Source organism: Phaseolus vulgaris, chromosome 2 (assembly GCF_000499845.2).
Source record: "Phaseolus vulgaris cultivar G19833 chromosome 2, P. vulgaris v2.0, whole genome shotgun sequence".
NCBI classification, from domain to species: domain Eukaryota; kingdom Viridiplantae; phylum Streptophyta; class Magnoliopsida; order Fabales; family Fabaceae; genus Phaseolus; species Phaseolus vulgaris.
This window is the reverse complement of record NC_023758.2, coordinates 44,106,720-44,178,435: the sequence shown is the minus strand read 5'-3', so window position 1 is coordinate 44,178,435 and position 71,716 is coordinate 44,106,720. Positions and strand designations below refer to the sequence as shown.

General features: G+C 31.5%; 7 protein-coding genes and 1 long non-coding RNA gene across 8 annotated transcripts; 2 read left to right on the top strand and 6 right to left on the bottom strand.

Annotated features, from left to right (window-relative positions):
- Positions 1–16,683: 16,683 nt before the first annotated feature.
- Positions 16,684–18,166, bottom strand: LOC137809802 (uncharacterized). The gene is made up of 2 exons (XR_011080814.1): positions 17,929–18,166; positions 16,684–16,843 (listed from the first exon to the last, which is right to left on the bottom strand). It is a non-coding gene; the product is annotated as an uncharacterized lncRNA (long non-coding RNA).
- A 2,393-nt stretch (positions 18,167–20,559) lies between these two features.
- Positions 20,560–23,006, top strand: LOC137812471 (probable pectinesterase/pectinesterase inhibitor 51). Its single transcript, XM_068614453.1, has 2 exons — positions 20,560–21,670; positions 22,189–23,006. The coding sequence occupies exons 1-2, from the start codon at positions 20,740–20,742 to the stop codon at positions 22,890–22,892; spliced, it is 1,635 nt and encodes a 544-aa protein (XP_068470554.1). The 5' UTR covers positions 20,560–20,739; the 3' UTR covers positions 22,893–23,006.
- A 4,283-nt stretch (positions 23,007–27,289) lies between these two features.
- Positions 27,290–28,418, bottom strand: LOC137809524 (UDP-glucuronate:xylan alpha-glucuronosyltransferase 1; the record flags this gene model as incomplete). The annotated part of the gene is given in 3 exon segments (XM_068610632.1): positions 27,290–28,151; positions 28,153–28,271; positions 28,274–28,418. Coding segments are annotated over 3 exon segments (906 nt in total), but the record flags the coding sequence as incomplete, so codon positions are not given.
- A 5,453-nt stretch (positions 28,419–33,871) lies between these two features.
- On the bottom strand, positions 33,872–35,476 carry LOC137812470 (uncharacterized). The gene is made up of 3 exons (XM_068614452.1): positions 35,192–35,476; positions 34,900–35,095; positions 33,872–34,612 (listed from the first exon to the last, which is right to left on the bottom strand). Exons 1-3 carry the CDS (start codon positions 35,324–35,326, stop codon positions 34,125–34,127), a joined length of 819 nt encoding a protein of 272 aa, XP_068470553.1. The 5' UTR covers positions 35,327–35,476; the 3' UTR covers positions 33,872–34,124.
- A 2,990-nt stretch (positions 35,477–38,466) lies between these two features.
- LOC137812469 (protein MKS1) lies at positions 38,467–39,508 on the top strand. The gene has a single exon (XM_068614451.1). The coding sequence runs from the start codon at positions 38,723–38,725 to the stop codon at positions 39,329–39,331; it is 609 nt and encodes a 202-aa protein (XP_068470552.1). The 5' UTR covers positions 38,467–38,722; the 3' UTR covers positions 39,332–39,508.
- Positions 39,509–41,146: 1,638 nt separating this feature from the next.
- Positions 41,147–44,489, bottom strand: LOC137812468 (uridylate kinase PUMPKIN, chloroplastic). The gene is made up of 7 exons (XM_068614450.1): positions 44,168–44,489; positions 43,919–44,057; positions 43,344–43,397; positions 42,942–43,033; positions 42,478–42,704; positions 41,643–41,819; positions 41,147–41,511 (listed from the first exon to the last, which is right to left on the bottom strand). Exons 1-7 carry the CDS (start codon positions 44,356–44,358, stop codon positions 41,393–41,395), a joined length of 999 nt encoding a protein of 332 aa, XP_068470551.1. The 5' UTR covers positions 44,359–44,489; the 3' UTR covers positions 41,147–41,392.
- Positions 44,490–47,083: 2,594 nt separating this feature from the next.
- On the bottom strand, positions 47,084–52,806 carry LOC137812467 (uncharacterized). Its single transcript, XM_068614448.1, has 7 exons — positions 50,250–52,806; positions 50,050–50,140; positions 49,715–49,872; positions 49,571–49,622; positions 49,386–49,465; positions 49,207–49,300; positions 47,084–48,209 (listed from the first exon to the last, which is right to left on the bottom strand). The coding sequence occupies exons 1-7, from the start codon at positions 51,246–51,248 to the stop codon at positions 47,662–47,664; spliced, it is 2,022 nt and encodes a 673-aa protein (XP_068470549.1). The 5' UTR covers positions 51,249–52,806; the 3' UTR covers positions 47,084–47,661.
- Positions 52,807–71,032: 18,226 nt separating this feature from the next.
- Positions 71,033–71,647, bottom strand: LOC137809523 (uncharacterized). Its single transcript, XM_068610631.1, has one exon. It carries the CDS (start codon positions 71,645–71,647, stop codon positions 71,033–71,035), a length of 615 nt encoding a protein of 204 aa, XP_068466732.1.
- Between the last annotated feature and the right edge of the window lie 69 nt (positions 71,648–71,716).

Genomic DNA, 71,716 nt, shown 5'->3' with positions numbered 1-71,716 from the left:
GAAACTGTAAACTAATTACAATTATTATTTTTGTAGGTACTGTGTTTGAAATAATTTTCTTTGGTTGTTAGGAAATTATTGCGCTATCGATTACATTTATGTACCATCCATGTGAATGTACGTGCAGTGTTTGTATCTCGGGGTGAAATTTATTGACATACAAGACCATTCATTAATAACCACACTGACGAGTAAAGTAAATTTAACAAATCTCATGCAATCTGAATCAATAAAAATTAGTTTAAAACTCATGTGTGAGCATTGTTGTAAGATCAATTAATTTAAGAGTGAAGACAACAAAGTTTATATCAGTATGAAAATAGGAGTGCAGTAGGTGTGTTGAGAGGTTTTTTTAGGGTGTAGTAATGCGAAATTAATTAGCATTTAGGGTCTTACACATGGTTTTGGAAAGTTTGTATTGAAACCTGAAAAGTAATGATGAAGTGGACCTAGCACAGACGTTAAAACAATTTGATTGATTCCATGGACGCACAAAGAGACATTTAGTGAGATAGAGAAGAGGTAGCGTTGTTTAGATAGAGTTTTAGGAGAAAGATTTGATTGAAATGTAAATGTGTGTGTATGTGGTAGTGAAACTGAAAGTTATATGAAGAGAAGTAAAGGTGTGGTAGCTAGTTGGCGTTGAAATTTTGGTTACTATGGAAGGAAAAGAATTTATTGAAGAGAAGAGTGAGGAAGTAATAAAAGGGGTTTCTGAAAATGTGATATTGAAGGAAGGGAACTTAGTTGAATTCCAGAAGAGAAGCAGTGAGAAAGGAGGGAGGGATTTAATGTAAGAGCATAAAAAGGGTGGGGAAATGCCCTTACAGAAGGATAGTCACTTTTGAGAATAGTTATGCATATATGGAAGAACATACATCTTTACGAGGAGGATTGGGTCAGATCTGACACCACCCCATGCATTCACTTTCCCACCACCATACCAAAGAGAGTTAAAGGGTGTCATCGAATTCAACTCTTCCTCTTCAAAATGGCCTCCTCAGAGTCCGGACTATAGTGACTTGCTTAGAGTGAGGAATTTCACATTTCCACTTTTGGATAAAGGACTCAAAAGTTGTGCCACCCTTGTTGGGTTCAAGAATGGCCTTTCGAAAGCTCTTCTTTCGAGTCCTATCCTAACCAATTTTCTCTGCCTTCTCTATATATTTTCACATCACATTCCTCTTCTCGTTTGGTTCGAATGCAATTTTTCAAGAACACACGAGAACCATGCGTTGCGCACGGAACTTCTCTCATTCATTCATTCATTCATTAATTAATTAACAAGCCATTACTGAAAGTGATTTGTCCTTCCTTGTCAACATATTCACCTTTCGTTTCTTCATACATCATGCTCTCTCCATTATTCATCAGATAACAATCAATCAATCATACTAAACGATGTGCATGCAATAAAGTCCTACTCATAAACATCTCCTATCATCATCCACTCAGAATAATGCTATTCAACATCATCGATAAATCTAAATAATTACATCATATTTCAATACATACACACACACATGCCATGCTAAGTAATCCCACAATTCTTAACTAAATTATTATCACCATAGTTTATATACCATGTTTATAAACAGAATTTACAGAATAAAATTATATAACTTAGATTTATTCGTTCTCATATGTTCAAAATTACCTATTCTCACACTCCTAAAATAATGCTTTTTGTCATATTATATACGGAGAGGATGAATCGAATTATACCAATATAACATTTAACACTCTCAAATATGAAAATAAACATTTATCAATCTAACCATTAAATTATAATTTTATATTGTTATAATTGTTTACGTCAAACCATGTTAATTTTTTTTTACAATAGTAAGATCATCAATAAATAAATATACATATATTTATTGATGTCCATGTGAAAAAAATTATGTTTAATCATTAAATGACTATGCCATCTAAGTATTTGGCTTATCAATAATGGAAATCCTGGAAGTATAACTTCTTGGGAGTCTCTCTTTGGATAAAATTAGGATAAAATTGTCTAAATAAAAAGGTAGACATATAATTTATGCTGAAAGAATGTGCCTTATTAAATCAGACCTAAATGTTTTACCTCTATACTACCTCTTCTTGTATAAGACTCATGTATCGGTTTGTCAAGATATTACTACAATTCAGAGAAAATTTCTATAGAGTTGGGAGAGTGAGTCTATTAAAATAGCATGGATTAACTGGGAAAAACTTTGTAGACCAAAAGGGGAGGGATGTTTGGGTATCAAAGACATAGCTAAATTTAATATAGCCTTATTTGCCAAGTGGAGATGGAGAATTCTGGATGAAAAAAATGGAAATGGAGAGATATCATAATATCTAAACATGAAATAGAGATACACAACATCACAAAGTGACAATGAGATATCATTCTAGGTGGTGGAGAGATATAGGTAAGGTCTTTTAAGTTGGAGCTAATGATAATTAGCTTTATCAAGCTGTCAAGTGTGAACTAGCATAAGGAAATATGGTTAGGTTTTGCGAGGATAAGAGATAGGTAATGATTCCATTAGAAATAGATTTCCAAGGTTGTATTCCATATCATTGAATCAAGGGACAAAAGTAAGGAAAGTAGGTTTTTGGACAGACACTGGATGGCAGTGAAATTTACTATGGAGAAAGAGTTTGTTTGAATGGGAGAGAATACTTGAAGAACATCTCCTCACTGAGCAAACAACAATACACTTGCATACGGAAAATTCCGACAAATGGAGATGGTTAGGCGCCGATTTTACAACCGTAGTACAGCTTCTCAGTTTATATCTGCATATGTTGAATTGCACCAAAACACATTAGTGTAAAAATGCTCTTAAACAATAATTTTTAAGGATCTTAGGCACCGATTTTACAACCATAGTCTATGAATAAGTTATCTATAGTTTTGACTTATAAACTACAACTATGAACTGTAGTCTATTAATGCCACTATAGGCACCAATTATTTTAGTAACCGACGCGTATTTCTTACATAATATAATATGTTAATATACTTAGGGTATATGCGAAAATTATTACAAGAATCGACGCCTATACCCTTTTCTTGCATGGTCTCTCCCATAGACTATGGTCGTAGTTTATGAGCTACTATAGGCAACAATTTTGTCCATAACCAACACATGTAGTTGATCATAAACTATGGTTTTGACTACAACCGTACTCTATTATGACTTTTTTTTAGTTCAATTTGTTTTATACGTTTTCTTCTCTTAATTAACTTGTTCATTTAAAAACTCAACCAGATATGCAATTGTACTCATTTCACTTGTATATTATAAAATGTCATAATCTCTAGTTGATGTGAGATATCCAACACACCCTCTCACATTAAACCTGCTAATTTGTACGTAAGACTATATATTATGAGTGATCTAATAGCGGTTGTGTCCAATAACAGGTGACTGGATACCATATTAAGAACTGGATTAAACCTAATTCAACCTTGCAAGAAATTTATTAAATAACAACCAAATTTATATTAACTAAATTACTACGTTGACATTCATCACCAATGGAAATTAATCAAAATATTGCCACATTTATGGACAAAACCTCTTAATTATATATACGGTTTACACTAGCATAAAACTCACGAGGCAAGCAAAACAATAAACTTCCAATTTTCATAATTATAATTAAAAATAAATAATAATAATAATAATAATAAAAATAAAAAGGAAAAAAGTTAAAAATATTTTTTTTGTTTGACTTAGAAAAAGTAGTCTCCCTAAATTCTTAGGTAAGATTTTTTAAACATGTTTATGAAAATAAAATTCTTAATCAGATGCTTTGAATTGAATGTGGTAGGAATGCAACCGAGTTAAACTATTCACTGAATTATTCAGTTAAATTTGCTAATTACTGATTTAGTTAAGTTAAATAAATTAATTAAATTTTGCTATTAAACTTTATTATATTTAAATGAGTTGACTCTAAACTTTTTTTCTTTTTTGGTAAACAGAAAAAATCTAAACTTTAATCACCTGATTCTAAATCGTATTTGTGTAAAAACTAATTTTTTAAATATATGAATTATTTTTTGATAAAAAAAGTTTAATGTTTTTAATAAGTCAAACAAAATAAAATAAAATTTAATGTTTAGAATAAGTCAAACTCAAAATTTATTTAAACTTAATAGAATAAGTTAGTTAAAGTTGAATAATTATTATTTTTGCCAAATTTAAATTTCAAAAGTTAGTTCCGCTATAATTATCTAAATAGAACGAGCACTATATATATTTGTAGGAATATTACTATAAGCATTAGGATAAAAGTAGGCTTCAACGATTCAAAAGAGAAGAGAGGTTCAAGCGATTACGTCCAATCATAATAAGTTTTCTTCTTCCTTCTCATATAGCAGGAAATCTTTGAAGGTTATGCTATTCATTTCTTCACCTGCATTCTTTTTCCAAACCCATATCATTCCCTAAGATTCCATTTTTATGTCGATACAACATTTTTGAAATTTTACCAGGCATCTCGTAAGTTCTTCTGGCTTTTAAATTAATTTCGCAATTCCCTAAGTCTGGAATTTTTAAATTGTAAATTTTAACTTTTCTGATATATATTGAGAAGAGAACACTGGTTTTTATTCGTATCCCTTACCGATCAATGTCTAACAATTAATCTGGCTTTCTTCATCCTTTTTTTCTTTGCTCGGATTAGTTCTTCCAAAGCCAAGCAGATCCGAGGAAGCTGGATTCACATTCAAATAAGGTTTGTACATTGAGAAACAAATTCACATTTGATTTTTTTGTCATCTCTTTCTTTCTAGATTTTATTTTATCTTTTGTTACCTTCTACCTGTTTATCTTGTTATCGGGTTACCCACTACTTGGTTATCTAGTTACCTGCCTGTTTGCCTGTTTGCCTGTTTGCCTGCCTGCTCACTTGTTCACCTGCTCACTTGTTCACCTGCTCACTTGTTCACCTGCTCACTTGTTCACCTGCTACCCGCTACATGCTACCCGCTACATGCTACCCGCTACATGCTACCCGCTACATGCTACCCGCTACATGCTACCCGCTACATGCTACCCGCTACATGCTACCCGCTACATGCTACCCGCTACATGCTACCCGCTACATGCTACCCGCTACCATGCTACCCGCTACCCGCTACCCGCTACCCGCTACCCGCTACCCGCTACCCGCTACCCGCTACCCGCTACCCGCTACCCGCTACCCGCTACCCGCTACCCGCTACCCGCTACCCGCTACCCGCTACCCGCTACCCGCTACCCGCTACCCGCTACCCGCTACCCGCTACCCGCTACCCGCTACCCGCTACCGCTACCCGCTACCCGCTACCCGCTACCCGCTACCCGCTACCCGCTACGTGTTACGTGTTATCTACCCGCTACCCGCTACCCGCTACCCGCTACCCGCTACCCGCTACCCGCTACCCGCTACCCGCTACCCGCTACCCGCTACCCGCTACCCGCTACCCGCTACCCGCTACCCGCTACGTGTTACGTGTTATCTACCCGCTACCCGCTACCCGCTACCCGCTACCCGCTACGTGTTACGTGTTATCTGATTACCTTGTTACATGTTATTATTACCTTATACATGTTATGTCTGTTATTATTCCACTCTAGTTTTATTTGTGACTCATTCGTCAATGCGATGTCATAAAGCATAATAATGTGTGTTAAGAAAGATACATGTTGTCGCTACATGTTGTCGCTACATTTCATCATGTAATGCATGATAAAATGAGGTTAGTTAATTAATGTGTTACTTTTCATGCAGTTGTTCTCATGAGAACACAACATATACACTCATGTATAATGAAGTAGTTGGTCTTCATACTACCTATATATTTCTTACAAATATCAAAGCATGCTCTTAAAATCCTTTGTTATGTTATTGTATTTTTAAAGAATACAAAATATAATAACCAAATGTTTCTAGACCTGGCATCAAGGATGCCTGTTGTTTTCAAAGGGCTTACCTACCATAACGGGTTCCAATTCATTGACACCTTGTTGAAAAGACCAATGTTTCTCTCAGTGTCATTTCTCCTATGTGTAGATCAGTTTGACTTATGTAAGCTGATGTTCTCTTGAGGCACAAATTCTTCCATCCCACGACCATTATGCGAAACTCGCCCCGAGAACTGCAATTCATCAGCAATAAAGTAAAACGAATCATAAACCTTACATGATTCTTATTCATCTGAGCAGTTACTGAAACAAAAGCACGTCCTTACTTCTAGATCTTTCAAGTCTTCCAGCCAGTGCCAACACTAATGTGGTCTTTCCAAACCTTGGAGGGCCTAAAATAAGTGTCATTCTGCATAATCCAAAACAAATTATGTTGAGAAAAAATAGTTCAGTTTAGTTCCTCAACAATCCTACATACCAATTCCACAAAGGTCAACTCCACCCTCTTACCTTTTAGGCTTGATGATTCCACTGACACCATCAATAACTGTGAATGGCTTCTTTTGACTGGGAATAAGGTGAAGAGAACTGAGGAACCCCTTCAGAAAGAAAGAGAAAATGCACACAGACACGCATTTGAACTTGTCAGTGTTCTCTGCTTCAGAAACAACTCTCGTGACAGCACAAGGGTTGTCTCAATCTGTAACTTGAACCTTCTAAGTCATTCTAAGAACTTTCACTTTGGACAATGAATGCACACAACAAACAAGAGAAACCCTCCTCCCACTTCAACCATGAATCTTCCTAGTCCCTCCCCATCCCAATTGACCCACACCCCACACACACATACACATACACACTCTCTTCAATTTACAACATTATTGTTCAACACAAACTATGCAACTAGTTATTAATATCACACCTCATCATTAATAAATTGTCCCAACTAAGCATATTTCCTTTTCCACTTAGGATAATATTAGAATAACACATTTACTAGGGACAGTTTCCTTCTCTATATATTACCTCCTCAAACAACCTCTATTCCCACCCAAACACATCTCTCCAAACAAACTAACAAACCATCCTTCCTCGATTCTCTCTGTAGAAGATGATTTTTAACGAGTGCATAAGTTCATTGATTTCATTTTTCCTTCTCCTTTCTTTGTCATATTATATCTATTTATCAAAAAGTTTATCCAGACACACTTCTCTAGCACTTACCAGAAAAAAAAATTAGAGCATCCAATCTCTTCCACCGCATGTTTAACTAATTCTAATCAATGAAGCTGGGACACTAAATTCTAATTTCCTAATTTCAAATGGTTTCACAAAGTAGTATTTATCTCGTTATGTAACTAGAAAACCTAACCAACCAAACCCAGTATTGACACAGTAGTGAAAGAAAGTGATAATGAATATATAATTAAGTAAAATCCTTAAAAAAAGTCCTGAAATCAATTTAAGAACTAAATTAATGGATTTCCTTACTTTAGGAACTACTAGTATAAGTTCTTTCTTTTGAAAACTATTCAAGAAAGAAACACTCAAGGAACCACACTGATACTTTTATTCAATAATAAATGATGTATTAAAAAAGAGTCTTTTAGCACTATCATTACCTAAAGGATCTGTTATACAAATTCCAAACAATATCACTCACTCTTTCAAAATCAACATGCTCCAGTTTACTGCACCGTAAAGATAAACCGAGTAACTAAGCCAAAAAATTATTAGAAACCTAAATTGAATCCCAGTAATTTTTATATTAACTTAAATAAATGGGTATCTCTTATGTATTTTATTTTAACAATTTAGTAATTAAATACACGTTGTTTTTAGTGTGAACTTAAAGGTTTTTTTAAGCATAAATAACTAAAATAAAATAAAAACATAATTTTTTTAATATTTATAAATTATTATTGTAGATAATTATTTTATGATTTGACTATGCACTTTATTATCGGTTAAATTGAGTATACAATAAATCAATAAACTTATATTACAAATATATTAAACTTATCTAAACTATGTGACTTCAAATATTTTTCATATTATATAAGAAACTTGAAGCTATATTACTAACGTGTCACTACTAATTAACATTTTTCTTCTACATTTATTATTCAATTAACTAAATATTTATTTGTTTCTTTTCAAACTTTGCAAGATGGAAGGCATGATGGTCTTCGGCTGGGATGAAAGAGGTGTAAAATGAGATCTAATAACCCAGGAAAAACAAGGATTACTGGTAAAAATCTCACTGCAAGAAACCATTCATGACATTATCACTAAGGCATTAACCATTTAGATCAACTATTTCCCAATTACACCAGCTAACAGAGTGTTGTTTCTCCTCTACTGATATTCCACAGGTGTTTTGAAAAAATTGGCTAAACTTGCAAATTCCTGCAAAATATTATAAACTAACAATATAAGAAATTCAGATCCAGCATTTTATAGAAATTCAAGTCCAAATCCTCAATATTTAGATCTTTGAAAGTGTTAATAAGAGGATCGAAATAATAAAAAAAAAACAAACCAAAATTTTGAACCCTGCAGTCAATTCCTCTTCTGACCATGAGAATAAAATCAAATCAAATGAAATTGAATATTCTGAATTTTATCCATCCACCTAAATATCCTGAACCCTTATTTTGAAATTCCAATTTAACATAAAATTACATATATCAAAACTCTTCTTCATTGCTAATAAAAAATACAAATCAGTCATACGTTTAATGAAATAGAACTTCTAAAGCGAATAAATAAGAACATAAAAGAATAAATTATACTATGTTATTGGTGACATTCCCAATTCTTGGGACAATTCAAGGAAGGCATGGCTTGCTTCCTTCTGAAACAGAATAGAAAACACAAAGCTAAGATTCAGATAGGATAATAGAATGGGTAGTGTTAAGTACTGAACATAGCTGCAATAATTGCGACATAATACAAGTATAATTGTGATCATGAGATTGATAAAAATCATATTCATATTAAATTTATAACAAATTTTGTATTAAAAAAGAAAAACAAAACACATCTTTCATTCATTAATGAATAACAAAGATAGAATAATGTAATAATTGGTCAAATATCACGCAGAGAGTAAGAAACAAAATAAAAATAAATAAATTGAAAAATCAAGAGTCATACCTCTTTCTTCTAAGTTCATGACACTAAGTTTTGAGTTAATGAACCTAAGTTTTAACTTAGAAACTTGTGTTTTGCTTTGAAAAGTCGTTGTTGTTCAAATTAAAAAAATAATAATCATCAAATTATTTAAATTAAGAAAATAATAATTATCAAATTATATACTTTTATTGTATGTAATTATTAATTGTATTTGTACGCAATTATACGTAATTAATTTAATAATGACATAATCTCATGATCAAGGATCTCTATCGTAATATTCGTCCCAGGTTGTATTTTAGTTCATCGTACCCTTCGTGGGTGGATATGCTTTAGAAGAATATATTCGATCATATCTCCTATACACAGTAACACGATCATATCTCGTATACACAGTATGTTCTCATAGAAGAATATTTCCTAAATATATTCGATCATATCTCGTATACACAGTAACACGACCATCACATGAAGTCAATTCAAGGTTTAATACATATTAAGCTAGATTATTTTTATAATCACCTCATATTATCAATCAATAATTATATCATATTGTGTAGGTTTCCTTTATTTCTTTGGGTTCGTAACAATAAGTTTTAACTTGAAACTTGTGTTTTGCTTTGAAAAACCGTTGTTTTTCGAATTAAAGAAATAATAATTATTAAATTATACACAATTATTGCATGCAATTATTATTTGTACGTTATTATACGCAATTATACGTAATTATTAATTTAATAAGGATAGAATCTAATGATTAGTGATCCCTACATAATTAGCTTTGTGATTTGAAAAACATTAAGTTAAATGCATGGTCGCATTCTTACATCCCATTTAGTATTTGTTTTCCTAGGAGTAGAGAAGGTCATCGATGCTGATGAGTATGCTGCAGGAGTAGAGAAGGTCATCGATGCTGATGAGTATGCTGCTCTTAAACTAACCCATATCTTTTTTTTCCATATTAAAACATTGATTTTATAGAAACAAATATATGCTCTACTTTTTTTTAAAAATGTCAATCACTTCACGAGAACGATTAAGAGAGGTTGTTCGTCACAATTTTTACTTTATGAAGATTTGGCCAAATCACGAGATTTGTACATTAATATCAAGTGTGAATGTTGTAGAAGGAGAGTTTATCAAAGTTCGGTACAGAAAAATTGGTAAAAAATTTCATAAGCGTGTATATAAATGGGATACTAGACTATAATGATATTTATAAAAGGCTTTAAATCATGGCATCAAGGTCATACTTTCGACTCCTCCACTTACTATAATTTAAAGGAATTTGTTCATTGTGGGTGTGCTCTTCCTGATATTCCAATCTAGCAGACATGCTTTTGTGCGTACAATTAGCAACGGTTCTTAGACCAACGCCTGCCAGTGCCATCCTCCCAGCAAGCCTGCCAGTGCCATCCTCCCAGCAGGCTCTCAAGTGGAATATTATCGATATGAAATATTTGGTGGTATTTCAATTCATCGTACCCGTCGTGGATATTCTTCTAAAAAAAATATGTTTTCATGGAGGAATATCTCTTAAATATATTTGGTCATGGCTCTTATACACAGCGACATATCATCAATCAATAACTAAATTAAATTATATTGTTCCGGTTTCTTTTACTTCTTTGAGTTCATGACAGTAAGTTTTAAACTTGTGTTTTGCTTTAAAAACCGTTGTTTTTTGAATTAAAGAAATAATAATTATTAAATTATACACAATTATTGTATGTTATTGTACGCAATTATACGTAATTAATTTAATAATGATAGAATCTCATGATTAGTGATTCTACATAATTAGTTTTGTAATTTGAAAAACATTAATTTAAATCCATGGTGACATTCTTACATTCCATTTAGTATTTGTTTTCCTCTTAAACTAACTCATCTTTTTTTTTTTCATATCTAAACATTGATTTTATAGAAACAAATATATGCACTACCCATTTTCTAAAAAGTATCAATCACTTCACGAGACCGAGAACGATCAAGAGGTTCTTCGTCACAATTCTTACTTTATGAAAATTTGGCCAAATCACGAGATTTGTACATTAATATCAACAGTTTATCAAAATTCGATACAAGAAAAAGGGTAAAGATTTTCATAAGCGTGTATATAAATGGGATACTAGACATTATAATGAGATATTTAGAAAAGGTTTTAAAGCACGACCTCATGGTCATACTTTTGACTCCACTTGTTATAATTTGAAGGTATTTGTTGATCGTGTGTGCTCTTCCTAATATTCCATCTAGCAGACATGCTTTTGTGCGTACAACTAGCAACGGTTCTTGGACCAAAGCCTGCCAGTGTCATCCTCCCAGCAGGCTCTCAGGTGGAATATTATCGATATGAAATATTTTGTGGTATTTCAATTCATCTACCCGTCGTGTATATGCTTGTAAAAAGAAGTATGTTTCCATGGAGGAATATCTCCTAAATATATTTGATCATGTTCGTATACACAACGACACAACCACCACATGAAGCCAATTCAAGGTTTGATACATATCATGCTATATTATTTTTATAATCACCTCATATCATCAATCAATAACTATATTATATTGTGTAAGTTTCCTTTACTCGTGATATTATATTGTGCAGGTTTCCTTTACTCGTGATACTAAGTTTTAACATGAAACTTGTGTTTTGTTGTGAAGAGCGGTTGTTGTTCAAATTTAGGACATAATAGTTATCAAATTATACACAATTATTGTATGCAATTATTGTACGATGTTGTACGCAATTTTACGTATTTAGTTTAATAATGATAGAATCTCATGATTAGTGATCCCTACATAATTAACCTATAATTTGAAAAACATTAATTTAAATTTATGGTCACATCCTTACATCAGAATTCGTTTTTCCCGGTACAAATACAAAGATAATGACGATGTATATGGAAAACTATCGAAGTAACTATAATTTTAATGTTGATGAGAATGTTGCTCTTAAATTTACTCATATCTTTTTTCCATCTCAAAACATAGATTTTATAGAAACAAATATATGCACTACCGATTTTCTAAAAAATGTCAATCCCTTCACGAGAACAATTAAGTTGTTCGTCACAATTCTTACTCCCTCTATAAGATGAAGATTTGGCCATATCAAGCGTGTGAATATTGTAGGAGGAGAGTTGACCAAAGTTCGGTACAGGAAAAAGGGTAAAGATTTTCATAACCGTGCATATAGATGGAATACTAGACATTATAGTGAAATATTTAGAGAGAGTTTAAAGCATGAACTCATACTTCCGACTCCACCTACTATGATTATAACCTAAACTAGTCTTATATAATTCTTTTTTTCATATTTACCTATTTCCATTTCATACATAACCGTTTTCCCACAACTTTCCTCATACAGAGTGTATATCCTCAACATAAATTGGAATTGTAAGTCCACTTATAATTGGTAGAGATATAGAAATAACCTTGTTTGATTATTTTAATTCATGAAATTTGTTCTCTATTATTGGAATTTGAGATTTGTGTTTATTATGTAGATATGTTATATAACTGAAAAAATAAATATATCACAAAAAATAAAAATAAATACACTTTTCATGACGAGCATGGTTATTAAACCTATCATAAAAATTATATTAATTTTTATGATTAATTTGTCTTTGTCCATCACAGAAAGTAACATATTTTATAACGGTTAAAATATTATCTGTCATAGAGATAACACATTTTATGACTGTTAAAACATTATCTGTTGTAGAAAATAAAATATGACAAATTCTTCATGCACCATATCAATTTTAACCTCCATCATATCAATTTTTTAAATTTCCAAAACTACCCTCCTGCACCATATCAATTTTAACCTCTACCATATCAATTTTTTTAAATTTCCAAAACTACCCTTATTCCAAATTAAAAAATCCAAAAATAATAATTATAATTGAGAAATAAAAAAATACATGCTGGAAAAAAAAATCTGAACACAAAACTAAAAATAAATTCTGGATAAAAAATTTCAGAATTCAAAAATATGTTCCGAAAATTGAAATCCAAAATATTTCAGATAAAAGTTTCAAAAATAATTTTTCCCATTTTTGTATAAGGTTATTTTCGTCATTTAAGAGGAGTATTTTTATCATTTTCTAGAGCTGATTGAGTGCATGCTGAAATTGATATGGTGGAGGGAGAAATTGCCATAAAATATTCTATGATGATTAAAATATTATGTATCATAGAAAATAATACTTTTATGTGACATAGAAAATATATTTTTTTAATTAGCAGAAAATATATACTTTCTATATCACTTATATCTATGATGGGTTTAAAATCGGCATAAAAGAATTTGTTTTAACCGTCATAAAGAGTCAACAAGGATAGTTTCGAAAATTAAATTAAATACACAAGGTGGGGTAAATTTAGCTAAAAGAGAGATAATAATAGTAATTTTTTAAACTTGATAAGCCCAACCCAATATGATGATATAATATATATAATATATTTATTTTAATTTTAAATTTAAATTTAAATTTTTTTTTCAAGCTATTTTGTAAACCTAAGTCATTGGTAAATACATTTTATTCTGTTAAAGTTGAACAACCTTTTTTCTAGATATAATTTTCTTCGTATTCTACTATTTTATTTTCCATTTTCGTCTTTTTTTCTTCTTTTATTTTATAATTTTCCATTTCGATAAATTATGAATTGTCAATAGAAAAACTAATTTTTCATTTTTTATTTTCTAGCTTTCACTTTGGTAAATTGTCGAGATCTACTATTTTGACTCCTTCTAGTTGATCCTTCTTTCATGTACTTATTACCTTTTCGTTTTTTCAATTTTTTTTCTCTTTATTTAATTGTTCATTTATTTGTCTATTAATTGATACATTTGGAAACTAAAATTAAGCCAATGTGTTTTTGAGAAAACAAAGGGATTATTGTGTCCAATTCTTACCGTTTCAGAAGTTAATTACGCAACTGGGAGCATTATTGTTTTAGGGCTCTGTGCTTAATTTTGTTGTAATTGTTAGCATTTATTATTTATTAAATAACAGTTACAGTTATGAAAATAAAAAATTCTTAGTGTTAAAAGTGATAGATCTCTGGTATTATAAATTATAATACAAAATGTTATATTCCAAAATATATATTCAAGTTGATTAGTGAATTCAAATTAGTTTGGATCGATTTATTCAGTAAATATTGTAATTAACTCGCCAACTTAAAGTACTGAATTATGTTTTATTTGGTCTGATGGTAAATTGGACTAAATCTCACCTAACCAAAATTTAAGTTATAAAAGAGTGAACAACAATTCTTCAATTTTGTGTTTTTCTTTTTAAGAGAGTTAAGTGACACTTATGTCCAAACCTATCTCACTCTCACTTCGAATCTTTGGATCCATATTTTGTAAATTCTTATATGTATTAAGGCTTCTTTTCTCTTTCCCTTTACAAATAAATTCTATGTATCAAACTCTTAGGAATATCGAAAAACATTAACTACAAAAAGAATTATTAATTTTAAAAAATAAAGAAATAATTTTGCAGGAAAAAATATGCATGTGAAATCTTATTAAAAAATATGAACTTTGATAAGTTAATATTGTAGTAATATGTTTGATTTTTTATCAAGTTTTTTAGAAGTAAGTTTAAACTTCTTAAACTTTTTTTTTATATATTTGTGTGAGTGATTTGAAGAACTAAGTATTTAAGAGGTGAGGGAAGTTAATTGAATTTTATAATTGTTTGTAGTGAATTGCAAATCATGTGTTAGATACGGATACAAATACATGAACGAAGTGTAATGTTGATTTTTCTTAATGATGTATGATTTTGAAAAAAAATATACATAATAAACCCTTGAGTTTTGTATGGTTATTATGTGAATATGAAAGTTGAGATGTTCTAGTTATTTTTTTTAAGATTGATGTGTACGTGTGATTATATTATTCTGTATGATTTGTATAATCCTTGGGGTTATTGTGTAAAGAATGGTGTTCACAGTTTGACGTGTTTTGATTTTGATTTTGAATGTTGTTTGACTTAGTTTTAATTTAATACAAAAAAATGCTTTTGGATTTGGTTTGTATAGTTTTTATTACAGTAAAATTCTTAAAAATTAAAAAAAAATACAAACCATTTTTTAGAAAACAATTGTTAAACATTTTGCAGCGAAAAAAGTGTTAAATCGGGATATATGGTGTGAATTTCTTTATAATTGTTATTTTATTTATAATTTTCATTTTCTTTAAAATAATAACATTGGGCATCCAAAGTTTTACCCTGTAAAATACAAGAAAACAAGAAATCGTTTTGTTTAAGTGTATATGAGTTGCTAAGTTTCTGCAATTGTATTATAATCTTATAAACAATAATATGCAAGGAACAAATAATATAGCATTGCTAAAAGATTACATAGCTAAATTTGTATAATTGCACTAAGCCTCCTGAACCTTTTCCACATATGTGGGTCTTCTGAACTTTTTTCACACATGCGGGTCTAAAATACAAATAGAAATATGTTTTATCAAGTTTTGATTTTGATAATGATAAATGACGGTCAATTTACTCTTTGGCTGAAGAATATATGACAGTTGTACAACTGTAACAATAAATTTGTCACTTACTTTCTTTATAATTGCTTTATAATCTTTTATTTTTTATTTTTCCATGAGACAACTCCTTAATCAACTCAAGCAATAAAATTTTAAATTTGACAAGTTTTCTTTATTATTAATATTGTTTATTATAAAACCTTTTATACTCAACTAAATATTGTCCTAACTTAGATAATTTCATTATTAATATATGAGTAAGGACAACATTTTAATGAGTCAAAAAGTTTGACTTTCTATAAAAACAACTTATCAATTTTTATTGGTTGAGTTGGTTAAGAAAAAAATAAAAAATAAAAGGATTATAAAGCAATTATTAGGAAAGTAAGTGCCAAAGTAATCCTTATAGTCCTTTCTGCCACATATTCTTCAAACCAAAGAGCAAATTAAAGAGTTATTTATTATTATCAAAACCAATCACAAACTTGTGTTATTCTCTTAAAGATTTTCATTATATGAACGAAAAACTTTATATCTTACCTCCTACTTTGTAGATGAACGTGAATGAAAGTATACATGCAAGTCCAAAAAATGTTTTATGTTATAAGTTATGAATCCATAACCTCTATTACTTTCTGAGTCTCTATTTGAATTTGAAATGCATTTATATCTTTTGACCGTGTGAAATAAGGATATATATAAAAATGTATAAACTAAACGCATTAAATAAATAATAAATACATAAACATAAAAATGTTAAACTACAATAAAATATTGAAATTAATGAATAATTAAAAATATAAGCTTAATATTAAAAATTTAAAAGATAAATTTTAAATTACATTATATTAATAATTTGTTAATATTGCATAAATTTGTAAAAGAACAATTTATAAAAATATGAATTTAAAATTCAATCTAAATTTAAATATTTGGTATTTGAATTTGGATTTGTAAAAAGTCAAATTACTTTTATAAAAAATATGAATTTAAATTTAAAATTTATCTAAATATTTAGATTAGCATTGGATTATTGGATTTTTTTTATGAGGTTTAACGGTACCTTGTTTCTTCTATTAGCTATTGATCTTCATATGAAAGAAATAAATGTATATTCAAAGGGCAAAAAATAAAATAAAATCTTGAAAGAAAGAGATGACAAAAAAATCAAAAGTTGTTTAACTTTGTTTCTCGATGTACAAACCTTATTTGAATGCAAATCTTGCTTCCCCCAATCTTCTTGGCTTTGGAAGAACTAATTCGAACAAAGAAAAAAAAAACCATATTAATTGTTAGACATTGATCAATAAGGGATACCAATAAAAACCAGTGTTTTCTTCTCAATTTATATCAAAAAATATAAAATTTACAAGTTTAAAATTAAAATTAAAATTAATTTAAAAATTCCAGGCTTAGGGAATTGCGAAATTAATTTAAAAGACAGAAGAACTTATAAGATGTCAGGTAAAATTTCAAAAATGTTGTTTCCACATGAAAAGGAGATCTTAGAAAATGATATGGGTTTGGAAAAAGAATGCAGGTAATGATTGCAATAGTACTGCAATATTCATATCTTTTAATCAGATTGCATATACATAAACTTCATATTCAAATCAAAGAAAAACATGAAAATTTAAAATATGAAAAGGAAGAAGAAAACTTAGTTTGATTGGACGTAATCCGTTGAACTTCTCTTCTCTTTTGAATAGTTGAAGCCTGTTTTTATCATAATGCTTATAATAATTCTCATACACATATTTATAGTGCTCTTTGTATTCAGCTAATTCTAGTGGAACCAACTTTTGAAATTTAAATTTGGCGCAAAAAAATAATTATTCAACTTTAACTAACTTATTCTATTAAATTTAAATAAAGTTTGAGTTTGACTTATTCAAAACATTAAATTTTATTTTATTTGTTTGACTTATTAAAAACATTAAACTTTTTTATCAAAAAATAATTTATATATTTAAAAAATTAGTTTTTACATAAATACGATTTAAATCGCAATAATTTCCAGAAAGAACAACAAGAAAGCACTTGTAAAAACTGTTCCAAATACACAAAGATTCGCGCTCCTCTTAAACACTTCCACTGAATCACCAACGACTCACTCAATTTTCCAGTAATCACTCAAAATCACCAACGATTTGCGGAATCACCTAATAATTTTTTATCTTTACGGTTCCAATCTCCTCATCGTAATTTCTCAATACAGTTCTTCGTTTCAAGCAACAAGTTTAAAGATGAATTTTGCAGTGAGAAGAAAAAGAAAACAACAAACAGAACACAGAAAACGAATTTTCGGAATTGAAAACAAAAACGGAAGCAGGAACTTACATGAATCAATTCATACGAAATACTACAGTTCCTCGTTGGTTCGTGTTCGCTCAATCTCAAATTTTCCAGCAAATCGCTTCAAATTCATTTTCGATTTCAAAACCTAAACGCAAGGCACTGTTCCGGTAGTCTTCTCCGTTAATCGGTTTCGCCAGAAATCGCAACTCCTCGGTTAGCAATTCTTCCAACAACGTACTGTTTTCCGCGCACACGTTTTCAAAATCACTCCAAGAAGAATGAAGAACAGAAATCCAATTGATTCATATGTAAAAGAAATTCAAAACAGAATAACATTGCTCTTCACACCACCGGAATCACTATTCCACTACACATTTTAGGACTTTGCAAAAACAGGCCCAAATTACTGTCACACCACAAAATTGCTTTTTGAACTACAAAAAATTATATCTTTTTTTAATTATTTATTCATTAAAATTAATTAATTTTATTTATTTATGGAGGTTTTAAAAATCTAGAGTATTTTGTTGAAAACCTTTGTAATTTAATCAAGGTTAAAAAAAATCTTTGTAATGAAAAATAAAAAATACTACTCCAATTTTTTTTAATCATAATCAGTAATTAAAATAGAAACAAATTTAATAAAAAATTATAATAAAATAAATTATAACTCATAAAAATAATAATTATACCCAACAATATATTAATATAAATACAATAAAAAATTAAATAAAAACAGAACTTCAAATAATTTCTTAAAATATTAAACATATACTATAAAATTATAAAATAAATCAGATCTTATAATAATAATAATAATAATTAATAAATAAATAAATAAAAAATAAAAAAGAAGGAAAAAAAGTTAAAAACAACTTTTTTTTGTTTGACTTGGAAAAGGTAGTCTCCCTAATTTCTTAAGTAAGATTTTTTAAACATGTTTATGAAAATAAATTCTTTGTGGAGATATTTTTTAACTAAAATCTTTAAGAAAATTTTACATTAACATTAATAAAGATTTTTCTGAGATTGAGATTTACTTTTGATGATATAGACTACGTTACTTTAATTAACAACAGTCAAGATTACTTTTTCATTGTCATTCACCGAAGTTATATTTTTGTTGTTTTTATGTTACTTATCATCTAAATTTAGTCAAAAAAAAATTAAAAAAAAAAAACTTTAAGTTAGTGGTGTAATGTTATGAAAAAATAATATGTATATATATTAATCCTAAAATAACAAATATATGTCAACTTGAAAAAATTGGCTATGACAGAAAAGTAATTTGTTGATATAAAAAACCACAACTTATAAAAAAAAATTATGACTAATATGAGTGGGAAAATAATTTAAATAAAGTAGAAAAGAAAACCTCTATTACCTTGTATAGACTAAAAAATAATGTTACTAACATCGATAAAAAAATCCTAATTATAATTAACAAAAAGCAATTAATCTAACTTAAAATTTAATTAACATAAAAAATAGTTCATCTAACTTTGAGAAGAAAACTCTAATAAACTTATCAAGAATTAATCTTAAGTTACATTGAGTAAAAACAATGACTTTAATAAACATCTGTCTAACATTAATTAAAGTAATAACTAAATAATCTTATCTAAAAGAAATACAAAATATTTAAATTAATAAACATAATAAGGAACGGACAATTTTTTTCCTCAGTTATTAAAATTTATATTATAAAATTTAAAATATAACTTAATCTCATAAAACCATAAAACCGATTTATATTCAATTATATAAAATAAAATATTCTTATCTAATAGAATCTCAAATCACATATTATATCTCAAATCACATATTATTTACGATATTTACTTAAATAATACTGTTTATTATTCAGGATGAAAACTAACTTCTAAGCTTTCATTTTGACACATTATTATAAAAAAATAAGTTAGAATTTGAGAGTTTTTTTTATAATTTTATTTATCCACTTTGTAGATATTATTATTTTGTTTTTTCTAGTTTAAATTTATGAATTTTCTTATCGTTTTAATAAATGATATTTATAATATTCATTTTAAATTTCAATTTAAATTATTTTAGGAAACAATCTTTCTAATGCATTTAAATAAATACATAGTTACAATATTAACTTAAATAATTAATTTAAATCATAAATTAAATTTTTAATTTTTATTATCAAATAGTTTTATCATTATTAAAAAATTTAAAATTTTATTAATTTTAAATCACAATACAATATTTTAAAAAAATACTATGTACTACTTAAAAAATAAAAAAATAATTGTAATATGTTATTTTATTAGCAACGCAACCTAATTTAATATATCATTTAATATATTACATAATCAACTCAATAAATTTATTAAAGTTATTACAATATTTAATAAGTTTGTAAAAATTTAATTAATACATTATTTATTTCTCCTTTAGTAAAAATTTGCGATACTGAGAACATAATAGCTTCCCTCTCACTCCTTACTCCACGTACCACTTACTGTTTACTTTTTCACATCCTTCATCACTCCAAATTCATGCCTCATCACAACTTCGCATAATTTAGGGTCAATAGTAACGTTTCTGCAATAATAACATTATTGCACCTCTCTTATTAAACACAAAAATAAATGTACCTTAATTATGAAATTGATAATGACAAAAGTGGTCACTCCTTCATCCCTCAAACCAACAAACAAACCCGTGAACCGCTTCCAAATTCAGAGTCACGGGACAAAAACCACACCCAACATTCATACCACTGCCATCTTTCTAAAACAAAAAAACAAAATCTAAATTAATCATGGATTATCACATACACCTATAAATACCTTCCACCATCACTCATTCTCCCAACATTCCACCATGGATTATCTCTTCTTCCTCTCTCTCTTCCTCCTCCTAACCCTCTCCGCTGCCCACCGAAAAGCCCCGCCCGTCGCCGCCGTCAAATCCGTCACGCAGGAGATCCAACAAGCCTGCGCTGCCACGCGATTTCCGCAGCAATGTCAAACCTCTCTCTCCCAATACCCTAAACTCCCGCCCAACCCCTCCTCTCTCCAGTTCATCCAGGCCGCCGTCGCCATCTACTCCGAAAACCTCGCCACCGCGCAGTCCATGGTAAAGTCCCTCCTGGACAACGCCGGCGGCAGCCGCAACCTCACCATGGCCGCCTCCACCTGCGTGGAAGTATTGGACAACTCGAACCACCGCACTTCCCTCGCCAGCGACGCGCTGCCACAAGGCAAAATCAAGGACGCGCGCGCGTGGCTGGGCGCCGCGCTCGCGTACCAGTACGACTGCTGGAGCGGCCTCAAATATGCTAACGAGTCCGCGGCCGTCGGCAAAGCCATGGCGTTCATTGACTCCCTCGAATCTCTCTCCAGCAACGCCCTCAACATGGTCTTCTCCCTCGACGCCTTCGGAAACGATACCGCTTCGTGGAAGCCTCCCGTCACCGAGCGCGACGGCTTCTGGGGCACCATCGCCTCCGGCGATTCCGGCCCCGTGGGAGGTGTTCCGCCCAATTTGAAGCCCGACGTTACGGTCTGTAAGAACGGAGCTGACGGCTGTTATAAAACCATACAAGAGGCCGTTAACGCCGCGCCAGATAACGGCGACGGGAAGAAGAGGTTTGTCATACTCATAAAAGAGGGAGTTTACAAGGAGACAGTTAGGATTCCGTTAGCGAAGAGGAATGTGGTGTTCTTGGGTGACGGCATTGGCAAGACGGTAATAACCGGTGACGCTAACGTGGGGCTACAAGCCATGACAACTTACAACTCTGCCACCGTCGGTACGTTTCAATTATATATTTATGGGTAAATTCGTCATTTTCTTCCCCTCAGTAGCTCTTCCAGATAATAAAAAATCACATTTCTTCTCAAATGAGTAACACAGCATAATTTTCTACATTAACTTTACTGCTTAACATTAATTTGGTACTTAAATAATTAGAATGCAGAAATAGTATACCTGGATAAAATAGTTGCATAAAAATTAACTCCCTTTTTACATATTAAAATATTGCATATTAATATTTTTATTCTTTATAAATTGACACTATTTGTACTTTCAGGAATTAAAATGTCTATTTAACTTAATTTTGTAGAATAAATTGATTTAGTATCTTTTAAAATTTTCTATAATTATGTTTATACTTCTTATTTTGAGAATTGTACGAAAAATTTAAACTAATAGTTTTAAAACTTAAATCTTTAATGTAAAAAGAGTGAGACTGTAGTGTTTTAAAATTAAGAGGAGTTTTGTATAAGATTTGAATAATTAATTAATTTGATATAACTATGATGGCAGCTGTTCTTGGGGATGGATTCATGGCAAAGGATCTGACGATTGAGAACACGGCTGGTCCTGACGCACACCAAGCAGTGGCATTCAGATCAGACAGTGATCTTTCGGTGATTGAGAATTGCGAATTCTTGGGCAACCAAGACACTCTCTATGCTCACTCCCTGCGCCAATTCTACAAGTCGTGCCGCATTGAGGGCAACGTGGATTTCATCTTTGGAAACTCTGCTGCAGTTTTCCAAGACTGTCTCGTCCTGGTTCGTCCCAGGCAACTGCATCCAGAGAAGGGCGAGAACAATGCTATCACTGCACATGGGAGAACAGACCCTTCACAACCCACAGGCTTTGTTTTCCAGAACTGTGTGATTAATGGGACGGAGGAGTACCTGGCTTTGTATCACAGCAACCCTAAGGTGCACAAGAACTATTTGGGTAGGCCTTGGAAGGAGTATTCCAGAACGATTTTCGTTAATTCAGAGTTGGCGGTGATTTTGACACCCCAGGGTTGGATGCCATGGAGTGGTGACTTTGCCCTCAAGACCCTCTACTATGGGGAGTTTGGGAACAAGGGACCTGGTTCTGATTTGTCTCAGAGGGTGTCCTGGAGTAGCAAGATCCCTCAAGACCACATCCTAGCGTATTCAGTGCAGAATTTCATTCAAGGAAATGATTGGATTCCATCATCATCTTCCGCTACCCCTTCGTCGTAATTAATGGAGAGCACGTGAAATGCAGGACTTTTTATTCATCCCCTTGTAAATCACCAATTATCAATCGATACAATAATAATAATAATAGCTTTCCCGTTAGGAAGAAATTTTAAATCAACGAGTCCTGCTGGAAAACTACAAGTGGCAATACATCTCATCCCACTCACTTTACTGGGTTCAACCCTATATGGATGATTTAACGTGTTTGGTTATTAGTTCAAATCATGGAAAACAGCGTTAAACTTAATCATATATATTCAAAATCTTGCATCATCCATTTTATGCTTTAGATAATGGGAATTTTCTTTTTCCCTGAATCATTGCAAACGGGATTTCAACACAATACTCTGTTCTAAGTTTACATGTTCCACGAGTATATATGGGTTGGGTTGGGTTGGGAATACCCCCAATTCTTGATCGACAGTTTTACTATATGTTAGAAATTGAAAGAAAAAGGTATTTTAAGAAATTTTATGCGACAGATATTCCGGAAATTATTGTAAAATATCAAATTTATTTATTTATTTTAATTTTTAAACCATCAATGAAGCATGTACAAGTGGGTGCTTGACATGTTAAAGAAAGTTGTTCCTTGTACCACTTTCCGTCCAAAGAAAAGACGATATGGGCAGCACGATCTTGTAACAGAACCATTGATTTTTCAATTTCTAAAATTGTTATATGGACGAAACTTTTAAACCATCTTCCATTATACAAATGACATGAAATAAAGAGAAATATTTTGTTGTGTATAAATAAAGGAACTATTTGGCGGTGAGAAGGAAGTTAGAAATGGTGAGGTTTATTGAAAGAAGTTAATGGGGGTGTAGTACAAGTGTCAGCCATTGGCCGGGCAAAGGGGTCATTTAGTTGCTTATGCAACCATTCCTATTCATAAAGTATCCATGTTCACATAGAGTTGCACGTGAATCACAAAACAAACTATATTGCCTGCTCATTTTCACATAATTTAACTTTTAACCACGGACGCAACTATAGTCATGCGTGAGGATTTAAAAGAACGTTTGGTGTTGTTTGAATCGAGAGATATTAAAGTAAAATTGTGAAAATATTTTATTGAAATTTATAAATAATGGAATGATTAAGAGATTATTTTTAAAAGTGTAAAATATAATTTATAAATTTATTTTTGTCGTTAAAAAATATTTGAATGAAAAATTATGATATGTTTATTTGAGTCAATTAAATTTTTATAAATTATTTTTGAAACAGTTAAATAATTATTTTAAAAAAAATACGAATTACACATAAAAAAAATTAAAAATTGTGATAAAAATAATATTATTAAAGTATAAAAAAATATTTATTTGTTTTTTATTTATTGTAATTAAAATATTATTTTGGTACCGTATATTAATTGACAATAGGAAAAATAAATGTATTTGTCAGATCATAAATTTTTTTCATAAAATTATGTTGTTTCAATTAAAAATAAAATAAGCATATCCATAATTGTCAATATTTTTGGATGAAAAATTGAAAATTATTACCTAAAAATTATCCATAATTTTCATTTTTTTTAATTTTAATATAAAATAATTTTGTATTAAATTTAAATAATATTATTAAATATATTGTAATTTATGAAAATAATAATAATAATTATATATATTTTTATTTTATATAAATATATATGTTTTATTTATATTATAATTTATTTTGTTACTATCATTATTTATAATTATAAGTTATTGTTGATAGTATAATTAAATATTTTTATTTATATGTAATATTTAATATGAGAATCGATTTTCTATAAAAGTCAAAGAACATTAAAATTAATTTAAGGATAATTCTCCTTTAAATAACACAAAGGAAATTTATTTACTCACATGGGAGAATTGATTTTGACCCCTCTATAACTATCCAAAGAATTGATTTTCATCACCAACAAATTAACAAAATTGATTCTCATGAAAATTAATAAATCGATTTTCATGTTGTAAACATTGCATGAAAAATTGATTTTGTACTGTGCTAGTGCCATTATCTCGTAGTGTCGTGTCATGCATGTGTTAGGGTTAAGGGTATGCAAGTAAATTTCTCTTGTCCTATATTGAGAGAAAAAAAATGAGGTAGAATGTTCTTCATCTACACACTCACTATCCAAATAAATGAGTCACCCACTCGCCAATCCATCGCGCATGGAGTGTGTAAGTTGGAACAACATCCTAAAAGAATTCTATTCTTCTAAAAGGAATTTAAAACTAGTTATAGGATTACAATAATATCTTCAATATCCCTATCCCTAATAAGGGATCCTATGTTAAGTAAATAGTATTTATGTTATTTTTTTATGATGATTCACCTCATTATTAATAAATACATATTATATTTGTATTATATTTATGTTTACATTTATCGTATATATTTCATGTTACTAAAGCATTGGAGCGTCTATCTCATTCTAATGTGGTTGAAAGTGTTCAATGAATTCTTGTAAGTATATTAGTATCACATGCCAAAAATTACTAATTAACTTGAACATCAAGTGTCACCAACATGCTATAGGAGAATAGATTAGAGACACAATAATAAGTTTTTTTATATCATAATTATTTTATGTTTTTACTAGTTTGTTATCTCTTATGATATATCCTTATCAGTTATTTCGAAGATAATAACATTATTGAGGCTGATAGTTTTCATACTTATTTTAAGAATGACATAATCTTTATTTCTATATTCGCATATAAATACATAGACAATTGAATAAATTAGATCACATAGTTTGTAGATAGAATCAATCAATGAGATGATAGAAAATAATTATAATGCAGTATCTAAGTAGATCTTTATAAAGAAAGTACCCTAGAAGATAGATAACACGAAGGTTACATTTATAGATTAAAAATCTAATCACTTGTAATACATAGATGCGTGATAATTTGTAGTTATCTAACAATGGTTTTATACGCAGTGACCAACAACACAGTCCACATTTTCATTGACTTGAGCACTGCAGAATAGCACCACTATTCTTGTTGACATGAAGAACTGATAGTGTTGGCAGTAGTCACATGTTGCGGAAAGTTCTTCAAAAATATTCCAAATCAAAACTGAATGCTTCACAGTTCACATCAGAGTTTGTTCACCATTCATCATTTTATTTTCCAAAAGGTATAATTCTTGGAAGTTTTTGAGACTGGACAAAACTTTATATTTTCGTAAATTTGTCTCATTACTTTAGGCTATGTAATAAATAAATGAAAGGTTGGGCATAGTGCAATCTTCACCTAAATTTGCATTGCTGCACTAATGCTATTTTTGGGATTTGATTAGGCACTGTAATAATCCATTAGCAACTTGTTTCTGGAGTCTTTGAAATTGGTGCCACACATAGGAATCAGTGGTTTGTCCACTACCTGCACTACCTGCTTTAGGATGAATAAGCAATATAGGGCTATCCACTTTGTATACAAATGCTCTTATTCCTCACAGATCAATATAATAATGACCAGGTTTGTTGGTTCCATGTGTACTTGGAATATTGTGGCTCATAATCACCCATTGAACTAGTTTGTCAGAGAGTGGTTCTGCTAAGAGAATATAGTTGAATAATATGTGTGTTAGTTCAACCATTATTCATCTGTCCCCAACCATTATGTGTTGAATTTAAAACCTCAACCACACAACTGTACTAATCACTATTATTTTTTATTTTTTTCTTAGAAACACTATAACAAAATCATGAAATAAAAATCAATTTTTAGATATTAAAATAATTAATTATAATATTAACAAAATTAAAAACCATTTTAAAAACTAAAAAAAAATAATTTTTAAATTAATTTCTATTATTATTAAATAGTTTTTAAATTGGTATCTAATTAACAACTAAAATATTTTACTACCAAATTTAGAAACTAAATAATTGGTAGTTAAAACTTTTATTGCAGAGCTCTACGAAAAATTTATTTTTAAAGCATGAAAAAAATACTCTTCTTTTTCTTTTATTTTCCCAAATGTCCAAAGCTTTCTACTGTTTAAAATAAATCTTCTTCAATAATTATTCACTGCTATTTTTATAAAATATTTTAACAATTAATATAATTAATTTCAATATAATAGAATTATTGAAGTTTTCTACAATAATATTATTAAAATAAATATCACTTCATTGCAAAATTCATGAAAGTTCTTCATGAAAAATTATTATTAACATTTGTAATATTATATCTTTTTATATATATATATATATTGCATGTTTTTGGATTATTTTAAAGACAAAAAACTATAATATTTCGATAAAATTACACAGATTGAATAAATTTCAGATTTTTAATTGGCCTCCGAGAGTTTTTCACTTGGTTCGAGAGTTTTTCACTTGGTTCGAGAGTTTTTTACTTGGTTCCGTCCCTGGTGTTTCCCATATATTTACAATACCCAAAAGTGATTTTTCACTTGCTTTTGAAATTGAATTGATGAGATTTGTCATAATACTTGATCAGACTGTAGAGTAGACTCAGTACACACACCAAAAAAGAGTGTAGAATAGACCATATTCATTCAAAACTGAAGCAGGACAATTTTCTCCCTTGATGCCATTTTTCTGCACCAAGAAAATTATTAACATTTGCAAGAAAGGTAGAAAGCTCAATTCACATGTCTCAGATCAGAAAGGGATGTTGTGGCAATGGCAGGTGGTGTTGGAGTATAATAAGACTCATCATCAGTCCAATTGGTTTCACCCCAATGCTTCAACATGTTTTTCCATGAACACAACTTATCCATGCCTTTCTTCAACCTCTTATGTTTAACTTTGATTCGCCAATGCCCATCTGAGTAGTTTGCAATTTCACCTTGCCTACGATCGCATTCCAACTGGGCCTTCTGCTTTGACTTCAACATGCAAAACTGTTCCAAAAGCTTAGGCATTGCATCATGCACCTTCCACCACCTTTCATGAGCAACATCACTTGCGAACTCGTGAAAGATATAAGCATTCCAGTTACAATCGCAGTCCCAAAAGCACAACCACGGCTTCATTCCTTGATAGTGAAGGACATATAGAATTGGAGGGTCAGCACCAAATAACAAAGTCTTAATTTTCTTCTTTTCTTCCTCATCTCCAACCCAAAAATGCTTCAAAAAGTTTATGTGTCTTGGTATTCGGTGCCACCATGTAAATATTTCATTTAAGTATCCCTGGTCCCCTCCGTTGTAGGAGTCAAACTCATTAATATGATCCATTAGGAGCTTGAATGTGCAATTTGATGGCTCAACCACCATGATATATACCCGAGTTAAAAAGTGTGCCATCATTTCCTGTTGCAGTGATTTCTAGCATCCCAAATAGGAAATCTATATTTCTTAGAATGATCAAATCTGCACCAATGAATATTATCTTGTCGTAATTGTAAGCTGCCACAAACGGAACTTGCTGTAGTTCCATTCATTGTAAGCATCTTTTTCAGCCTTTGGGTTTCTGATCCTTTGCATTGTCCTAATTTTCCACCCTGCTGCTTCTAAACCACTTCTTGTCGTAATAACAGAGAAGGGTAATGATTAGTCATTTTGAGTGGTTAAGAATAAAAATATCCATGTAAATAACGTTTTGGAGGCCGTTTTTTCCTGTAACCCTGAAAGACTAAATTATTTTTTAAAAATCCTAAAATACATATTTATTTTTTTGCATTCTGGATTATGGAATCCGAAAAAAATTTGGATTGACACTTTCGGTAAAATTTCGGATCCATCAATCCGTAATTCAAAATATGTATTTTACATTTAAAAATTCATCATTCAAAAAATGCATTCTGGATCCACCAATCTGTAACAGAAATATGCATTCTGGATTCACATAATCCATAATTAAAAAACAAACATTCCGGATCCACCAATCCGTAACAGAATTAGGCTTTCGGATTCAGCAATCCAGAAATCAATAATTTATGCAAAATTTGCTTCTGAAACACCCCTCATCTAGAAAAAAAAAATATTCAGTTCCAGATTGATGAATCCGTAGCACACTCCCAGATTCCGATTTTTGGTAACCTTGGTGTCCTTTTTCAAATAAAAGATCAAGGTCAGTTTCGGAATTTAGAAAATTGTGGGGTGCAGGAAGAAAAATGATCTTGCTGGACTCATTAATTTTATCTTGACGTTATCTTGTGAGGCCCACTCCAATGGTCCAAGTTGGGTAAAAATTATACTTTGCTCTAATTTTTTTGACATAATCCCTGCAACCATTCAATTAGACCTGTTATATTTATACACTATTTTTAACCTATGGAAGAAGTAAAAGTCAGAGGCCGATTGTAATGTGTGCAGTTTATTAAAGAATATTTAGAGTCATTATATATAAGTAAATATGTTGATTAAAATAATAAAAATCACATGGTACTATCAAATATGTAAAAAATAAAATCAATTTTTCGCCGCTTGTTTAAGTTGCTTGGATGTTATCTGTAGCTAACTTTTCTCTAATTAGCACATTAGAACCACACGCAGGTTTTGGTGTCAGCGTCTGCATTTAGTATATTAAGCACGAAATAGATATTAGACCTTATGAAAATGAAAAATGGACCTAAAAAGTGATTTTCGCTTGGAACTTTTCAAACTAATGGAGGGAACACCCCTGTTAAGAGCTTATTACCAATGAAAAGTTGAGAACGTAAAGCAGAAAGTGTAACAAGAAGGAACTCACATGGATGCTGGAAAACGGTTTTAAGGCCACGTGGGGAAGTAGCCATTCTTCTATCTTTTCACTTTTCAGCTACAGCAACATTTGGACGAGTAACCAATATGAACTGATTATGATTATAGCCCAAGATAATATAATATAAAAATAGAAATATAGTTCAAACAACTATTAGGTCTGTATAATGGAATTGTGGACAAAAATAAATAAGAACTTGGAAACTATCTTTACATGATTTCATAAACCGATCAAACATAAAACATCTGTGTCTAATGCAGCGTGTAAATTTTCACGTCCTCTTCAACCTCAAAACCACAATCCTCTAAGAGATTTTATATGCAGAGAAAAAGTTTATAATATTGTAAAAATGAGAGAGAGATGGAGGTTGAGATATCTGGAAAAAGTATAGTAATTTAGAGGCTTGTGGAGAACAAAGATAAAGAGACGGAATGGACGCATTATGACATAGTTGGGAAGTTTGAGTCAATGTAGACATTCTGACAGAGTAACGTCTCTGAGAATTTTTCTCATTTCCTTCTGCTTCTTTTACTTTTGGATAGAGTCACCAACTTTGCTTTTATCTTTCAATATATTTTTCTGAATCCTAGTTTTTCTTCTATTTTTAGCCCTTTTAATTATGTTTATGTAATTATCCAATTATAGATCGATTAACATTACTACGAGGAAGACGTGATGTGTTACACATTACGTACAGTTCAAATTTTGCACTTTTAGTCGTTTAGGAAGTCAATTAACAATCAATTAGTTAAGCAAGGTATCTACGGTATCAGCACGGCTTAATTTTAAGATCTTTTAAGCTAATCACTAAACTTTGATCAAATAAATAGTACTTTTTGCATTTTATTAGGTGCCAACTATGATCAACAGGCTTGTGTTTTCTCAATCATTTATTTAAAAGTGTTGAGAATAAAACGTACTGTGTAGATATTAAGTTAACCGTTAATGAAACAAGTTTTCTTTTGAAGAGAGTTAAGGTCCCAATCCATATGTTTGATGTCAAATAGGGTATATTCTTAACTATTCCCTGAAACGTTATCAGACATATAATTGTCTCTCTTCATTACAATTTTCACTTTATGTTGAACTAAAGTGCGCTAGCATTTGAAGAAATTAGTGGCTGACAGTATCCAACACCTAAAATTATCTTCCAAAGATATCCTTTTATACTATTTCACTAACCAAATCACAGGTTTATTACTATCAAACATCAATAAAAATGTGAAAACAAACATCAATAAAAATGTGAAAAATACAGTAAGAAGGTTAATAAAAGGAATCATAAACTTTTATTTTCTACCTTGGAGCTTTACTCTTAAGGCATACAGGTAGCCTGAAAGAGAAAACACAGTGCGAAGAAATTACCATGTATGCATGCATATAGTGGTACAAGGGCAATTGTAGGTAAGAAGATGAAAAGAAATAAAATGTCTTTATTATTTTGTGTGTATTTCATGTATAAAAAATATATAGTAGTGTATGAGAGTTTTTCTCCCAAATTATAATATAATTAGATAGAAATTCAGATTCTATTATTATTAAATTAATAATATATAATTAGATATAATAATATTATCTATAATAATTATTATTTTCTTAATACTTTCCTCAAATTAATTTTATATATATATATATATATATTATCTTAGCGGTTATTCTTATAATAAGATAAGCGAAAGAAATGATTAGATGGCATTTAATGATTGAAAAAGGTGATGATATAAATATAAAAAATGATGAGATGGTGAAGAAAGTATATTTAATGAACTCAATAATTGACATAGAAATGGACAAGAATTGAAAGGGTTGTGTAGATTATAAACGTAGCGAATGTGGTGCGATGTATTATGTGAGATTTAGCACTTGAATACGTGTGTAGAAATGAAACGATGAAAGTGGAAGAAGTGCATCGTAGTAAGCAAAAAAAGATGATTGGATTAAAAATGAAAAGCGAAAGGGACATGTCTATTTGTCGTATACGTCACCTAGTTTCCCATGGTTTTGCTGCCACATGTTTTTCCCATTGCCACTGGTTTCATTGACATGGTTACACCTTATTCAATGTTCCATTCATTTTTTTATCTCTTCCTCCCTTCCAAAACCTACCCTCTCATCCATAACCTAATCATCTCTATCTCCTTCCGTCTAGTCACTTTTTTTGGATAGTATTTATATACGGTTTTCAATGTTCCTCAATATGATAGTACTCATCTCTCTCTCTCTCTCTCTCTTCCATTTTGTGGGTGATAAAATCTCAAAAATATATGCAGTGAAAGACACCCATCTTTGCAGATTCTGAGCAATAAAAACAAACTAGGTTAGAGGATGGCTAGATTCCACGTTTTATTTCTTCTATATACTTTAATGCTACCTTGTTTTCTTACATGAACACACGTAATTCCTAGGATCAGAAAGCTACAACAACTATTGACAACTAACTAATGGAGGCTAATGTCACAAATTTGCTGTCTCTATGTACTCATAATTGCCACCACTCGGATTTCTGTACTCGTACTCTCTCAAGTTTCTTATGGATTTAAAGAGGAAGAGTCGTTCAAATATTAGTTAGTTTATGATAGACACAACTAAAGATTAAATTTAATATTGATTTTATTTAAAATATTTACACATTGCAATGTTGAAGATTCACATAATAATTTAAAGTCTATCCTAACAATAGTTTATTGGTCTTATCAGATTATACATTATTGAACCGTTATCGAATCATTTATAATATGGTATCTTACACACAAATTATCATTCAAATTATCATTCGGCGTGAAAGGTGTGTGTTAGAGGTTCCAAAAGACTTATAATCTAAGAATTAATTGATTGTGTACCTACATATATACTCATTTAAAAAAAAAGTGATAAACTCCAACAAGATTAAAATAGTCTTTTTTTTATTAATAATAAAATATTACAGTGGTTATTTAGCATTTTAAAGGAAAGTGTGAAGTGAGAGTGACTAATTAGGGAAACAAACAAAAAACGCAGCAGGAAAAAACTGACAAAGAAATATTTAACCACATCTTTTACTTTTTTTTCACTTAAATATAAAAAGAAATAAAATATAAAATTGATATTTTTCCAAGTTTCTTCTCTTCATAATAAATGTGCAACTTTGTTATTATAACTTTTAATTTATTTATTCATTATTATTTAAAATGACAATTTTTTTATTTTTGGGTTTCGTTATCTTCAAACAAATATAAATGTAATTTATACTTTATTTTGTTTTTATTTCTTTTTCTTTTGTTTTCAGCTTCTTTCAGTTTTAACAGATTATCAATAATGTATAATTGATTTATTAGGACTCCTAATATAGACTATAGACATGTAGATTATGAATATACATAAAATCATGCATAATCAATTAGGTATATTCTTACTATGCTATTTAAAAAAACTATATAATCGAATTAGGTAAACATTTACACTATACTATTTAAAAAATTATATAATCGATTATACTTGAAAGATAATTAGTTATATAGGTGCATTACATGAAAAGCAAGTGGGACAAACGAGACAATTTAAATAAAATCATAATTCAAATTGAATTTGTCTCATTTCTAAAGTCTTACCCAAAGAAGCTTAATATGTGGATCCATCATACCTCTCATTTCTTAACATTTTTATTAATACAAATCGATTTCATCAACTCTCCTGCATTGCCTCCAACAATCCATGTATGAAACAATGTAGCTTAAAGAATTAAACCAAAAATTGTTATGCAAATTATTCATATTTCGTCACCAAGTTGATCTTATTGAATTTAGTTACAAAGACAAATTAAAAACGTCAATATAATATTTTGAGTTCCAAGTAAAAGCATTTTCAATTTAATTATCTCGTGGAGTACTTTCGTGTCGATTTCTGAGTGATGTATATGCGAATTAAATTACTTTTATATAAACATTTCGTTTTTTTTACACAAAAGTAAACATTCCATATATAAGAATAGAAATAGAAAATATATTAAAAGTTCCAAAGTTAAAAAAAAAGTGTGGTGTGGAACAAGGGGCAGAAAGAAGGAATCATATCTTTCCTTTCCAACATTATCCACATCCATGGTATAAACATTCCACGTTTTACATTTAAAACACGAAAATATATAACCTTTGTCTCTCAACATTTCCAAGTTCAAGTGGAAATTACCCCTAGATTGCCTTAGAAACAAATTCAAGGATATTCTTAAATCAGAAAAATGTGATTCTTAGAAAAATGTTATTCTCATCTAAAGGCACATGGTTCACATACATAGCTTGAAAACCTTTGAAGCAGAAAAAAAAAATGAAACAGATAAGGATATTCCTTTATTCAACAACAGGATCCTCCAGTGGATTACAGGCACTGCTTGCTCACAAAATAAGAACTAAACTCCAAAACTAACGTAAGCAGTGGTTATTTGTTTCTTTTCTGTGCTGAGTGTGCTTATTTTATGGCAATACAAAAATACTTGTGATGTTGATCACAGAGTTCAGCAGAAAGAAGTCCAAAATCGAGACCAAAATTGAGTAGTTCTGAGGATAAAGAGACTCGCCTAGCTAGCAACAATAGTTTAGACTCATGTTAGATAATTGATTTGACAAACTAGATCCACCACCCAAATCTCTTTTCTTGGGCTTCAGTAATGGAGGTACCCACTCACCAATAATATCAGTATGTTCATCATCACCAATGACATCACCGTTTGATCCCACATAAGTTTCTCTTCCACCACCTGCATGGTTAGCCTCTTTTCGACTCACGGAGAGCCACTTGGCTTGCATGTATGAAGCGGTTCTCCATGGAGGCACGTGAAGACCCTTCTCTCTTAGGCACTGTTTAGCAGCAGAACACAGCAAGGAAATTATGTTGCACAGCTTCTTCTCAGTCCCAACAAAAATGTCAGGAACTGAATCTGTCAATTCTTTATAGTGTTGTGTAGGCCTCGCAACTTCAAATTGGGACCTGAAATCTATATCTACAATCACCCTCAAAGGTTTACCATAATCCTCATCCTCTGGTATCACCTCAATATACTCGTATTCACCTGTTCATGTTTGCACAAACACAAAAAAAAAGGATAAATTTCACTTCATAGTCCATAGTGCCTTGTGTCCCCACATTAATTTTGACATCCAAGGACAGATTTCAAATTTTAACATAAGAACTACCAAAAGGGTACATCATGTCTGCCTTAAATTTTTACACCTATCTCCTTAGCACAGTAAACCAAATAATCCAAATATGTAGCAATTGAAGTCCAAATTTGGATATTTCATTTGGGTACACAGATTTAACTAGAAGTGGTGAAAAGGCAGATAAAGAAAGACCCACCAGCAGGACAACCCAAAGAGGTGGCCCAAGACGTGTGGCATATAGAGGCATTAAGGCCATCCATTTTCATCCTCATAGCAAGCCATCTACTGAGACTAGTTCTTTTCTCTGCAACCTTTCTACCTCTCATATGCTTCAGTACACACTTCAACACCTTAGCCTCAGCTGCTGCATCACCCTCACTCCTTAGAACATCCTGAAACCATAAACAACATAGAGAAAACAGATAAGAGACAACCTTAAAACCAAGACAAAGATGGAGAAAAAACCGGAGACATAGAACAGTACCTACCTGCAGAATAAAATATTGGGTTGTGTGGCTTAAGGTGTGGCAATTTGAGGAAGTGGAAGTTGTGGAGGATGTTGATTCGGATTCTATAAAATCTTGCACCATTTGTACCAACTCGTCTTCCTCTAAACTTGCCATCTCCGTTTTGTGAAAGTCAAAAGAGAAGTGGAAATAAGTGTGAGGTTTGGATTTATTATATATAACATGGAATGGCGGTGGAAACAGCACCTCTGTGGTGACAGATCATAGATGAGGTTCAGTGCTGATAAGCTTAATATATATTAAATCAAGGAATAATTTTTTTTATAAATAAAATAGGTTAAAAATGTTGCTGAGGTATACTGTCGGAATATCCTTATCTTAATTCTTTGTTTTAGTAATCATGAAAATGACACAACTATGTATTTTCAATGTATTCTAGAATTATCTCTCTCAAGACTTTCCTTTTTCTTAATCACGCGAATTCGCTATCCGAAAATCATTCTACTCAGTGAAAACAATGAATTTAATTAAGAACAAAATTTTATTAAACTATTTTTTATTGGTGATACTTTGAACATTAGAACTAGATTATTAAATATTTTTTTAAAAAAATCTTAGTTCACGCGACTTCAACCATTCTATATGTTTTAAGATTACTTCAAACATTCCAACTAACATAATATAATTAATATATAATTATTATTTGTTCTGGTTAGGGAGATGAGAATTGTTGAAATCTTTGTCTTCTTCCTTTTCTCGGGCAGGTTACTAGGGTGTTGCTGGGATCCTTCTTGCCTTTGTATTTCTCCTTCAGCTCTCAGTCTCGGGTGAACGCCAAAATGGGGAAGTTACCTGCAGAAGGCACTCTGACGGTCAAGTCAGTAAAGCGGGTGATCGACACTCGGGTAGGTGCACAGTAATAAATGACGTACTTTTCTCCTTGAAAATCGCCCTATTTATATTATTTTAATGAACTTACCTTATTGGGTCTGAATTAGTGGAATGGATCACACTTATGACTGTATTACTTAATCCTTAATGATATATTAGCTTCACTGACCTTGATTTGAGCATTAATCGGTTGTGGTGGTTTCCCTTGTATCGGCCAAGTTTCCCTTGTATCGACCAGATTTTCCTGGTCTCGGTCAGGGTGACCGAATCTCAATCTCACCCATACTAGTACATTATTATTATTATTATTATTATTAATATTTATAATAATAATAAAAATAAGTGACATTTAACTAATAAATATTTGTTTGAGTAATATTTCTCATTCTAGTTTTCATTCTGTTCTCACAAACTTAAAATATGGTACGGCCAAGATAGCAGTATAATGATATTTTTTTATATAAGTGATTTAGTTTCTTTGATTTGAATGACATTTTTTCATATAAATGATTTAATTTTTTAGTTTTGATTGTTTAAATTAAGTTCTTGTACCTTTTATAAAATAGTAAATTTTAGTTTGATATTTTATTTGTTGTTAAATTTATAATAGATGATTAATATTTTATTTAAATAAAAGTTTACTCGTATAATATATCAGAAATGATATGACCCTGATATGTTGAATTAATGTTGGAAAATAGAATTTAAAAATTGATAAAAATAGGTGTTTAATTTAAATTTTGAACCGAGCAATCAAACACAAAACTACCTTAACACTAATTAACTTGATTTATATATTCAAAATATAGTATATATAATTAAATGTGTACAGAACTAAAATATGTGCAAAATATAAAATTGTAAAAAATATTTATTGTTTCGTTTGAATTGATTTTAAATCAGAGTTTTGCGATTTAAATTGAACATATTTTTATGATTTTTATTCTGCTTCTTCTATTCAAGCATGATATTAAATAATACATCCATTTCCTAAACATATAAATGTTTCAAGACCAACTCAAAGTAAAATTTAGCCAAATATTTCAAATTTAAGGAAGGTGCCCCACTTTTATTAATGGACTTATCAAAATTAATCTTCCACCTATAGTTTTTCTCTTGTGAATTCTTAATCACGATTTTTTTTTCTTAGCTTTTATTATATCTTACTACTCAACTGGGCCGTTCAACTCTTCTATTTCATCTGCGCAATCCCTCTCTTCATATGGGCCTGCCTAAAACTAATTTGTACCAACACTGTAGGGCTTTTATTTCCTGCACCCCATTTATGAACCTGCACCCTCATAATTGGGTGAAATGACGCCGCTTCTGCACCATCACCACTGCAAAAGAAGAAGAAGAAGAAAAGAAAGGTTTATTTCAAAATTCTTGTTCTAAAAGATTTATTATAGAATGTATTTCATACGTTTCAAAATCTTTAACTTGTTCCAGAAATCCTAACATGTTCTATAATGTATTTAATGAATTTCGAAAAGTGTAAAATAGTCATTTTGGAAATTATAAGGGTTCAGGTTTAAAAATGAGGGATGCAGGAAGTAAAATCCATCTTGTATCTTATTTAGCACCATGTTTTTTATTTAGAATCCAGCCCAATTCTCTCGCATTTCACCTATTGTATATTTCTAAGTCAAGTTCTTTGCTTTATCTTATGAGTTCGTTCTGAAGCTTTCTTGAGAAATGATTGCATAATCTTTACCAACTAGTCTTTCACTCAAAGTGTTAGTACACTCAAGTTTGATTTTACTCTTGTTTCAGGTAACATTAATTATCATGTGACACAGCATCGACATAAGAGAAGAATGTTGGAGATCTCATGTCAACTAAAGATTAAAACCCTTTATAGTATATTAGTTAGTGCAAACCTCATCTTAGAAACTGGTTTTATAAGGTTGAGTTAGATTTAAAGTTCACTTAGTACTTTTATGTATCATGTATGTATGGTGTGCTGTGATTTGATTTATGTATATATGTAAACACTTTATATTTTTTACTTTATTTACTTTAATTTAAACACTCTAACCTTCTTAAGACTTTCCTTTCAAATTTCAAATCATCTTAACTTAATTTTTTCAATTTTTCTTTCTAATCCAAACAAAACATTAGAATGTGATCCATCAAACATGTAAATTATGGCCATGTTGGACAAAATGACATTTGGTAGAGATCTGATCAGTGGCAGAGCAAATTATTAGACATAAAAATGGATTTTGAATCACCACACACATCAAGAACAAAACTTAAGAATGTGATTTTGTTTAGTTGATACGATAATGTTACCTAGCAAAAATTGGTGTCAAACAACAACCAGTTTTATACAAATGAGGCGTGTCATAAGCCAGAACAGACAAGTTAATAAGAATTTAATTATTGAGGAAATATTTCATTGTCAACACTAGAAGAACACGTGTTTTGACCTATAAACATTTATTGGTCAATAAATGCTCATCTATTTCCTTGATCTCAAAAACAAAATTAAAATGATTTATTTGGTTCAAACAACAAACTCCAAAGTCTCTCTTTTGGCATTCCTTTCTAATAAATTAACAATTATTACAAACTTGCTAATTTGAGATCCAACAAAACAACAACAACGCCCTCTTTTTAATAACAATCTTCTTTTCCTCTCAATCAACAACCTCTGCCATGAACCTGCCGGAATTTCCCTCCGGCAGTGGCGCCGCAGCATCTTCCCCGCCGGGGAAGAAAGAGCTCCAGCTCCAAGGGACGCGTCCACCGCCGCTCAGAGTTAGCAAAGACTCCCACACCATCCACAAGACCCGTAAGCCGCCGCTGCCCCCCACCGCGCACCTACCAGCGCCGCCACCGGAGAACCGAAAGCCGGTGATAATCTACACCGTGTCTCCCAAAGTCCACCACGTCCCCGTCAACGACTTCATGAACGTCGTCCAGCGCCTCACCGGACCATCCTCCGGCGACGTTTCGCCGGCAGCGAGGCTAGCCGCAATCGAGAGGACAAGTCCATCGGAAAGGGAGAAGGATCACGGAGGAGAGGAGGATGTGGCGTTGATGATAGAAGGAGTGGAAGTGGGTCAGTTCCCCGGAATATTGTCGCCGGCAACGTTGCCTCCGATATCGCCAGGGTTTTTCTCCGAGTCACAGACAACGTCGTTTTGGCACGACCTGAGCCCATTCTGGTCAACTAACAGCTTCGTCTCAAGTCCGTCGGGGCTGTTTTCCGCCGCCGCGTTTTCTCCGCTGTCGTCGCCCGACATCTTTAATCTATTCGACTAATTTTAATTTTCATTACCACTTTCCCTTTTTTTTTTTGGTGTGGTGATTATTGATTAGGTTTGGAAAGGGGAAATGGTGGAAAATTCAACTATGGTTTGTAGTGCGTAGATATTGTTTGTGGTTCCAAAGGGAAGAATAAAATTACAACATCACGACTCTTCAATTCTAAGTTTCAAACTATGGTCATTCAGTGATCCACTACTCTGTGCTGCACTACACATTATGCTCACTTCATTTGTTTCCATGGATTGCCCTTTATTTTCTTTCATCTATTTCTTTAGTTTAAATTTGGTCCCAAGAAGCTGCACTATAGATTTTTCAACTTCTTCTTTGTGACCAGGAAAGTTCTTCTTTGTGACCAGGAATGTTCTTCTTTGTGACCAAGAAAGAAAGATTGATGTTTAATATAATTTCTTTTGACATTCTGCCTCACTAGAAGAAGAATAAGAGAGAAGAGTGACTGCACGTATAATTTAGAGAAAAAAATTTCATTTATAAGGAGTAGAAACTTTACCTTCATGATCACATTTCCCACAATCAGAAAGGATAACTATATTGTTACCACTAGTGATATTGAAAAAGGTTTGAATGAAAAAAGAAAAGTCTCAAATATGTTCTAGATGAAATTATTTTTTTAAGAATAATATTTATATATGTAAATAAATAAGTCACACAATATCCATAAAACAGTCAACAAAATAAATGATTGGAATTTGTATGATAATGGATACAAGATTATTCTATTTTTAATCTTTTAAAATCTCAATTAAACATCACTGGATTTTTATTATCCCTAAAAAAATTCCAGTAGTCTCGATTAAATATCATTATATCTTTTTTTTAATGTTTAATGTTTTTCATTGAGTACCACGAGACTTTTTTGACAACAAAAATCTCTAAAAATCCCAATTAAATATACCTCTTTAGTCTTTATAATTTATTTATTTTTAATCCTTGAAAGTTTAGACAACATACACAATAATATATTAAGAAAATATACCTATACGGACTAAAAAAAATCAAAGTAACATTTATAAGAACTAAAATAAATAATTTTTAAGAACAAAGGATAAAGTTTCTGAAATTAATTAAATTATATAATTTTGCTGTATTTAAACGAGTTTCTTTAAGAGCAGGGTTGTAAGAAAATGTTTTGGGTCACAGTGATAAGAAAACCTTGCCAAAATAACTCCCGAATTCAAGTTGTGACTATTGATGTCAGTATAATAATCAAACACGTTAAAGGCCCTCCAAATCTATATTTGTTTCGTATCAATTTCAATTTTAACGAAGAACACACTTAAATTTAGTAGTTTGAAATAAATAATGACATGTGAACACACGCATAAAAGACTCTCACTATGCAGTACTTGTGATTCAACATAAACCTGCACTTCATGTTCACATTGTTATGCCCTTAGGAAGAATAGTTAATTGAGATGGGTAGTTCCAAGCTATAAGAAAACATCAAAATGCAATTCCCAGAATCAGAGAATGATAAGTTGGAAATGAAAACTATCATGTGCAAAGATGTGCAACCTAAGGCAACGAAAATTTCAAACATGAATATGCTATTTACTTTTCATTTCTTCTTTTTTCTATTTTTTTCTGATTTTGTTTCCAAAACAATGGTTTTCAGCTGCTTTGGATGAAAATGGAATGAGGGTGATAAAAATCAGTACCATCCCAATTCCAAATCCTCTGAATCACATTTCAGAAAGGAGGATAGCAAAAGTTTACGTTTGTTTCGAACCAATGATGAATTTCTTACTTTTTGACAATAAGGGGTAGGGTGACAGAAAAACACCGAATCAATGCAAACGGAACAAAGTTCAGGAGTCAAATATATTTTGCTTAAACCACAAGATGGCAAGGTAAAATTATGCCAAACCTGGAGAGAAACATCAAATAATAAGCTAACTTGTTATATTTACAAAGTTGTGACTCAACAGCACCCTTCAAAAATCCATCAAAACCTAATAATGCACCTAACATTTTTGGCATCCTCACCAGGTAGGTTGTATAGGAAAAACACAAGAAGAATCAATTGGTAATTAGACTTCAAATATTTTCATGTTCGTATACGGTAGAATTCCAGTTTGCCCCAATCAAAGTGCCAACTCTCTCACCTTTAATAGCTTTCTCAATGTTACCAGGTTTGTTTAGATTGAAGACAACAACTGCATCATAAGGGAAGGACAGAGACAGCTTATCGAGGTGAGTCACTTCAGTTTTGATAGGGTAAGAAGACAATTAAACTAATACTAATTAAAAAAAAAATCATATAAAAGGTTTATATGCACGACGTTACCTGGAATATTATTTTCCTGGCATAAAGTTATCGCAGTCATGTCCATCACTGACAGATCTCTTGAAGTTACCTCCTGATATGTTAGTGTGTCATGAAGACGTGCTTGTGGATTACGCTTTGGGTCGTCTTCATAAACTCCATCAACGTTTGTTGCTTTCAGTACAACCTCTGCATTAACTGAATAAACGATGGAATATAATTTAGCCACTGCAATACTTCACCTCGTATACTAATGTGAAAACATATTTAGCACAGACATTAACAAATTGACGTAAAAAATCTACATCCCTGGCCAAAAAGTGATAGAGATAACATTGTAAATGAAGCCATCAACAATAAACAGAGAGACTTAGTGTGGTAGTGATGTAAACCCATGAGGTGTGGTAGTGATGTAAACCCATGAGGGGTTTAACTTAATTGTGGACCGATTACCTCAATTTTTTTCTCTTGAATAAATCTTAAAAGAAAGTTTTGAATAATTTAATCTTGATTTTGAAAAAATCATGAAAAGAAATATTACAAGATAATATTTTCAAAAAAAAGTTAGGAATTATAAAACACCTTACCTCACTCAAATTTCATAAATAAGCAAAATGAATTCACATTATGAACCAAATTGAATTAAATGAATATGAGTTTTCCTTATATAAAAAGTATGTTGGAAAGGGATTAGCCAAACACTTCCCTTTCCTAATCCTATATCCAAAAAAACAGAGAAAATAAAACTAAGACAAGGAAAGTTTAGCTTATGCCTACTAAATTTAAAACAAAAAAATTAAATCCATTTTTAGGATAAAAACAGGTAGGGTCACACAACAATAAAACTATAACATACTCTCTGCACATCGGAGTGCTGCAGCAGTATCTGTGGTAAAGAATGGATTTCCAGTTCCAGCAGCAAAAATAACAACCCTTCCTTTTTCCAAATGCCTCACAGCCCTTCTCCGTATATATGGTTCTGCAACCTCAGACATACGAAATGCAGTCTGCACCCGAGTAGGAATGCCAATACTCTCCATTGTTGCTTGAAGAAATATAGCATTCATGACAGTGGCCAACATCCTAGAAGATAAATTAAACAAAATTAGCAAAACGAGGAGTATTACTTCAACTGTATTATACACTTTTAGTGACCCAAAGTACATTGGATCATGGCAAATTGGAAATGCAAATGAACAACCAGCACAGAAGAGCCCTGACTTGATCTATGAGATAAAATTAACAGACTTTTGTAAGCACGCAAAAAGAGTTCTGACAGAAGATCTAAGGTAGGCACTTGAGAAAGATAGAGGAAATCACCCAATATAATCAGCAGACGAGCGGTCTAGTCCACTACTTCCAGCCCAGGAGGATCCACGGAAGATGTTACCTCCACCAACTACTAGTGCAACCTGAAACATGAGCCAGCCAACTCATAACACCAAAATTTGAAAACCAGTTAAAAAGCTTTGAATAAGTTCAAGTAAAATGTTCTAACTTGCAGTGGACTCTCCCAATTTCACTTCCAAATACAAAATAGATCCATGTAACACTTCAAAAGATTAATTTGTAAAACACATCAATAATCAATAACAATCCCCCAAAACTACTGCAAATCTCACTCAATTAGCCAAATGCACTATAAGTTGTGAGGACGCAGCTGAAAAACCACATCAGAAGAAACAGAAATGTATTAGTCTAAAAAAAATCCATTGTAGTCACCTCAATGCCAAGGCGAGTCACTGCTGCCACTTCCCTTGCGATGGCCATGGTTATCTGTATCCAACCATAGAAAACAAATTCAGAAACACTGCCGAGAACATCATGAAATAGGAAAATGCTTCAATTCTTTTTGTTTTCAGTAAGTGCTCATTGCCACTCCTCTCTAATAAACTTTTTCTCTTATTTCCCTAAAATGTCCCTTTTAAGTATCCAAGTCATCTATACACCCATCTAAACTTATTACTTTTTATCTTGTCATGAGTTCCCCGTCTATTGGATCATAGACTAATCCCGCCACTCATGATTCTATGTCAGTCATTGACACCACAACTTTTTTACACAGAAGATCAAATACATTATCCTCGTAACTTGAATCGTCTCTACAACCTGTGAACCCATGGTGTTTAACCACTAAGTCAACCCGTGAGTTTCCATCTAAACTTCTAATGAACAATTACAAAACTTATTATAAACAATCAAGGCGTTAAAATAACAGAAAAACATACTGCTCTGCAAGTTAGAAGTTGTAATTATATAAAGAAGAACTCAACAGACAAATAGAGTGACAATGCTACCTTTGGGTCAATGTTCTGAGAATTGTCTCCTGCAAGTGCTTCTCCACTGACTTTGAGCAAAACCCTTCGCCATTTAAACGATGGATTGTTATTTTCATTCATTGAGAGTTCCAAGTGAGCCCTGGCCGGGATGGGCTTCCTGCCAACAAATTATTTTTTCAACCACAACAATTCCCATCGGAGTTCCACTGAAGCATTTATACAAAAAGCTTGTTGGGGAACCCAAAACAATAAGAAGAAAAAAAAAACCTGAATTCGATTGGCTCAGGGGAAGACCCCATTTCAGAATAAGAAGAGCGAACAGCGAAATTTGCGTGAGGGGCTGAACTGCGGAGTGTAGAAGTGAAGGAAGGGGAGAGGGTTTTCGGAAGACATAAGAGCGAAGATGAATGAAGAGAAGAAGAAAGAGAGAAAGAGAAGAGAGAACTGGAGACTGCCATTAGAGAGTTTGGCTCTGTGCTGTTGCTGCCACCAAACCCTCAGTTGCAGAGGTTTTAGTTGCCGCTCAAGATAACTTTGATTTTTTTTTTTAATTTTCAATTTCATTTCCGATAATAATCATAGTATATATATATACATTTCTCAAAGACAATTTCCCTGTTCAAAGATCTAGGGCACAATAAATCCGTGTTGAGATGTCTCAATGGTCACCAGACAAAACAAAAACCAAATATCTTAAGAAACCATTCCAAAGGTTTTAACGCATCGAAGAAGAACAGTAAACATGGTAAGAAATTTGTTATAATGTTTTTAATATTAATTATCTTAATATAATAACTATGGGAACCGTAATAGTAACAAGGAGAAGAGTTAATAGTAATATCACTTTATTTAAACTTAAAATAAGTTTTTTTAAATAAATGAATTTTAAAAATTACTTATTTAATATATTGTAAGGATTTAATATCCTTAAAAAATATAATATTACTTATTTTTGAAACAAGTAAATTAGACAAAGAAATACAAATATTTTTTATTTCATTAATAAAATATCTTTAAAAAAACAAAAATAAACTGACCAAATGAATTACAATTTACAACTGTTATAGTCTCTACGAAAAGAATACTTAAAGAGACAAAAGAAAAAATAAAATCATCAGATAAAAATTAAAATAGAAAACATTATTTTTAAATAATTTGTATTTAAGATAACAAAAGTATATAATTATTAAATTTCCAAATTAAAATAGCATTATTCAAAATTTATGAACTAAAAAGATATTGTATTACATAAACATTGATTTTACAAATAATTCGTGATTCAAATAATTTATGTACCTCCTGAAAATAATTAATTACATAAACATTGATTTTACAAATAACACTTTTTTATAATTAAAAACATAAATAATAAAATTTTAATTAATAACATAAATAATTGTATTTTATATTTATAAATTTATTAAGATATAATAAAAAATAATTCGTGATTCAAATAACTACTTATATAAAATACAAAATTATCATTGAAATGGTGAATTTAACCAAACTTACTCAAATCTATCATTTTTAATTTTTTTATCCAATTTGATAAAACATCACTTTAATGCAAAACTCTACTATTAATGAATAAGTGTGGTTTGAGACATTTTTTTTTTCCTTTTTAAAATGCTAAAGACTGTTTCCTTTTTTTTCTTTTACATTTTTTTCCAAAATAATTTTGTTGGATTAGTTTAACATTAGTTAATATTTTGATTAATATATATAGCTTGACATTAAATATTAGAGCGTTATGTTAATATTAATTATTTTCTACAACTTCAAAAAAATTAGTGAAACTTACTTTTAATTTAACTATTACACTAAAATTTACCATGTCCCTTCTAATATATTTTTTTTATTGAATAATCATTTAAATTTAATAACTTAAATTATTTTTCAAGTACAAACATTAAAAATAGGTCTTACAGTAGCTACTGAAATTATTAATTGAATTTTTTTATTCTTCATTTTTATTATTATATCTTAAATCTTTGTTTTTGATAATGTTATCCCGCTAGCTAGTTTCATAACATGTTTATAGATTAACTAATTTATTCATTAATTGTCATTTTAAGATAAAATCTATTTTTTTTCATTTTCTAAAATTATTCCTAACTATTTCATTAATTAATTACAATATATTATAAAGTATTTATACATTTTTCAACTCTAATGTTTTTTGTATTCTCCTTTTATTGCGTGAAAATTTTTACCCTTCGAGTTTTTATTACGTGTAAATTTTCAAATGTACTTTTTAACTTGTACAATATTACTTATTTAATATTTTTTTTAATTTTCTAGCAATTTTTGGGTGCATGATTAGTCATAATTTGGACTTAAGTACAACTATTTTATTATATTTTGTTATATTTGTTGAAAAAAAATCTTAAAAAAACTGTTGAAACAGTTTTAATTCATAGAAGAAAAAAAATTCTTACATGAATTTACTTGCACCCACTAGAATCTGGTTTACATCAAAGAATTAGACAATAGTTTATTGTTTTTTAACTTATATTTTTACCCTACTATCTTTCTTTTTCAATGAAAGTTTAGCTTCTTTAATATTTATATGTATTCTTTAATTTCATTTGTTCTCTGCTGGTTCTATCTATATGATTAATTATTGAAAATAATTCCAATAATTTTGCGAATATATTAAGTAAACCATTACTGAAAAGAAATAAAAACAATTAAATTAAATTGTTTGGTAGGGTAAAGATTGGTGAAATTCGAGAAAAATATTTTTTTTTAAAGTATAGTAATTTAATTAATTTAAAAGAAGATAAAAAAAAATATAGAAATGTATGGGTGTAAATGTAAGCGAGTCACATCCAGTTCTTGAACTCATCTAATTGTATTTTTTGTTATAGTATACGAATATTATTAATATATGTATTTGAAAGTATTATTTTTCTCATAAATATTACAAAAATATTGAAAATATTTATTTTAGGGTGTTTTTTTTAAGAGTTGATCATTCTTTTTTAAATATTCAACTCAACAATATAATCTTACACAATTTAATTATAAATGAATTAGGTTGGATTGTTTTGCTAAATATATATAAAAAAAAATTAAAGTTGAATTGATAGTTAAATTAAATTCAATCCGAACATGTGGCAATTTTTTTTTTCTTTTATCTAATAATAATAACATAACTCTAGAGAGTGACAGAGAAGAGCATAATGGAATAAAATTTCAATTGCATTTTAAATTTGTACTGCTGAATAAATAATCTAATCAAAATGTTGGTTGATGAAGAGGAGACTAGGATTCTTGTGTGGCCACTGGCATGACTCACCAAAACCACATTAAACTAGAGGCAAATCTCAATAGTTGAGTGTACAAATTTGTAGAACATGTCAAAAGCCTTGACATTCTGCATGGATTTAACACTGATAATCCTGTGAGAGTGACCATGATACCAGGAGCTTCAAACTCTGTCTTCCCAGCCAGTGAATGCTTGGATTAAAAGTTAGAGAAGTTCCAAAATATTTGATCTCCAAAACAATAATTTTTTTCCTTTTTTATTTACTGTGTTGGAATTTGTAAATTTACTTTAATCCAAGGCTATCCTTAGCCACTTATGTTGAATTTCCAGGCATTAAAAGACCCTTGTAAATTTCCACCTTTACCAAGCAAAGCCTTGATGGATAAGTGGCAAAAGTTCTTGTGCATGGAAGGCATCAAGGCTGAACCAACATTCCTTACAAAGAGTGAGTGAAATGGTTACTCAACACCAACATGACCATTACATTGTCTTAGAACCTAATGGGTAATCCAAAGTTGTGGAATGTCTTAATAGTTCCATCACAAGCAGCCACCACAATTGATAGCCCCCATGTTTCTGACACAATTCTGTCTTGACAAGTATTTTTGTGACATAACTGCTGCTCATCATATTTATCTTCTGCTATAGGTAAATCCCAGCTAGGAAGTTTCTCCTCAGGCCATGTCATTGAACCTCTGCATGTGCCATCAATGGCAAACCAATTACCAAGAGAAAAACGATCTGGATCTCTGATCTCAGGAGCAATCTCTGATTGGTTTTGCATTTCTGAAGAATGGTGGGAAAAGTTACTGCTAGAACCCCTTTGATATGCTTTCACATCTGACCAAGGTATTGCAACAGTAACACCCTTGGAAAAAAAGTACTCACATGAGCGTTCAGATTTTGTGTGTTTAGGAGAAGCATTTCCCAAGTCATCCAAGTTCCAAATGTAAACATGAGAGTCCTCTCCAACTGAAATTATATGTTTTCCACTAGATGTAAATGAGCCCGACATTTGACTTCCTGACTTTGGAAGACCTGTGCAAGTAATAAGCCTAACACTGACTTACAATTTTTAATGCAAAACCAATCATTAAGCATATAATGTAAAACAAATAGAAGTGAATAGGTTATATAGAAATAACAAACCAGTGAAAGTAATAAAGTCAAGAATTAGATCAGAAAAGAATACAGTCAGCAAAACAACCCAACATAATGTTTATGACAATGTGTTAGTGTTGTAGATTTACAAAAAGTGACAATATTTACATGATTATTAAAGTAATGTTTGGATAAACTTCTTGATAAGAACTTGAAACATTTTAACTTAGAAAAAAAAGTTTAATGTATTTATTTTTTCTTTTATTTTCCTATAATTACTCATTAAAGAACCAAACTTAAGAGATGAATGAAAAAAATAACTTTAAAATTGAGTATCTAGATAGAATAGGGATTCAGAATGAATTCTCTATATATTACAATTTATAAAACAATTCCTTAAGCCTGACATCAGCCTACCAGATCTGATGCCATAAAAGAAAACAATGGCACAATTTTGTACAATAGAAAGAATAAAAATAAAATAAAATCACAACCCATGTGAGGGAAGAAGTTCAGTTTGTGGGTTTTTCAAAATTAATCTACTACTATCAACCAATGATATTTGAAACTGTTCAAAGTGACAGACATGAGAAATAAAGTGAAACAAACATTAACAGGATTACAGAGATAAATCAACAAAACCTCGGAATACAGTAAAGAAAATAATCACAATTGAGCTCAAAAAAAAGATTACACCTAGGTAGAGCTATCAGAAGTTATTTTTTAATTATTTAAAAATATGAAAAAGCTTGTCACGATTAACAGACAACAAAAAATTATAGCCGAATATATTATATAAATTAAGTTAACAATTCACAATGTGAGAGATGGTCAGCTTCTATAAGAAAATACAAAACACATATTGTTAAGGTGATGGACCGCTGAAGAACTTTTAAATAAATTCTATTATTCTCCCAATAACTAAATGCTGTACCTTTGTATTTCTGAACAAGCTCGATGCCATCATAAATATGAATTTTGGAATCTTCTGTTGTGATCATAATTCTCTGGCAACTTTTTTGGGAGAACTGCACAGCAACAAGGGTGTTATGATGTAAATAGATAAAGGACAAAGTATAGCATGTTAGTAGTAAAGAGTTAATAGAATGAAACCTGAATGCCAGTAATCTTGTTGCCTGATGCTTTCTTCTTACCACATACATCTATCTGCGCCTCAAGCTGGAAATATTTTCCTAAATCATTAGAAATCCAATTTAGATTGTCCTTTCTATTTTATCTTTTGTAAGGAGGCTTCATAACTATAGTAATTGGTATTTGGTAACTCAAAAAGTACATACCTGAAGCAACATAAAAACGACAAGTGCCTGTAACACAACCAACTATAAATCCCTGCAAATGTAAATAGTCAATGGTAACCAGTGTCAAAATATGTAACCAGATCCAAACTCAAGAAAAGATCCCATCAAGAATTCATCACATACTTTCCCATCTTCCTGGTAACTTATAGCACTTATGACATCTCGTATATTTGCCCAGTCAATGACTCGCTCTTCACGTATCCCCCATATTCGAACCTTTCCATCAATGGACCCACTAATGAAGTAATTTTCATCAACAGGGTTGAATTGAATGCATGTCACTGCTTTCATTAAAAATAAAGAGACAATTATAACTACATTCATGGGATGAAGAGATAGTAATGTTTCAAATTATGATTATGAAGATAAACAAAGTATGTGTTTTATATATTATATTGACCAATTACAGTATGGTAAAGAAAAACTCAAGCCAAAAGGGACGGTGCTCTTATACATACCATAGTCATTGTGATGGAAAACACTAAGACTTTGATTACAATCAATTTGCCATAAACGAACAGTTTTATCCATAGAAGAGGAGAGGAGAATCTGCACAAGAAATTTTTGTCAGCTTTAAGGAATATTAAAATTTCAAGCAGAACAAATAGAGCATATTGCAAGATTAGAAGGGGATAACAAGCTTCTGCTACGAACTCACATCTGAATTAGACCAAGCCAAATCCAAGACATCACTGGAATGACCAAAAAATTCTTGCAGTGGTGATTCTTCAATTTGAAAAATACTATTTGGAAGGAAGATGAAGGGTTGGCATGAGTTTTTCTTCTTAGGAGAAGTGTTTTTACATTCCACTTTGCAATTAGAAGTGCTGTCTTTTGAGGTGAAACAAATACTTGATTTATCCAGTGATGTAACACGCCATATGCGAACAACACCATCTTCACCTCCACTGGCTAAATACTGACCACAGGGACTAAATTTCATGGTCCAGATTAGACCTTTGTGAGCTCTAACCTCTTGTCCAATGAATAGGCCACTAAACTCTAGCCACCTCTTTTTATTCTGCCTTACCTTTATTCTTCGAGTTTTATTTGCCCCCGCATTAAATTTTGATCTAGCATTTCCTTCAACCCCTCTCCTCTCGTTCACAAAGCGTTTCCACCAGTTTTTCCTTTTCCTTTTACCCATATCAAAATCCTGAAATTCTTGGGCATCAGCTTCTCTGTACTCCTGATTTGTAGAAGAGAAGTCATGCTCTTTTCCTTCAAAGTTTGCATCTGCTTCACCTTGGGGACACCCTTTCATTTCATCCAGTGAGATTTTTGCTTCAGAAACTGTTTTGCCTCCAGAGAGAACCGACTTCTCAGATACTTGATCGTTATGCGAAATTGAAGCATTCGAGATTGCTCCACTACACTCCCTGATCCTCTCAAATCCCAAACTGATGGATGAGTCATCAAAGTTCATTCTCTCTTGATAACAAACCTCGGAAGAAGAAGCATAGTCTAAACCCAAATCTTGCAAGAAACGTTCCCTCCTTTCCTTCACACTAACAGGCTCCTTCACCCAAATGTCACCATAATCACAACCATACCTTTCAGAGTCAAACTCTTCTTTGGCTAAAACAGAATCTTGAGCTGACAAACTATCCAGTGAGTCAAAAAACACATCAATATCTCCATCATCAGAGCCCAGCATATCTCACACTTGTATTTGAAACAAACCACCTCCCACATGAAAATCTCACCTTTAAGTCCTAACCCTTCTCCCAACAATCAATTCACTACTTCTCAAGACCTTAAAATAGGGAATTCCAAACAAGGACCAAATTTCTCTTCCCAATTATGCAAAACACAGTAGAATATTAAATGTCACAGGTTAAAGCCATGGACCAAGTACAAAGAACCAACTAGCCACCAATGAGTAAATGACAACAGCTTATTTGCAAGTTCAAAAACCTCCCAGCACAGAAAGAATACTATTTAACAATTCGACACACCCCAATAGACTATAGATCATAGATATTCATAATCATGAAATACAGAGCAGAAACAAAGTCCAAGCTTAGTTCAAAGTGGAGACTATACCAGGATTACGTGCTAGTGTCAAGTCAAACAATGCCCAAATTCAACATGATCCACAATCCCCAAGCTATCATGGCCATGTCTACACAAAAACCCTTATGATAGGCAAAAGTTCTTCAACCAGTAATGAACAAGTGAAAATGCCTCGAGATCTGGATTTTGGGACTTGAAGATTGGCAAAGCGCACGAGCGGCGATATAGTGTTTGTTAATGTTATGCCTCTCCTTTCTTATCTTAATATCACGCCTCGTAATCCCCGCCTATGATCTGTGACATTGGTGTAGTGTAACCTTAAAGTCAGACACGGAAGAAAAAGCAAGGATTTTTAATAACCGTTTCCATTTACAGAGAACAATTTTCGTAACCCCGAATGAAGACAAAGGTTGATTTGATTCTCAACTTTCTGCTATGTTTGCTGTGACTAGAAAAGTGGCATTGATTGGCAACTGGTTACTTGCTCACAACAAGTTACAAGCGTTGTTGTTGTTTTAAGAAGCTGTTACTTACAACAGCACTAGTACACGGAACTAGAGAGAAGGCTGAGAAAACGAAAGTGAAAACTCAAAAGTGTTAGGCCAATTAGGTGGTCATAGAGTCGTAGGTGGCCACTATGGACCCTCATAGGCTTTCGTAGTTACAGCTAGCACTGTTGCTCTCTGCATTGCAGTTTGCACTTAAATTTTCTCGGGTTGTGTGGTGTGGTAGTATAAGTATATTCTTGTATTGATTGAGGGCGCTATAGGTTAAGGTCTCCTATATGCCTATTAGGGTATGTTGTACTTTCTTTACTATTCCCATGTAAATGGAGAAACAAGGAGAAAGAAAAGATGGTGTTGCTGGGAAGGAAAGGGTTGTGTTAGGCCTGATATGATATGCTCACTCACACCATACCATACCTTGTGGTTGAGGTCACATATAAATTGACACGGCAAACATTGCCACTTTCTATTGCCCACAGCATTAAGTTCTTGGAAAGTCAATTCCTTCTGAAAAAGGGGAATCAAAAAAGGGTATTTTTTTTAAAGCTGGGAGCTTGTCACTCACATGAGTTAATTGAAAGGACAAGGGAAGGGAAAGAGAGTGTGTGATCTGTGGTGGAAGAGAGGTGGCGGGGACCGGAGGTGTACGGAATAGAAGGTGTGAGGGAAATGAGAGAGAAGGAGAAGGGAAGCATGACATGTGTTTTGAGAGAGGAAAGAAAAGGAGATGGTGATAAGATAGATCATAGTCTACATCATTATTAGAGTTTAGCATTCATCCAAGGTTCCAAAATGTTCTCACTCCTTGTCACACCACCTCTTCATTTCCCCTCAATTTTCTCTGCTTAATTCCAATCTCTTCTCTTCACTCATCATCCCTTCTCTGTCATTTCCAATCAATCCTTACCTCACTCATTCACTCACTCACTCACTGCCAGGGATAAAACTCAAATCAAATTATAATCTTCCTTTCATATTTCCATACACTTCTCCAGTAAGTAAGTGCCTGTTTCAACAACCTCTACATTACTCTAATGTTTTTTGCATCATTTCGGATCCATTTTTTCTTACACTTTCTTTTTTTGTTTAGTTTTATATACACAAAAGGTGAAAGAAGAAAGAAAAAGTAATATGTATTTGAATAGAAACTTATATATAAAAGTGAGGATGACTTGTTTCTTCAAATTTAACACAAAGCAGAAACTATGGTCTATCAAGAATTTATTCTTTTTCTCCATGTTATTAGGTAACCAAACAACAATCTTTTTCTTCCTTTTAATTGTTCCATACATAGGATAAGTGTTTCATCTTAAATGGTAAACAATTACTTCTTTCTTTTCTTTTATTATCTTTTAGAATGCTTGATTAAACAAAATAATCTTTATGTGGGAAAATCACAATTCTTAAAATCCATCCTAAATATTATAATCGATGAATGATTAAAAATTATTTTATTTTTCATAGATAATTTTAGAAATATTTATATGAATTTCTTGATAATTAATGAGTTACAACATAGCTTAACCAGACATCTTAATTATTTATTATATTAAATTATTTAATTTTATTAATGAAAATAATTTTTTAACTACAAAATATTAGTTTCTTATCTCCTCTTAGAATGATTCCCGAAAATTATAACATTTTAAAAAAAATCATGATTTCCTATGAATGCTATTTTTTTCTTATGGAAAGAGATATTTTCAACTTTAGATGTCCGAATAGAGCCAGATGTATCTTGATGGGTGAGAGGCCTCGGCCTCCTTTTTTAATATATATACATATATATAAAATTTATATTTGAAAATCACATAATTATATGCAATACTTTAACAGTTTTTTATATTATATAATTTTATTATGAGTGATTTTAAAAATTAGAAGTGATTTATTAATATAAATTAATAATATACATATATTTATCATTTTTTTGTATATATCTATTTATGAGTATTTTATAAATTAATTAATGGAGGAGAAAATTGTTGTGGAATTTATCTTGTCTAAATTTTAGTTTTTAGCTTGAACATGGAGTAGTATTATTTGTGTGTCCATTTGGTTGTTTGAGCAATATTATTTTCCACTTAAGTTGATGATCATTGTTTGAATATTGTTCGAGGCTCAAGCGATATGAAAAAACATCAATTCAGTAAAAAAAAAATTCTCAAAACATTTTCTCCCCACTCTAATTATTTCAACAAGTTTAAAATGCAACTTTAAACTAAAATCTAAATGAACACACAATTTCTATATTAACTTTGACTATTATAAGGTTGAAAACCATAAGTATCAAAATCAATTAATGAAATCCAAAAAATCAACTACAGATCCAACAATTTTAACAATAATTACTCTCATAGTAAACTAATAAATTCAATTACATCTTGAGGTAGCTTCCATTACTTGACAGTTGCTTGTATTCCAAATAATAGTTATAACATAGTAGGATTGACCAAAACTCTTAAGGACCTAATGAAAGATTGCCAAGATAATCAAAACACTGATTAAAGGTTAAAATAGTTAAGAGATATTTCTCAATTTAAAAAGCTAGTGAACTTGCTAAAGATTTACAAAATATCCTAAAAGAGTAAAAATAAAAAGATATTACAAGGAAAAAAAAAGAACTTACTCCGAATTGAGTTCTCATCAGATATGATTAGTCTTAACTTTGTTACCTTTTATATTGTAGGATTTGTTCTCGAAAAAAAAATAAAAAACAAAGAGATAAGTTTGGAATAGGAGAAAACTAAAAAGAGTTATAAAAACAAGTATAAATATGAAAAATAAAATAAAAAAGGAGGAAAAAATATACGTGGGACAGACAATGTAGAACCCATGGGATTTATTCCATTTAATTTTCTTCTTCCCTCTCTCTTTTTCCTTCTAAGTTTTCTTTTTTCTCACTTTCAGAAAAACTTTCTTCATGTATGTGCTTTGTTTCTTTTCCCTCATTCTAACCTTCCATTCTTTCACCAAATTTGACTTCATTTCTCATCTCCAATATGAGATCACACCATGTGGACATTGGTGAGATAGGGAGTGCATTTACCCAATTGAATTTTAAAAAAGAGAAGTTTATTTTTTCTTTGTAACCTGTTTTGATTTTTTATAGTCTTCCTTAGTTGTGTCATTTGAGAGGCTTTGATTCTTCTAAAGCAATCTTTAGATTCTTTCTAATTTTTGTATTGGTTGTTTTGGAGTTAAAATCTTATAGGTGTTTAGGTTATTGGATACCTAGTTCTTGATGATTTTCTCGATCTCGAGCCAATTTCAAGTAAGGTGAGTTAATTTACTTAGTTTGGTTTAATGTGAAATTGGAATGTTGGTGTAAATTAAAGATTATAGTTGGTTGGGAATTGCATTGTTTAGTTAATAAATTGGAAATTAATCATTTTGTTTACTTGTAGCTTGAGCTTGGAAATTTAAATGTTAGATGTGAATGTCAGTAGTAAAATGCTTTGGTTTTAATTTGGAGCCAATAGTAGCATCTAAAGTTACAAATGTTATGTGGATGTTATGATTTAAAAATAGGTAATTTTTTTGTTGGCTTTTTACTTGAGTTTACGTTAATATGTTCAATTTCAAAAATAATAGTTATTGTTTAAAATCTACTAGAGTATGTGTTAAATGTTTATTTTTAAACTTGATGAAACTTTTGAAGTAGCTAGTTTAGTTTGGGATAGTTTTGGAATCACTCTGCCAAATTTCATGTTCTATATAATCTAGTTAACAGAATTTATCCTAAGAGTTTATCCTAAGAGTATAAGATTCATTCTTAAAGAAAATTTACTTAGTGGATGAAAAAATTGCTATTTTTTTAATCTACAAATTCAACATTATTTTCAGACTTAAATATGTTCAACGAATTATAATTCGTCCAACAAAATTGTATAAATTCACTCAAGAAATCAAAATTTGTTTAGATAATTTTTGGTGAGTGATTAATGTTGTTAATAAGTATCATTTAAATTATAAATATGCATGAAATGTGAGGTTGTAAATATGGGATGATATATGAATTATTAATTATTTTTGTGTATTAAGTAAAGGAACATGTTCACTTATAGTTTAAGTCACATGGACTAAAATATCATGTGATAAGTAGTTGAAGGGGAGTTTTTGCACAATGTGACATTTGTAGATATTAAACTTGAGTCATAATAAATTCAATGTGATTCTCAACTCTTATGCTCGTTCTTTTATTTAAGTATTGGATTTTGAATCAAGTGTTAGACTCTAATTAGACATACTTACTATTATTATTAATATTATTGTAATTATTATTATTATTAATAATAATTTTATATTAACATTATTATAATTATTAATATGGAATGAAATTAAATTGTGGTGATCAATTTTGGAAAAAGAATAAAGAATATTGCTTTATTTTATTTTCTTTTATAAAATATTTATATATTTTAGGATGTTATATTTATAGTAAATGTTTGTATATTTTAGGGTGTTACCAAAAATACAAAAATAATCTTTAATAAAAAAACATGTGGCAAGATAAAATCATATATACGCAATGACAACGTAAAATGAATGCCGCATTACTCCAAGCACATGTTAATACTTTATAGTCAAATATTAAATAAATGTATTTTTCTTGAGTAATATTTATTTATAAGGTATTAGAAAGATTGAAGAAAAAGGCATTTTAGAATACTATAACAATATTTATAGTATATGTTTATAACAAATAGGTATGATTATTTTCGTAGCATTATGTTTTTCCCAAAAATTCTTCTTTTAGTTTTTTGACGTCATCTTAATTTTTTTTTTAAATAATGTCTCAGTGTATATATATATATGATTACCCAAAATATACCCTTGTGGGGTACCAACTCATCCGTTCTCACAGTATACGTTAGGTAGGTGTGGGAAGTACAAATTTGTACTATTGGTAATTAATTTAGAAATTACAATTAAATTATTTAAATTTGACCTTATAGTATATATATGTGTGGGAGTGAAGTACCTTAGTTATAATAAGATTGATTTGATAGTATATAGCAAACAAAACAATAATGGGTTTTGATATTTTGAGAGTGAGAAATTATTCATTTCTTTTGTTTTGGTGAGGAGATAGAAGTGGGGTCTAACCAATATTATCAACTCATTGATTTCAACTCATTCATTGTGCACCACTTATTAGTGGTAATGTTAGCCAATGTCTCTACACCACTCTTCAATTATAATTTCCAAATTTTAAACATTTCTTTCTTTATGAAAAACTTCATAATATTCAATGAGGAAAAAGAGTTTTGCAATATTCAACTTGGATAATTAGTATTTTTTTAAGAGAACAAAAAAAAAGATAATATTCATTTGAATTTTCTTATATTCTATAAAAAAATTATTTGCATTCAAAAGTTTACGATTTTCTTACAGATTTTATTTATTTTTTTGTTAGAATGCAAAATATCATTTGCATAAAAGGAATTTGACTCCTTAAAAGTTTTCATTGTATTTTCTTTTCTGTTTATAAATATCAAAATTTAATATTACCGTATAACAAAATAAAAAATCATAATTTTAAATCTATTGTTCAAAATAAATAAATAAAAACAAAAAAAAAACACAAACAAGTATTAAGGAAAAGAGGAATAGCTAAAGACACATAAAGTTCTAACTAAGTTTATATAGTTCTTAAATGTTGTAGTCATTTTTATGAATGATTAATTAGTGTATAAACTTAGCATGTTGTTAATGAATAAAATGAATGTTTGATTCCAATTGAATGAAGATATAGATATTTTGAATTGTATTGAAGAATAAAATTTTAAAGAATAAAAGGAGACTTGTCTGAGGAAGTTATGGAAGTCTTATAGTCAATTCTCTTTCCTTCAATAGTTTGGATGTTAAGTGAAGAATAGATTGAATTGATTTTTTTTCCTTATGAAAGAAAACCACACTAGCAATGACGTCTTGTTCAAGTGCTTACTTTTTATTTTGAAAAGCTTATATGTAAATATTTTAAATACTTATTTGAGATGATAATATATGAATGATATATTATAAATAATGAGTGTAGATTAAGTTATGTGATCATTGACTTGGATGAGAAATAGTAGATACTTTGTCTATTTTGTAATTTGTGGTGTTGAGTATTGAAACTGAGTAGTAAAAGGAGATATTGTAATTTCATTGATAGTTTAGATCATATAAATTAAGACGTCAACTGATATAAGAAAAGTTCTTAGCTTTATTGAGTAGTTGAAATGATCACATTGAATTATTGAGAGTGAGTGTGATACTAAGATTCAATACGACTCAAATGTTAGTCTTTAGTTGTTCGGCACATGTACTTGTATGGACAAAGAAGGACCTAGATAGTACTTAGAACTGGTTCTACAATTGTTGATGTGTCACTAGCCTCCTTACTCTTTCCTTCAAGTCTCCTCGTTTTGTTATTGGTGTTCGGTCAGGGTGGACATGAAAAAGGTACTCCGACGCTCAAGTAAGTATTCTGTGTAAAGAATGTATATAGTAAAGCTGATTAAAACGTCTTTTACACCTCCACAAAAGGTTTTATTCATAGTGTTGGTTATGGACCCTTGTCATGATGGGTCAGATATCAGTAGTTATTAATAGGAAATATGAATGTGACTCATTAAGAGTTATTGTAACTGTCATTACTGTTATTTATTACATGACTTGAGATGTTTTTTAACTCAATCAGTCGATCACCAGGTTTAAGACTACTTGTCCGTTACCGACCGGTATAGTACATGTCTTTCTAAAAGCAAGCATGTGATGATGTAATTTCTTGGTCATTTATTGAGACAGAGATGAATATTTTGATACTATGGACACATGTTTTTTTTATGATAAAGAATGTTATAAAAGTATGATAATTAAATGAACTTATGTTGTTAAAATTCATAAAATGTTCTTGATAGTTTGTCAAGCAGTCTATCTTGTAGTTTGGATTGAAGTATTTACATATGTTTATATTTCTGTATATTCACTGGAGAGAGACCAGAACATACAAACTTAAATTCTAATGTAACATTCTTTCCTTTGACTATGTGTTTGTGTTTCGTTCCGTAAAATGAGATTGTTAGCTGTTATACGAAAGGGAAAAAAAGTCCAAAGTAATAAAAGGGGTCCTCTTTTTTGTTTGATGGCCACTCATAGTTCTGCTAATTTTAATTTCTGTACTTTATTAAATGAATGAAAGCATGTATATTCAACTTTTTTTCCATCTCTTTCTATGCTGAGGTTGTTTGCTTGTGTTATATATCTTTTGGTTTCTTTGCTCATTATCAAATTGCATATTGTGATCTTCTATTTTAAATCGAGTTATACGATAATTGTGTTATATTTATCTAGTTTATTAAATTTCATTTGTTTTTTTTAGCTCGATATTAAAGGATCCTGAACTTTTATAGTTTTAGATTAAGACGTACTTCTTAAATCTATAACTCTAAAATGACTTTTCACCAAATATTAGATCCATTTTGAAATGTCTTTTTGAGGCTTTGTGGCTCATGAGCAAGTACATTAATCATTATTAAAGGATTTAGTTGATAAGATAATACCGATTATGATAAAAAAAAGTTTCTAATTTCAATTATAATCAATTAATCTAAATTTAAAATATCTCTCAAATATTAAAAAAAAAAAACAGATGGAATACATCAAGATCTTGATTGTCTTTCAATTGTGTTTGGTTTATAATGCTAATTTAAAAGTTGATCATAACGAAATGAGCTAATATAAGATATTAAAAAAAATTATTTTTTAGTATAAAGTGAGATGTATTAAAGACCTAACATCAAATAGTATTACGTCATGTACCGACCAGGTCATCGGGTGCGATGACGTGTCTGGCGCGTGTCCGGGTGGGGCGTGCTCAGTGGAACACGTAGGCTAGAAAAGATGAATGGTTCAGAAGTGAGCATAGTCGCCGGTTACACTGAATTGGCGTTCTCCGATCTCTAGTGTGCGTAACCGGCGGTCACCAGAGTTACGACGCAGTCGCCGTATGAGAGTGCTAGGAGATCAGGTGGTGAGAGATCGCCGAGGAATGCTAGGAGCTCGGGTGGTTTACACGTCGCCACGAGGAGCACATCGCCGGATCTCCCAGTAAACTCAGTTAAAACTGTTAGAGGCTCAGAAGGGTAATCTCAAGCGTGTAAGTTCAGTAAGATGACTGTTGCGCCAGCATGGGGCGTGAAGGCTGAGTGGGTTGAAGGGAACAGATTGCTCATCAGCGACAGGATTCCCAGAGGGGACATTCGTTGGTGGCAAGGTTTCCTCAGCTAGAGCATGCATGGCGTAGTAGTAAGGAAGGTGGCGCTTGCGGCGAGCGATATCACAGAAATGATGCACTTTGTTGCATCCGATACTCGCCTTGTCGGGTGATGTTTCACAGCGCATTGTGCGCTAGCTTGCTCCTTGAGTGGAGGACTTAGCTGTGTGGCTGGTTACTACACAAGAATGACGTTCAAGTTGCCCCAATCCAGATGACGACACGTGTAGGGTTGGATGTTACTAGTTACTCCAACCTAGATGATGACACGTGTAGGTTTGGGAGCAATGGAGAAATGACGCTCAAGTTGCCTTGGCTCAGATGACGACACGTGTAGGGCTGGGCGCTACCTGCTATCCCAGTCCAGATGGTGACACGTGCAGGGCTGGATGCGAGCCACGCGTCCAAAAGCATAACGGCCTGGAGAGACAAGAAACCTAGCTATAAAGGTAACCTTAACAGAATTTGCAGAGGTACGTTTTTCATTACGGCTGATACTGCTAGGGTTGTGTGCCTACAGTACGGTCCTACAGAGCATATTCTCTCTTAGTTTTTGGGTGTTCTTGTCACTGACTTGAGCGTCGGAGCGCCACCGGCCTCAGAGGCGCCACTGTGTGTTTTTCAGGTTCTCAGAGAGGCTACCTGTGGAGTGGACTTGGAGGGCACGTGGTGTCAAGCTGGTGAGGAAGATCGTGACGAGGCAACGCTCTTGCGCTAAGTCTACCGGTAGGATCACGTCATTATTATTTCACTACAAGAAAATCATCAAATGGAAACTAATTTTTAGAAACTAAAATAATTAGTTGTTATAGTAACTAAATTAGAGACAATTTTAGAGACTAAATAAATTTTTGATTTTTAAATTAATTTCTATTATTGTTAAATGGTTTATAAATTAGTATCTAATTAGATACTAAGATTTTAACTACCAATTATTTAGTTTCTAAATTTGGTAGCATAAACCTTGGTTGCTAATTAGATACCAATTTAAAAATCATTTCACAATAATAGAAATTAATTTAGAAACCAAAAATTTATTTAGTATAACAACTAATTATTTTTTGTTTATAAAATTGGTTTCTATTTCATGATTTGTCTGTAACGTTTACACCAGTGGAGTGAAAATATAAATCCAATAAAGATAGTAATTTCATTATTAGATATTGAAAGAGGAAAAATAAGACTAATGCCTAAATTTGCTACTATTACTCATTAATATGTCCATATAGTTTCATCTTTCTAATTAAGTAATTAATTAATTAATCACCATTTAAACTAATCAGGTTTATAGGAACAACTTGGAATACAATGTAACTAGTACATACATAGACCGAATTTAATACTACTTTTACCAATAATTTGTTGTTAGTGACAAAGATTTTTAATTTAAAAATAATGAATTTTAAATTTTTTAACACATCGAGATGTATATTATTTTAATAAAAGGGGTTGTACAAAATGAAGTGGATATAAAATTATTGGTAGTAGGTAGGGGTTTGTGCAAAGCATATACTTGTCCAATGGAGAAAGTGATAATTTTATTACTTATTATTGTCAAATAGTCAAATATTTCGATTTCGACATCAACAAGTGCCTTTTTCATCAATGATTGAACTGCAATCTTATAAATAATAATGTCACCGAAATATCAGTGATGATGGAACTAATTAATAAAACATGACTCACTTTGATTTACAATAATATTATCCAAGAAGTATTTAAGACATGAAGAGTTTTTCTTTTAACTAATTCTATTTTTTTTACAATATTCTTTCACTTTTATTTGCTATTAAATGTATTTTATGACACTAAATATTTTTATTTTATATATAATATATTTTTTATAAGATAGCAAGAGGATATGAATATATCAAATTTTATTTGGGAAATAGGTACTATTCTTTAATAGGACATTTCAGTTATGTGGCAACTACTTTAATTAATATTGAGAATGAAAACTTACCTATGTACGGGAATAAAGCTTTTTTTCATCTTATATAATGCTAAAAGCGAGCTTCAAAATTATGAAGTAGTTTATTTTGAAATATATATATTTTAATTTTCTAATAAGTAATAAAATAGTGAAAAGGGAAAATGCAAACATAAAATAGAAGAAAGGTGCCACACCTTAGTCTTTTATTATTATATTAAAATAATGTATTGCCTTTCTGAAAAAAATAACAAAATTTATTTACTATATATATATATATTATGTATCATTCTTTTAATAAAAAACAAATAAAAACAATATACATGACATTTTTAAAATTAAATTAACAAGTATAAATTATTATCTAATAAATTTAAGATTCTAACATTGAGTTATAATTTTAAGTAAATAAAATAAATAAATTATTTATAAACTAACTAAACCAAATCATGAGGACTAACAACATTAATATACATTATTCTCTTGTGAATAACCGTTGACACTTCCTCTTAAAACACATTCATAAGCTTTGACAATATTAATAAATTATATACTTTGACTTTTCAATTCACTTTGAGTAAAGAACATAAGTGGTCAAACACATTCATAAACTTTGACACTCTTACTAAACTATATACTTTGACTATTTTAATCCCCTTTAGTAAAGAACACAAAATAAGTGTTCAAGAAAAGATATTTCTTATTTAATTAATCTATAAAAATGTCATTAATAAAGAATTAATTTACTTGTTAAGAAGATAATGTGATTTGAATTTTACTTTTATTCACTCTAATAAAATATTTATAACATATATAAATATGGTATGAAAAGATATATGTTAGTGTAAAAATACTAACTTTAAAAATAATTTCAAAGTCTAAATACAAATACTTGAGAAAAAAATGTCATGCTAAAATTAAATATATGTTCAACATCAATTGTATCACTTACTTCAAATTTTACTATCAAACATTAAGAGTTCTCAACTCCTACCTTACTTACAAAAATAAAATATGATAGTTCCCTATATTTAAAATTCATGTTACTCTAAACAAAGTTTTAACAAGTACTTATTTAACACATAATACTTAAACCTACTTCCAAATCAGGTTTATGGTTACTCATATTTTTCGTGAAGGGAATGCGTGTGCTGATAAGTTGGCTAATTTAGGATTTATTCATAGATAATCATTTCATTGGTATAATAGACTTTCGTTTAGTCTGTTCTTAGAATTCTTTATTAGTAGGTATAGTCTACCTATGTATCATTTTTGTTAACATATGGGTTTTGGTCTAGTCTACCCATATTTTTGTATTTTTTTTCTTTTTTTTAATAATATTTTTTTATGTGATGGTAAATGATTGTTGTTACTTAATGTGTCAGCCTAACTGAAATGTCAAGTAGCATAGTGATGGCTAATATAGATTGTTACCACTACAAAATCTAATTATTGAGAAATTGTTAACTTAGATTTGATTTTGTCAATTATACAAGTTTTAGTTAAAGTGTTTCTTAATCAAGTAAAATTTATTAACGCCAAATACGATTCATTTGAATCCTCGGTATAATACACTTAAGTAGTCTAAATACAATAATTTCAGTTGTAAGGAGTCATTCGTAAGAAAAGATATATGTTGGTGTAAAACTACTAACTTTAAAAATAATTTCAAAGTCTAAATGCAAATACAAAGTCTAAATATATCAGTTGAACTTCTCATGTAACTCTTTTGAAGCAAAAACAACTTAGAACAAGATTTTGAAAAGGTATTTCTTTCCTTTCATTTCTTATTGAACGTCTCATTTTTGTAACTCTCTTCTTGGCCATATTTTATTCAGAAGAAGCAGATATGAAATTTCTAAAACTCGATGATGGGGAATGCAGGTCCTTCTTTCAGGTTTTTTTTTTTTTCTATTTACTTAATTTTAATGGTCTTTACATATGCATGATTTAAAACTTACCGCAGTAGCAAATACGTTAGTTTCTTTCTCGATAAAGATTATTCTTGATATTGTTCTCTTTCTTTCGTTATTCATAAAGATTATGGTTTGTCTTACTTCCCTTAGGAGTACATTATGGCACTGTACTTCCTTTAGAGTACATTATACACAATTATTGTACGTAATTAATTTAATAATGATAGAATCTCATGATTAGTGATCCCTACATAATTATCTTGTAATTTGAAAAACATTAATTTAAATCCATGGTCACATCCTTACATTCCAGTTAGAATTCGTTTCCTTTCGTACAAATACAAAGATGATGATAAAATTTGTTTCCTTTCGTACAAATACAAAGATGATGACGATGTATATCCCTTAGAATAGATAAAAGAGTAAAATAGAGGCTAGGAATGTTGATGAAGATGCTGCTCTTAAATTTACTCATATCTTTTTATCCATCTCAAATCATTGATTTTATAAGAACAAATATATGTACTACCGATTTTCTAAAAATTGTTTGTCACAATTCTTACTTCCTCTATAACATAAAGATTTGGCCAAAGCACGAAATTTGTACATTAATATCAAGCGTGTGAATATTGTAGGAGAGTTGACCAAAGTTTAGGATAGGAAAAAGGTAAAGATGTTCATAAGCGTATATATAGATGGGATACTAGATATTATAGTGAGAGGGCTTTAAAGCACGACCTCAGAGTCATACTTCTGATTCAACTTACTATAATTTGAAGGACTTTGTTCATCGTGAATGTGTTCCTCCTGATATTTCATCTAGTAGATATGTTTTTATTTGTACAACTAGCAACGGACACCAACGCTTCCCAGTGCCATCCTCCCAATAGGCTCTCAGGTTGAATATTATCGATATGAAAGTTGAATATTATCGATATGAAATATTCGTCCCAGATGGTATTTTAGTTCATCATATCCTTCGTGGATATCCTTCTAAAAAAAAGTATGTTTTCATTAAAGAATATCTCTTAAATATATTAGGTTATGTCTCATATACACAGCGACACAACCACCACATAAAGTCAATTATGTTATATTAGTTTTATAATCACCTCATATCATCAATCAATGCTATATTGTGCATGTTTCCTTTATTTCTTTGAATTCGTGACACTAAGTTTTAACTTGAAAATTGTGTTTTGCTTTGAATAGCCGTTGTTGTTCAAATTAAGGAAATAATAATTATCAAAGGTAACATTACGAATAGCTTTTTTTTCTTCTTTCTTTCCTTTCTTATTGAACGTCTCATTTTTGTAACTCTCTTCTTGGCCATATTTTCTTCAGAAGAAGCAGATATGAAATTTCTAAAACTCGATGATGGGAATGCAGGTCCTTCTTCCAGGTTTGGTTGTTTTCCTATTTACTTAATTTTAATGGTCTTTACATATGCATGATTTAAAACTTACCGCGGTAGCAAATACGTTAGTTTCTTTCTCGATAAAGATGATTCTTGATATTGTTCTCTTTCTTTCGTTATTCATAAAGATTATGGTCTGTCTTACCCTTTAGGAGTACATTATGGCACTGTACATTATACACAATTATTGTATTTAATTATTGTACGATATTGTACGCAATTATACGTAATTAATTTAATAATGATAGAATCTCATGATTACTGATCCCTACATAATTATCTTGTAATTTGAAAAACATTAATTTAAATCCATGGTCACGTCACATCCTTACATTCCAGTTAGAATTCGTTTCCTTTCGTACAAATACAAAGATGATACTGGTATATATGCAAACTTATCTTTCTTAGAAGAGAGAAAAGAGTAAAAGAGATGCTAAGAATGCTCATGAGGATGTTGCTCTTAAATTGACTCATATTTTTTATCCATCTCAAATCATTTATTTTATAGGAGCAAATAATATATGTACTACCGATTTTCTAAAAAATGTCAACCCTTTCACGAGAACGATCAAGATCGAGAGGTTGTTCGTCACAATTCTTACTTCCTCTAGAACATGAAGATTTGGCCAAAGAACGAAATTTATACATTAATATCAAGTATATGAATATTTGGGAGAGGTATCACAACTCATTACATCCATGGTTGTACGATATATACAGTGTCACGTGGCAGACGAGGATGTTTGTGACACCAGTTAGACAAAGAAGATGGATTGTAAACAACAATTTTGCTCAAGTAGCACCTGCAGATGGAGTTTCTATTCGTCATCGGAAGCCTTACTATTGCATAGAAAACAATAAGAAGATAGAGTTCCCTGTAGAATTTTACCCATAATCAAATAAATAAATAAAGAAAATATTATTTTTCTCTTGCTTTCTCTACTTTATCCGCTTGTAAAATACATAGTTTCAGAACATTTTTCACCTAGTTTCAAAACTTCTAATAATAATAAAAAAAATCTATGTCAACTAATAATAAAGGATATTGAAAGTACACGTGAGTTTTATTCGCATTCATCTCGTTGTTAATTTGAATTTAGACGTTTGATAATGTTTGGATAAACTTTTCATTTACTTTTAGAAAAAGTAGATAAGGTAAAATGGTAAAATAAATTTAGCTTTTTCATGTACTTAAATTTTTAATGAAGGCTTGTCTTGCCTAATATCTTTACAACTATGGTCAGTAAATTGATTTTAGTTTATTGGAGAAGTTCAATACATTTTATTTTCTTATAGGGATTTCTTGGTTTGAAAGAAAGAAAAGAGGGAAGGAGAGAGATTTGAACGGAACGGAAGTCAGTGAAGGAAATAATAGTTGGAGTGAAATTTTAATTATGCATTATGATGTTTGGTTGGAAGGTGTGGAGAAAAACTATTTTAATGGAGTGGTAGCCATTTTCTTGTTTGGTGGGGAGGGGAGAGAAAGGGTTTCAAAAACTAATTTACTTTATTATGTTAAATTTTAAATTTCAAAACATAAATAAGAGTATTTTAATTATTATAGTTAAAATATTTTAACTCATCTTCCTCGTTTTTTAAAATTTCCTAATATCATCGGGAAACACTAATTAGGTTTCCTCTTCAAAATTACCAAACAACACAAATTTTTTTTATAAGTTTACTCAAACATAACTTTAGTTCTCTATCAGAACCGTACATATTCTTTTTCTAACATAACATCTGTAATTAAGACTAATTATAGACCCATTAATAGTGATTATATTCCTATAATTAAGTCTAATTATAGACTCATTAGTGATTATATTCCTGTAATTAAGTCTAATTAAGTCTAAGATTTTGTCCGGTAATATCCCTTCAAGTTGGAGCACGTAAGTCTTGAATGCCCAACTTGACCAAGATGGCTCCAAACTTTTTAGCACCGAGAGCTTTGGTGAAAAGGTCAGCTAGTTGTGTATGTGTGGGCACATAGGATGGAAGAAGGCGCTTGTGAATGATTTCATCTCGAACAAGGTGGCAGTCAACTTCAATGTGTTTGGTGCGTTCGTGGAAGACCGGGTTTTTAGCAATGTGAAGTGTTGCTTGACTATCACAATAAAGATGAATTGGGTCAGGATGAGGAACATGTAGAGAAGCGAGAATGTCTTTAATCCACTTTAATTCTCGGGTGGTCTTAGCCATTGATCGATATTCAGCCTCGGCAGAGGAGGCAGAAACCGTTTGTTGTTTCTGGGTTTTCCAAGAAATTGGGGAAGTGCCGAGTTGAATAAACCATCCGGTGAGAGATTTCCGTGTCAGTTGACAACTTGCCCAATCAGAATCACACCACCCAAAGAGTTGTAAGTTGTTCTCTCGAGGTAGGAGTATTCCTTGTCCAGGATGCCCCTTTAAATATCGAACAACACGAAGAGCAGCTTGCCAATGCTCGGAGCGTGGATTTTGCATAAATTGAGATAAAGCTTGGACACTGTAGGCAAGGTCAGGTCGAGTGAAACACAGATAAATTAACCTCCCAACAAGTCTACGATAAGTAGCCGGGTCAGAAAGAAAAGAACCAGTAGCGGAGCTCAATTTGTGATTTTCTTCACATGGTGTAGTGGCGGGCTTCGCACCCAACAATCCGACTTCAGTAATGATATCTAAGGCATATTTCCTCTGACAAAGGAAGATTCCGTTGGGGGAGCGAGCAACTTCAACCCCCAGGAAGTACTTGAGGCGGCCTAAATCTTTCATATGAAAGCATTGATTTAAGTAGCCTTTAAAACATTGGATGACAGTACCATTATTCCCTGCAATCACAAGATCATCAACGTAGACTAGCACAACCAACTGTATGTCATTATTATTGAGAGTAAACAGGGAATGATCCTTCGGGGATTGTTGGAAGCCGTAACGAGTGAGAGAAGAAGATAGTTTAGCAAACCAACACCTGAGGGCCTGTCGGAGGCCATATAGAGACTTTTGAAGCTTGCACACTGCCCCTGGTTGAGATTCTTGGAAGCCAGGAGGGAGTTTCATATAAACCTCATCATCAAGATCACCATGGAGAAACGCATTGTGAACGTCCATCTGATGAAGCTCCCAATCTTTTGTGGCTGCTACTGCTAGAGTTGTGCGAATGGTTACCGTCTTTACGACAGGAGAAAACGTCTCGTTGTAATCCAAACCCTCCACTTGATGATTGCCAAGAATTACCAATCGAGCCTTGAATCTTTCAATTGTTCCATCCGAGTTGTATTTGATTTTGTAGATCCATTTACACCCAAGTGCCTTCTTTCCAGGAGGGAGAGCGGTGAGTTTCCAGGTGTCATTGAGTTCGAGAGCATGAATCTCCTGTGCCATAGCATCACGCCACCGGGGTTCTCGGACCGCTTGAGAAAAGAACAGGGGTTCCTGCTCGGTGTGTAAAGAGGCAAGAAAACTTTGATGATGTTTAGAAAAGGAATCACAATTCACAAAATCATGTATAGGATACGAAACACCTGAGGATTCTGTTGAAGGAGGTGACGGAACAGAGGGGCTTGACAGTATCGTGGTGGCTGCGACAAAATCGCGTAACCGTACGGAAGGCAGCTTCGCGCGATGCCCTCGCCCAAGGGGAACCGCGGCCGTTAGCGGTGGTGAAGAAACCGACGGCGCCGTCTCCGTCGGACGCGGCGGTGGATCCGCGGGTAGCGTCGAGGCTTCTATACACGGATCGGAGTCGTTGATAGTGTGGTCGAAGTCATCTGTGAGGGTAGCATCCTCCTTGGCTGGGATGGGAGATGCAATGGGTTGGTTGACGATGCATTCATCTAGGTTTGAGGAGGCAACTTCATGAAGAAAATGTGGGTCCGTTCCAGTTTCTAAAGAGTTGGCAATAATTGGGTTTTGCAATGGTGGTGCAGTGTCCATCTTTTTGGCTTCAAAATATGGAAATTTATTTTCGAAAAAATGTACATCACGAGAGACAAAGAAAGTTTCTGTTTCCAAATCAAATAATTTCCATCCTTTTTGGCCATATGGATACCCGACAAGCACACATTTTCGGCTACGACTATCAAATTTATCCCGCTGTCTATTTTGATTATGAGCATAACATAATGAACCAAATACTCGTAAGTGCGCGTAACTGGGTACACATCCATGGATCACTTCATAAGGGGTTTTTCCTTTTAGAATGGAGGATGGTGTGAGATTGATTAAGTAGCCTGCAGTCAAAACGCATTCCCCCCAAAATTTAATGGGAAGATTGCCTTGAAACCGTAATGACCAAGCAACATTCAGAATATGCCGATGCTTGCGTTCGACGCGTCCATTTTGTTGCGGGGTCCCGACACAGGAAGTTTGGTGAAGGATACGTTGTTGAATGAAATATTGTTTTAGACACATGAATTCGGTTCCATTGTCAGAGCGAACCATTTTAACACATTTGTTGTATTGCCTCTCAACGAGTGTGAAATTTTTTTTCAAAGTCACTGATACCTCTGTTTTTTCTTTTAACAAATAGATCCAAACTGCCCGTGAACAATCATCCACAATTGTCACCACAGGATGAAGGAGTTTTATAAGGACCCCATAAGTCACAATGAATTAAATCAAAAATATTCAAAGCTTGATGCGCACTTTAGAAAAACTTATCTCTCGTTTGTTTCGATTTTTCACAAACTTCACAAACTTTATTCAACTCATCACGAGTACATTTCCCACTTATATCAGGAAGCATTTGCACAATCTTAAATGACGGATGTCCTAATCTTTGGTGCCAAAGTGCTAGTTGATTTTCCATCTTGACATGACATGCTTGAGTCTTCCGTACCCCACGATACAAATAAAGCCCATCTTTCCGTTCACCTGCTCCAATCAGCGTCCTCGAAGTGCGGTCCTGTATAATACACAATTTATCAGTGAATGTTACAACACAATTTTCTTCATCCGTCAATTGAGGTACTGAAAGTAAATTGCATTTTAATTTGGGAACATAAAGGACATTTTTCAATTCAAGTCCTTCTTCAAGAGTCACTATTCGCAAGCTAGAACACGTTCACCATCGGGTAACCCTACGGGGCACCCTTGTATAGTTTCCTTTTCACTCAAATTTTCCAGTGACCCGGTCATATGGTTTGATGCCCCACTGTCAATAATCCACAAATCCCAAATGCTCTTACCAGTCATTTTCTCTGATTCATTTGATTTTTGTTTGCTGATCATATCAACTAGTACCTTCCATTGTTCATTGGTCAGACCTGCCATCTCAAGTTTCTTGTCGTCATTGTTGGCTTGACTGTTGCTTCCACTAGCGTGTGCCACATTTGCACGTGTCGGGTTACCTTTGTTTCGCATCCCTTGGCGTCCCCGCCGTTCCATTTGCCTTCACTTTTTGGTCTGTCACCCCATCATTCGGGATATCCGATCAATTGGAAGCATCCCTTCATGTTGTGACCATTTTTACCGCAATGACTGCACGTCATTAATTTTTCTACCATATCTCCACGCCCTTTTTCTTTGTAGTTGGCCTGCATCGCGAGACCCACGACCAACCCCCTTTCTTCCGTTGATTTGGCCATCATTCTCACTCTTTCTTCTTGTACCAACATAGCATATACGCGGTTCAGAGACGACAATGGGTCTGAGGCCAGAATGTTTGATCTTACTGTCCCGTAGCTTGCGTCATCCAACCCCATAAGGAGTTGATGAACTTTCTCCTCCTCCCTTCGTTTTTCCAACTGAGCACCAATCCCACACTTGCATCCACCACACGTACAAGATGAAATTTTGTCACTGTTAGCAAGCTCATCCCAAAGGACCTTCAATTTTCCAAAGTAAGTTGCCACCACCATTCCCTCCTGCTTGCATCTTGACAAGTCCGACCTTAGTTGTTGAATTCTAGGTCCATTCACGACCGAGAATCTTTCTTTAATGTCTTCCCACAAGTTATGTGCAGTCTCAGCATATGCTACTGTGGATCGTAAGCTTGGTTCAATGGTGTTTAGAATCCAAGAGACAATCATGGACTGCACGGTCCACCAATCTTCAAGGTCGGGTGCCTCATCCTCTGGTTGGATATGTGTTCCATCAAT

Bases quoted from the DNA above. Each gene is read 5' to 3' on its own strand.
- LOC137812471 (XM_068614453.1), top strand. From the start codon at position 20,740: ATGGATTATCTCTTCTTCCTCTCTCTCTTCCTCCTCCTAACCCTCTCC. The intron at 21,671-22,188 runs GTACGTTTCAAT...CTATGATGGCAG, and splicing joins TTACAACTCTGCCACCGTCG to CTGTTCTTGGGGATGGATTC.
- LOC137812470 (XM_068614452.1), bottom strand. From the start codon at position 35,326: ATGGCAAGTTTAGAGGAAGACGAGTTGGTACAAATGGTGCAAGATTTT. The intron at 35,096-35,191 runs GTAGGTACTGTT...TTATGGTTTCAG, and splicing joins CCCAATATTTTATTCTGCAG to GATGTTCTAAGGAGTGAGGG. The intron at 34,613-34,899 runs GTGGGTCTTTCT...AAACATGAACAG, and splicing joins CTCTTTGGGTTGTCCTGCTG to GTGAATACGAGTATATTGAG.
- LOC137812467 (XM_068614448.1), bottom strand. From the start codon at position 51,248: ATGCTGGGCTCTGATGATGGAGATATTGATGTGTTTTTTGACTCACTG. The intron at 49,466-49,570 runs GTATGTACTTTT...CTAATGATTTAG, and splicing joins TCGTTTTTATGTTGCTTCAG to GAAAATATTTCCAGCTTGAG. The intron at 48,210-49,206 runs GTACAGCATTTA...TTACTTGCACAG, and splicing joins GCTTGTTCAGAAATACAAAG to GTCTTCCAAAGTCAGGAAGT.
- LOC137812469 (XM_068614451.1), top strand. From the start codon at position 38,723: ATGAACCTGCCGGAATTTCCCTCCGGCAGTGGCGCCGCAGCATCTTCC.
- LOC137812468 (XM_068614450.1), bottom strand. From the start codon at position 44,358: ATGGCAGTCTCCAGTTCTCTCTTCTCTTTCTCTCTTTCTTCTTCTCTT. The intron at 43,398-43,918 runs GTAGCATTGTCA...GGTTGGATACAG, and splicing joins CTCAGAACATTGACCCAAAG to ATAACCATGGCCATCGCAAG. The intron at 43,034-43,343 runs GTGACTACAATG...CTCATGTTTCAG, and splicing joins TGACTCGCCTTGGCATTGAG to GTTGCACTAGTAGTTGGTGG.
- LOC137809523 (XM_068610631.1), bottom strand. From the start codon at position 71,647: ATGATTGTCTCTTGGATTCTAAACACCATTGAACCAAGCTTACGATCC.